Source organism: Magallana gigas, chromosome 5, assembly GCF_963853765.1.
Source record: "Magallana gigas chromosome 5, xbMagGiga1.1, whole genome shotgun sequence".
NCBI classification, from domain to species: Eukaryota; Metazoa; Mollusca; class Bivalvia; order Ostreida; family Ostreidae; genus Magallana; species Magallana gigas.
Genome location: NC_088857.1, coordinates 23734802 through 23806890, shown reverse-complemented (window position 1 = coordinate 23806890; position 72089 = coordinate 23734802).

Here is a 72089-nt window from a genome sequence, read left to right as displayed (position 1 = left end):
CAGTAGGGGGATCAAGTTTTACATAGGAATATATAGAGAAAATCTTTAAACTTTCTTCTCAAAAACTATGACGCCAGGAAAGCTCAAATTAAAATGGAAGCATCCTCAGGAAGTGAATATTCTTGTTTGTTCAAATCATGGTCCCCGGGGGTAGGGTTGGGCCACAGTAGGAGGATCAAGTTTTACATAGGAACATAAAGAGAAAATCTTTAAACTTTCTTCTCAAAAACTATGACGCCAGGAAAGCTGACATTAAAATGGAAGCATATTCAGGTAGTGTAGATTTTTGTTTGTTCAAATCATGGTCCCCGGGGGTAGGGTTGGGCCACAGTAGGGGGATCAAGTTTTACATAGGAATATATAGAGAAAATCTTTAAACTTTCTTCTCAAAAACTATGACGCCAGGAAAGCTCAAATTAAAATGGAAGCATCATCAGGTAGTGTAGATTTTAGTTTGTTCAAACCATGGTCCCCGGGGTTAGTGTAGGGCCACAGTAGGGGGATCAAGTTTTACATAGGAATATATAGAGAAAATCTTTAAACTTTCTTCTCAAAAACTATGACGCCAGGAAAGCTCAAATTAAAATGGAAGCATCCTCAGGTAGTGTAGATTTTTGTTTGTTCAAATCATGGTCCCCGGGGTTAGGGTTGGGCCACAGTAGGGAGATCAAGTTTTACACAGGAATATATAGAGAAAATCTTTAAACTTTCTTCTCAAAACCTAACACACCAGGAAAGCTCAAATTAAAATGGAAGCATCCTGAGGGAGTGTAGATTTTAGCTTGATGAAATCATGGTCCCCGGGGTAGGGTAGAGCCGCAGTAGGGGGATCAAGTTTTACACAGGAATATATAGAGAAAATCTTTAAACTTTCTTCTCAAAAACTATGACGCCAGGAAAGCTCAAATTAAAATGGAAGCAGCAACAACAGGTAGTGTAGATTTTAGTTTGTTCAAATCATAGTCCCCGGGGGCAGGGTAGGGCCACAGTAGGGGGATCAAGTTTTACATAGGAATATATAGAGAAAATCTTTAAACTTTCTTCTCAAAAACTATGACGCCAGGAAAGCTCAAATTAAAATGGAAGCATACTCAGGAAGTGAATATTCTTGTTTTTTCAAATCATGGTCCCCGGGGTTAGGGTAGGGCCACAGTAGGGGGATCAAGTTTTACATAGGAATATATAGAGAAAATCTTTAAACTTTCTTCTCAAAAACTATGACGCCAGGAAAGCTCAAATTAAAATGGAAGCATCCTCAGGTAGTGTAGATTTTTGTTTGTTCAAATCATGGTCCCCGGGGTTAGGGTTGGGCCACAGTAGGGGGATCAAGTTTTACATAGGAATATATAGAGAAAATCTTTAAACTTTCTTCTCAAAAACTATGACGCCAGGAAAGCTCAAATTAAAATGGAAGCATACTCAGGAAGTGAATATTCTTGTTTTTTCAAATCATGGTCCCCGGGGTTAGGGTAGGGCCACAGTAGGGGGATCAAGTTTTACATAAGAATATGTAGAGAAAATCTTTAAACTTTCTTCTCAAAAACTATGACGCCAGGAAAGCTCAAATTAAAATGGAAGCATCTTCAGGTAGTGTATATTTTAGTTTGTTCATATCATGGTCCCCAGGGGTAGGGTTGGGCCACATTAGGGGGGTCAAGTTTTACATTGGAATATATAGAGAAAATCTTTAAACTTTCTTCTCAAAAACTATGACGCCAGGAAAGCTCAAATTCAAATAAAAGCATCCTCAGGTAGTGTAGATTTTAGTTTGTAGAAATCATGGTCCCCGGGGGTAGGTTAGAGCCACAGTAGGGGGATCATGTTTTACATAGGAATATATAGAGAAAATCTTTAAACTTTCTTCTCAAAAACTATGACGCCAGGAAAGCTCAAATTAAAAAGGAAGCATCCTCAGCATGTGAATATTCTTGTTTGTACAAATCATGGTCCCCAGGGGTAGGGTAGGGCCACAGTAAGGGGATCAAGTTTTACATTGAAATATATAGAGAAAATCTTTAAACCTACTTCTCAATCAAAGTACTGAAAGTACTGAAAAGCGCTAACCTAGCTTGGTTCTAAGAAAATTTACTGTGTGCAAGCGTAGGGGGAAATGAGCCTTATCGAAATTTTGGTTTATTTCTAATGAATATCAATTTAAAGTATCGAAGGTCAGATTTCTTTAAATATATGTTACTTTCTGAAGATGATGTTAATTAAGGTAACCCACTCCTCAATGTTGTTGTATCAAGATTTTCTTGAGAAGTATATCATTGAAATCTGTAGACAAAACATACTTAAAAATACAAAGATAATGGGGGGTCAGTATCCATCCCTCTGAGTTATGGCCTATTTAATTTGACCTTTTCGCACCTAAAATGCAACATTTCATCCTGATTAGGATTTTTTGTCAGTATTTTTGATTAAGCAAACTTATTTCTTCAAATATTGTTTATAATTATGCACAATGGTCACACTGAATAGAGGGATTACGCAAAAAATTTGTACGAAGCTGCATAAATTTTTGTGTGACCTTTTTGCACTTAAAATAGACAATTTCTATAATAGTTACAATTTGATTTGAAATAAAAACTTTTTGAATATCAAGAATTTTATAAGATTAATCAAATTTGCCTAGATATGTATTCAGTATCATTTTGACATAATATAACATGGGGTTCAGTGATGTCAAATTTTAGATATAGGGCTTCAAAAGTAAAATTCTCGCAAAATTTGGCTTAAAAAATTTCAGATATGTTCTATATATTTGCATGATTTTATGCTAAACGGCTATCACATTCTCAAGATTTGATTTTGTTCATGTCACACAGAACCTATAAAATATGTTACAAACCTATCAAATGTTAAAAATGTGAATAATGAATAAAGTATAATAAAAAGAAAAGTATATTTAAAATTCATAGATTGGTTGTTTCGGTCATTTTCGTCTAAGAAACCTTCCGCACGAAAAAATAGTTCCCCAAAAAACTTGTTTGTTTCTTGAATTCAAATGGATTTTCTTTATGAATGTTGTGTAATTATGAAATAATAATCTATCTGTGATTATTAAATAAATAAAATCATATTCATTTCAAATATAATGATCATCTGCGCAATGAAATCAAAACACGAGGAGTGAGATACCTTAAAGCTGAACACGACTTGTATATGGATACTTGCCTGAAAAAAGATATGTTAAAATCACAAATTATACCTTTTGAACAATAATTTATCACAGTTTTTGACATTTTCTTGCAAAGAATCGATTTTATTTTTCTATATTTTAGCTTCTGAATACGCACTATATTTTTTCATCACTGCGTAGCATCCCGTGCTGATGTACGTAAGCCCCGCAAACCAATCGTATCTACTCGGCCATTTCCGTCACCCAGATAACTGGTTCCCTATACCTCTTACCAGTTTAAATGATGTATATTTATGCTCATAGAGGGCAGTTATTCCTTGCACCGGAAATAGAAGTCTAACGACAATAAAGCGCTGAGCTATGCTTAGCGCTTTAAAAACTATGACGCCAGGAAAGTTCAAATTAAAATCGAAGCATCCTTAGGAAGTGAATATTCTTGTTTGTTCAAATCATAGTCCCCAGGGGTTGGGAAGGGCCACAGTAGGGGGATCAATTTTTACATAGGAATATATAGAGAAAATCTTTAAACTTTCTTCTCAAAAACTATGACGCCAGGAAAGCTCAAATTAAAATGGAAGCATCCTCAGGAAGTGAATATTATTCTTTGTTCAAATCATGGTCCATGGGGGTAGGGTAGGGCCGAGGTAGGGGGATCAAGTTTTACACAGGAATATATAGAGAAAATCTTTAAACTTTCTTCTCAAAAACAATGACGGCAGGAAAGCTCAAATTAAAATGGAAGCATCCTCAGGGAGTGTAGATTTTAGTTTGTTCAAATCATGGTTCCCGGGGGAAGTGTTGGGCCACAGTAGGGGGATCAAGTTTTACATAGGAACATATAGAGAAAATCTTTAAACTTTCTTCTCAAAAATTATGACGCCAGGAAAGCTGACATTAAAATGGAAGCATATTCAGGTAGTGTAGATTTTTGTTTGTTCAAATCATGGTCCCCGGAGTTAGGGTTGGGCCACAGTGTGGGGATCAAGTTTTACATAGGAATATATAGAGAAAATCTTTAAACTTTCTTCTCAAAAACTATGACGCCACGAAAGCTCAAATTAAAATGGAAGCATCATCAGGTAGTGTAGATTTTAGTTTGTTCAAATCATGGTCCCCGGGGTTAGGGTAGGGCCACAGTAGGGGGATCAAGTTTTACATAGGAATATATAGAGAAAATCTTTAAACTTTCTTCTCAAAAACTATGACGCCAGGAAAGCTCAAATTAAAATGGAAGCATCCTCAGGTAGTGTAGATTTTTGTTTGTTCAAATCATGGTCCCCGGGGTTAGGGTTAGGCCACAGTAGGGAGATCAAGTTTTACACAGGAATATATAGAGAAAATCTTTAAACTTTCTTCTCAAAACCTAACACACCAGGAAAGCTCAAATTAAAATGGAAGCATCCTGAGGGAGTGTAGATTTTAGCTTGATGAAATCATGGTCCCCGGGGTAGGGTAGGGCCGCAGTAGGGGGATCAAGTTTTACACAGGAATATATAGAGAAAATCTTTAAACTTTCTTCTCAAAAACTATGACGCCAGGAAAGCTCAAATTAAAATGGAAGCAGCATCAACAGGTAGTGTAGATTTTAGTTTGTTCAAATCATAGTCCCCAGGGGCAGGGTAGGGCCACAGTAGGGGGATCAAGTTTTACATAGGAATATATAGAGAAAATCTTTAAACTTTCTTCTCAAAAACTATGACGCCAGGAAAGCTCAAATTAAAATGGAAGCATACTCAGGTAGTGTAGATTTTTGTTTGTTCAAATCATGGTCCCCGGGGTTAGGGTTGGGCCACAGTAGGGGGATCGAGTTTTACATTGGAAAATAAAGAGAAAATCTTTAAACTTTCTTCTCAAAAACTATGATGCCAGGAAAGCTCAAATTAAAATAGAAGCATCCTCAGGAAGTGAATATTCTTGTTTGTTCAAATCATGGTCCCCGGGGGTAGGGTTGGGCCACAGTAGGGAGATCAAGTTTTTCATAGGAACATATAGAGAAAATCTTTAAACTTTCTTCTCAAAAACTATGACGCCAGGAAAGCTCAAATTAAAATGGAAGCATACTCAGGAAGTGAATATTCTTGTTTGTTCAAATCATGGTCCCCGGGGTTAGGGTACGGCCACAGTATTGGGATCAAGTTTTACATAGGAATATGTAGAGAAAATCTTTAAACTTTCTTCTCAAAAACTATGACGCCAGGAAAGCTCAAATTAAAATGGAAGCATCTTCAGGTAGTGTAGATTTTAGTTTGTTCATATCATGGTCCCCAGGGGTAGGGTTGGGCCACATTAGGGATATCAAGTTTTACATAGGAATATATAGAGAAAATCTTTAAACTTTCTTCTTGAAAACTATGACGCCGGGAAAGCTCAAATTCAAATAAAAGCATCCTCAGGTAGTGTAGATTTTAGTTTGTAGAAATCATGGTCCCCGGGGGTAGGTTAGAGCCACAGTAGGGGGATCATGTTTTACATAGGAATATATAGAGAAAATCTTTAAACTTTCTTCTCAAAAACTATGACGCCAGGAAAGCTCAAATTAAAAAGGAAGCATCCTCAGCATGTGAATATTCTTGTTTGTACAAATCATGGTCCCCAGGGGTAGGGTAGGGCCACAGTAAGGGGATCAAGTTTTACATTGAAATATATAGAGAAAATCTTTAAACCTACTTCTCAAAAACTATGACGCCAGGAAAGTTCAAATTAAAATGGAAGCATCCTTAGGAAGTGAATATTCTTGTTTGTTCAAATCATAGTCCCCAGGGGTTGGGAAGGGCCACAGTAGGGGGATCAATTTTTACATAGGAATATATAGAGAAAATCTTTAAACTTTCTTCTCAAAAACTATGACGCCAGGAAAGCTCAAATTAAAATGGAAGCATCCTCAGGAAGTGAATATTATTCTTTGTTCAAATCATGGTCCATGGGGGTAGGGTAGGGCCGAGGTAGGGGGATCAAGTTTTACACAGGAATATATAGAGAAAATCTTTAAACTTTCTTCTCAAAAACCATGACGGCAGGAAAGCTCAAATTAAAATGGAAGCATCCTCAGGGAGTGTAGATTTTAGTTTGTTCAAATCATGGTTCCCGGGGGAAGTGTTGGGCCACAGTAGGGGGATCAAGTTTTACATAGGAACATATAGAGAAAATCTTTAAACTTTCTTCTCAAAAATTATGACGCCAGGAAAGCTGACATTAAAATGGAAGCATATTCAGGTAGTGTAGATTTTTGTTTGTTCAAATCATGGTCCCCGGAGTTAGGGTTGGGCCACAGTGTGGGGATCAAGTTTTACATAGGAATATATAGAGAAAATCTTTAAACTTTCTTCTCAAAAACTATGACGCCACGAAAGCTCAAATTAAAATGGAAGCATCATCAGGTAGTGTAGATTTTAGTTTGTTCAAATCATGGTCCCCGGGGTTAGGGTAGGGCCACAGTAGGGGGATCAAGTTTTACATAGGAATATATAGAGAAAATCTTTAAACTTTCTTCTCAAAAACTATGACGCCAGGAAAGCTCAAATTAAAATGGAAGCATCCTCAGGTAGTGTAGATTTTTGTTTGTTCAAATCATGGTCCCCGGGGTTAGGGTTGGGCCACAGTAGGGAGATCAAGTTTTACACAGGAATATATAGAGAAAATCTTTAAACTTTCTTCTCAAAACCTAACACACCAGGAAAGCTCAAATTAAAATGGAAGCATCCTGAGGGAGTGTAGATTTTAGCTTGATGAAATCATGGTCCCCGGGGTAGGGTAGGGCCGCAGTAGGGGGATCAAGTTTTACACAGGAATATATAGAGAAAATCTTTAAACTTTCTTCTCAAAAACTATGACGCCAGGAAAGCTCAAATTAAAATGGAAGCAGCATCAACAGGTAGTGTAGATTTTAGTTTGTTCAAATCATAGTCCCCAGGGGCAGGGTAGGGCCACAGTAGGGGGATCAAGTTTTACATAGGAATATATAGAGAAAATCTTTAAACTTTCTTCTCAAAAACTATGACGCCAGGAAAGCTCAAATTAAAATGGAAGCATACTCAGGTAGTGTAGATTTTTGTTTGTTCAAATCATGGTCCCCGGGGTTGGGGTTGGGCCACAGTAGGGGGATCGAGTTTTACATTGGAAAATAAAGAGAAAATCTTTAAACTTTCTTCTCAAAAACTATGATGCCAGGAAAGCTCAAATTAAAATAGAAGCATCCTCAGGAAGTGAATATTCTTGTTTGTTCAAATCATGGTCCCCGGGGGTAGGGTTGGGCCACAGTAGGGAGATCAAGTTTTTCATAGGAACATATAGAGAAAATCTTTAAACTTTCTTCTCAAAAACTATGACGCCAGGAAAGCTCAAATTAAAATGGAAGCATACTCAGGAAGTGAATATTCTTGTTTGTTCAAATCATGGTCCCCGGGGTTAGGGTACGGCCACAGTATTGGGATCAAGTTTTACATAGGAATATGTAGAGAAAATCTTTAAACTTTCTTCTCAAAAACTATGACGCCAGGAAAGCTCAAATTAAAATGGAAGCATCTTCAGGTAGTGTAGATTTTAGTTTGTTCATATCATGGTCCCCAGGGGTAGGGTTGGGCCACATTAGGGATATCAAGTTTTACATAGGAATATATAGAGAAAATCTTTAAACTTTCTTCTTGAAAACTATGACGCCAGGAAAACTCAAATTAAAATGGAAGCATCCTCAGGTAGTGTAGATTTTAGTTTTTTAAAATCATGATCCCCGAAGGTAGGGTTGGGCCACAGTAGGGGGATCAAGTTTTACATAGGAATATATAGAGAAAATCTTTAAACTTTCTTCTCAAAACCTATGACGCCAGGAAAGCTCAAATTAAAATCGAAGCAACCTCAGGAAGATAATATTCTTGTTTGTTCAAATCATGGTCCCCGGGGGTAGGGTTGGGCCACAGTAGGGGAATCAAGTTTTTTATAATAACATATAGAGAAAATCTTTAAACTTTCTTCTCAAAAACTATGACGCCAGGAAAGCTCAAATTAAAATGGAAGCATCCTCTGGAAGTGAATATTCTAGTTTATTCAAATCATGGTCCCCGGGGGTAGGGTAGGACCACAGTAGGGCGATCAAGTTTTACATAGGACTATATAGAGAAAATCTTTAAACTTTCTTCTAAAAACTTTGACGCCACGAAAACTCACATAAAAATGGAAGCATACTCAGGAAGTGAATACTCTTGTTTGTTCAAATCATGGTCCCCGGGGTTAGGGTAGGGCCACAGTAGGGGGATCAAGTTTTACATAGGAATATAGAGAGAAAATCTTTAAACTTTCTTCTCAAAAACTATGACGCCAGGAAAGCTCAAATTAAAATGGAAGCATCTTCAGGTAGCGTAGATTTTAGTTTGTTCAAATCATGGTCCCCGGGGATAGGGTTGGGCCACAGTAGGGGGATCAAGTTTTACATAGGAATATATAGAGAAAATCTTTAAACTTTCTTCTCAAAAACTATGACGCCAGGAAAGCTCAAATTAAAATGGAAGCATCCACAGGTTGTGTAGATTTTAGTTTGTTCAAATCATGGTCCCCAGGGGTAGGGTTGGTCCAAAGTAGGGGGATCAAGATTTACATAGGAACATATAGAGTAAATCTTTAAACTTTCTTCTCAAAAACTATGACGCCAGAAAAGCTCAAATTAAAATGGAAGCATCCTCAGGTAGTGTAGATTTAGATGGTTCAAATCATGGTCCCCGGGGGTAGGGTAGGGCCACAGTAGGGGGATCAAGTTTTACATAGGAATATATAGAGAAAATCTTTAAACTTTCTTCTCAAAAACTATGATGTCAGGAAAGCTCAAATAAAAAGTGGAAGCATCCTCAGGTAGTGTAGATTTTAGTTTGTTCAAATCATGGTCCCCGGGGATAGGGTTGGGCCACAGTAGGGGGATCAAGTTTTACATAGGAATATATAGAGAAAATCTTTAAACTTTCTTTTTGAAAACTATGACGCCAGGAAAGCTCAAATTAAAATGGAAGCATCCTCAGGTAGTGTAGATTTTAGTTTTTTAAAATCATGGTCCCCGGAGGTAGGGTGAGGCCACAGTAGGGGGATCAAGTTTTACATAGGAATATATAGAGAAAATCTTTAAACTTTCTTCTCAAAAACTATGATGTCAGGAAAGCTCAAATAAAAATGGAAGCATCTTCAGGAAGTTAATATTCTTGTTTGTTCAAATCATGGTCCCCGGGGGTAGGCTTGGGCCACAGTAGGGGATCAAGTTTTACATAGGAATATGTAGAGAAAATCTTTAAACTTTCTTCTCAAAAACTATGACGCCAGGAAAGCTCAAATTAAAATGGAAGCATCCTCAGGAAGTTAATATTCTTGTTTGTTCAAATCATGGTCCCCGGGGGTAGGCTTGGGCCACAGTAGGGGGATCAAGTTTTACATAGGAATATGTAGAGAAAATCTTTAAACTTTCTTCTCAAAAACTATGACGCCAGGAAAGCTCAAATTAAAATGGAAGCATCCTCATGTAGTGTAGATTTTAGTTTGTTCAAATCATGGTTCCCGGGGGAAGGGTTGGGCCACAGTAGGGGGATTAAGTTTTACATAGCAATATATAGAGAAAATCTTTAAACTTTCTTCTCAAAAATTATGACGCCAGGAAAGCTGACATTAAAATGGAAGCATATTCAGGTAGTGTAGATTTTTGTTTGTTCAAATCATGGTCCCCGGGGTTAGGGTTGGGCCACAGTATGGGGATCAAGTTTTACATAGGAATATATAGAGAAAATCTTTAAACTTTCTTCTCAAAAACTATGATGTCAGGAAAGCTCAAATAAAAATGGAAGCATCTTCAGGAAGTTAATATTCTTGTTTGTTCAAATCATGGTCCCCGGGGGTAGGCTTGGGCCACAGTAGGGGATCAAGTTTTACATAGGAATATGTAGAGAAAATCTTTAAACTTTCTTCTCAAAAACTATGACGCCAGGAAAGCTCAAATTAAAATGGAAGCATCCTCAGGAAGTTAATATTCTTGTTTGTTCAAATCATGGTCCCCGGGGGTAGGCTTGGGCCACAGTAGGGGGATCAAGTTTTACATAGGAATATGTAGAGAAAATCTTTAAACTTTCTTCTCAAAAACTATGACGCCAGGAAAGCTCAAATTAAAATGGAAGCATCCTCATGTAGTGTAGATTTTAGTTTGTTCAAATCATGGTTCCCGGGGGAAGGGTTGGGCCACAGTAGGGGGATTAAGTTTTACATAGCAATATATCGAGAAAATCTTTAAACTTTCTTCTCAAAAATTATGACGCCAGGAAAGCTGACACTAAAATGGAAGCATATTCAGGTAGTGTAGATTTTTGTTTGTTCAAATCATGGTCCCCGGGGTTAGGGTTGGGCCACAGTATGGGGATCAAGTTTTACATAGGAATATATAGAGAAAATCTTTAAACTTTCTTCTCAAAAACTATGACGCCACGAAAGCTCAAATTAAAATGGAAGCATCATCAGGTAGTGTAGATTTTAGTTTGTTCAAATCATGGTCCCCGGGGGTAGGGTAGGGCCACAGTAGGGGGATCAAGTTTAACATAGGAATATATAGAGAAAATCTTTAAACTTTCTTCTCAAAAACTATGACGCCAGGAAAGCTCAAATTAAAATGGAAGCATCCTCAGGTAGTGTAGATTTTTGTTTGTTCAAATCATGGTCCCCGGGGTTAGGGTTGGGCCACAGTAGGGAGATCAAGTTTTACATAGGAATATATAGAGAAAATCTTTAAACTTTCTTCTCAAAAACTAAGACACCAGGAAAGCTCTAATCAAAATGGAAGCATCCTCAGGGAGTGTACATTTTTGGTTGATGAAACCATGGTCCCCGGGGTAGGATAGGGCCGCAGTAGGTGGATCAAGTTTTACACAGGAATATATAGAGAAAATCTTTAAACTTTCTTCTCAAAAACTATGACGCCAGGAAAGCTCAAATTAAAATGGAAGCAGCATCAACAGGTAGTGTAGATTTTAGTTTGTTCAAATCATAGTCCCCGGGGGCAGGGTAGGGCCACAGTAGGGGGATCAAGTTTTACATAGGAATATATAGAGAAAATCTTTAAACTTTCTTCTCGAAAACTATGACGCCAGGAAAGCTGACATTAAAATGGAAGCATACTCAGGTAGTGTAGATTTTTGTTTGTTCAAATCATGGTCCCCGGGGGTAGGGTTGGGCCACAGTAGGGGGATCAAGTTTTACATTGGAATATATAGAGAAAATCTTTAAACTTTCTTCTCAAAAACTATGATGCCAGGAAAGCTCAAATTAAAATGGAAGCATCCTCAGGAAGTTAATATTCTTGTTTGTTCAAATCATGGTCCCCGGGGGTAGGGTTGGGCCACAGAAGGGGGATCAAGTTTTTCATAGGAACATATAGAGAAAATCTTTAAACTTTCTTCTCAAAAACTATGACGCCAGGAAAGCTCAAATTAAAATGGAAGCATCCTCAGGAAGTGAATATTCTTGTTTGTTCAAATCATGGTCCCCGGGGTTAGGGTAGGGCCACAGTAGGGGGATCAAGTTTTACATAGGAATATGTAGAGAAAATCTTTAAACTTTCTTCTCAAAAACTATGACGCCAGGAAAGCTCAAATTAAAATGGAAGCATCTTCAGGTAGTGTAGATTTTAGTTTGTTCATATCATGGTCCCCAGGGGTAGGGTTGAGCCACATTAGGGGGGTCAAGTTTTACATAGGAATATATAGAGAAAATCTTTAAACTTTCTTCTCAAAAACTATGACGCCAGGAAAGCTCAAATTAAAATGAAAGCATCCTCAGGTAGTGTAGATTTTAGTTTGTAGAAATCATGCTCCCCGGGGGTAGGTTAGAGCCACAGTAGGGGGATCAAGTTTTACATAGGAATATATAGAGAAAATCTTTAAACTTTCTTCTCAAAAACTATGACGCCAGGAAAGCTCAAATTAAAATGGAAGCATCCTCAGCAAGTGAATATTCTTGTTTGTACAAATCATGGTCCCCAGGGGTAGGGTAGGGCCACAGTAGGGCGATCAAGTTTTACATTGAAATATATAGAGAGAATCTTTAAACTTTCTTCTCAAAAACTATGACGCCAGGAAAGTTCACATTAAAATGGAAGCATCCTCAGGAAGTGAATATTCTTGTTTGTTAAAATCATAGTCCACGGGGGTTGGGAAGGGCCACAGAAGGGGGGTCAATTTTTACATAGGAATATATAGAGAAAATCTTTAAACTTTCTTCTCAAAAACTATGACGCCAGGAAAGCTCAAATTAAAATGGAAGCATCCTCAGGAAGTGAATATTCTTGTTTGTTCAAATCATGGTCCCCGGGGGTAGGGTTGGGCCACAGTAGGAGGATCAAGTTTTACATAGGAACATATAGAGAAAATCTTTAAACTTTCTTCTCAAAAACTATGACGCCACGAAAGCTGACATTAAAATGGAAGCATATTCAGGTAGTGTAGATTTTAGTTTGTTAAAATCATGGTCCCCGGGGGTAGTGTAGGGCCACAGTAGGGGGATCAAGTTTTACATAGGAATATATAGAGAAAATCTTTAAACTTTTTTCTCAAAAACTATGACGCCAGGAAAGCTCAAATTAAAATGGAAGCATCCTCAGGAAGTTAATATTCTTGTTTGTTCAAATCATGGTCCCCGGGGGTAGGCTTGGGCCACAGTAGGGGGATCAAGTTTTACATAGGAATATGTAGAGAAAATCTTTAAACTTTCTTCTCAAAAACTATGACGCCAGGAAAGCTCAAATTAAAATGGAAGCATCCTCAGGTAGTGTAGATTTTAGTTTTTTCAAATCATGGTTCCCGGGGGTATGGTTGGGCCACAGTAGGGGGATCAAGTTTTACATAGGAATATATAGAGAAAATCTTTAAACTTTCTTCTCAAAAACTAAGACGCCAGGAAAGCTCAAATTAAAATGGAAGCATCCTCAGGAAGTGAATATTCTTGTTTGTTCAACTCATGGTCCCCGGGGGTAGGGTAGGGCCACAGTAGGGGGATCATGTTTTACACAAGAATATGTGGAGAAAATCTTTAAACTTTCTTCTCAAAAACTATGACGCCAGGAAAGCTCAAATTAAAATGGAAGCATCCTCAGGTAGTGTAGATTTTAGTTTTTTAAAATCATGGTTCCCGGAGGTAGGGTTAGGCCACAGTAGGGGGATCAAGTTTTACATAGGAATATATAGAGAAAATCTTTAAACTTTTTTCTCAAAAACTATGACGCCAGGAAAGCTCAAATTAAAATGGAAGCATCCTCAGGAAGTTAAGATTCTTGTTTGTTCAAATCATGGTCCCCGGGGGTAGGCTTGGGCCACAGTAGGGGGATCAAGTTTTACATAGGAATATGTAGAGAAAATCTTTAAACTTTCTTCTCAAAAACTATGACGCCAGGAAAGCTCAAATTAAAATGGAAGCATCCTCATGTAGTGTAGATTTTAGTTTGTTCAAATCATGGTTCCCGGGGGAAGGGTTGGGCCACAGTAGGGGGATTAAGTTTTACATAGGAATATATAGAGAAAATCTTTAAACTTTCTTCTCAAAAATTATGACGCCAGGAAAGCTGACATTAAAATGGAAGCATATTCAGGTAGTGTAGATTTTTGTTTGTTCAAATCATGGTCCCCGGGGTTAGGGTTGGGCCACAGTATGGGGATCAAGTTTTACATAGGAATATATAGAGAAAATCTTTAAACTTTCTTCTCAAAAACTATGACGCCACGAAAGCTCAAATTAAAATGGAAGCATCATCAGGTAGTGTAGATTTTAGTTTGTTCAAATCATGGTCCCCGGGGGTAGGGTAGGGCCACAGTAGGGGGATCAAGTTTAACATAGGAATATATAGAGAAAATCTTTAAACTTTCTTCTCAAAAACTATGACGCCAGGAAAGCTCAAATTAAAATGGAAGCATCCTCAGGTAGTGTAGATTTTTGTTTGTTCAAATCATGGTCCCAGGGGTTAGGGTTGGGCCACAGTAGGGAGATCAAGTTTTACATAGGAATATATAGAGAAAATCTTTAAACTTTCTTCTCAAAAACTAAGACACCAGGAAAGCTCTAATCAAAATGGAAGCATCCTCAGGGAGTGTACATTTTTGGTTGATGAAACCATGGTCCCCGGGGTAGGGTAGGGCCGCAGTAGGTGGATCAAGTTTTACACAGGAATATATAGAGAAAATCTTTAAACTTTCTTCTCAAAAACTATGACGCCAGGAAAGCTCAAATTAAAATGGAAGCAGCATCAACAGGTAGTGTAGATTTTAGTTTGTTCAAATCATAGTCCCCGGGGGCAGGGTAGGGCCACAGTAGGGGGATCAAGTTTTACATAGGAATATATAGAGAAAATCTTTAAACTTTCTTCTCAAAAACTATGACGCCAGGAAAGCTGACATTAAAATGGAAGCATACTCAGGTAGTGTAGATTTTTGTTTGTTCAAATCATGGTCCCCGGGGGTAGGGTTGGGCCACAGTAGGGGGATCAAGTTTTACATTGGAATATATAGAGAAAATCTTTAAACTTTTTTCTCAAAAACTATGATGCCAGGAAAGCTCAAATTAAAATGGAAGCATCCTCAGGAAGTTAATATTCTTGTTTGTTCAAATCATGGTCCCCGGGGCTAGGGTTGGGCCACAGAAGGGGGATCAAGTTTTTCATAGGAACATATAGAGAAAATCTTTAAACTTTCTTCTCAAAAACTAAGACGCCAGGAAAGCTCAAATTAAAATGGAAGCATCCTCAGGAAGTGAATATTCTTGTTTGTTCAAATCATGGTCCCCGGGGTTAGGGTAGGACCACAGTATTGGGATCAAGTTTTACATAGGAATATGTAGAGAAAATCTTTAAACTTTCTTCTCAAAAACTATGACGCCAGGAAAGATCAAATTAAAATGGAAGCATCTTCAGGTAGTGTAGATTTTAGTTTGTTCATATCATGGTCCCCAGGGGTAGGGTTGGGCCACATTAGGGGGGTCAAGTTTTACATAGGAATATATAGAGAAAATCTTTAAACTTTCTTCTCAAAAACTATGACGCCAGGAAAGCTCAAATTAAAATGAAAGCATCCTCAGGTAGTGTAGATTTTAGTTTGTAGAAATCATGCTCCCCGGGGGTAGGTTAGAGCCACAGTAGGGGGATCAAGTTTTACATAGGAATATATAGAGAAAATCTTTAAACTTTCTTCTCAAAAACTATGACGCCAGGAAAGCTCAAATTAAAATGGAAGCATCCTCAGCAAGTGAATATTCTTGTTTGTACAAATCATGGTCCCCAGGGGTAGGGTAGGGCCACAGTAGGGCGATCAAGTTTTACATTGAAATATATAGAGAAAATCTTTAAACTTTCTTCTCAAAAACTATGACGCCAGGAAAGTTCAAATTAAAATGGAAGCATCCTCAGGAAGTGAATATTCTTGTTTGTTCAAATCATAGTCCACGGGGGTTGGGAAGGGCCACAGTAGGGGGGTCAATTTTTACATAGGAATATATAGAGAAAATCTTTAAACTTTCTTCTCAAAAACTATGACGCCAGGAAAGCTCAAATTAAAATGGAAGCATCCTCAGGAAGTTAATATTCTTGTTTGTTCAAATCATGGTCCCCGGGGGTAGAGTTGGGCCACAGTAGGAGGATCAAGTTTTACATAGGAACATATAGAGAAAATCTTTAAACTTTCTTCTCAAAAACTATGACGCCACGAAAGCTGACATTAAAATGGAAGCATATTCAGGTAGTGTAGATTTTAGTTTGTTAAAATCATGGTCCCCGGGGGTAGGGTAGGGCCACAGTAGGGGGATCAAGTTTTACATAGGAATATACAGAAAATCTTTAAACTTTTTTCTCAAAAACTATGACGCCAGGAAAGCTCAAATTAAAATGGAAGCATCCTCAGGAAGTTAATATTCTTGTTTGTTCAAATCATGGTCCCCGGGGGTAGGCTTGGGCCACAGTAGGGGGATCAAGTTTTACATAGGAATATGTAGAGAAAATCTTTAAACTTTCTTCTCAAAAACTATGACGCCAGGAAAGCTCAAATTAAAATGGAAGCATCCTCAGGTAGTGTAGATTTTAGTTTTTTCAAATCATGGTTCCCGGGGGTATGGTTGGGCCACAGTAGGGGGATCAAGTTTTACATAGGAATATATAGAGAAAATCTTTAAACTTTCTTCTCAAAAACTAAGACGCCAGGAAAGCTCAAATTAAAATGGAAGCATCCTCAGGAAGTGAATATTCTTGTTTGTTCAACTCATGGTCCCCGGGGGTAGGGTAGGGCCACAGTAGGGGGATCATGTTTTACACAAAAATATGTGGAGAAAATCTTTAAACTTTCTTCTCAAAAACTATGACGCCAGGAAAGCTCAAATTAAAATGGAAGCATCCTCAGGTAGTGTAGATTTTAGTTTTTTAAAATCATGGTTCCCGGAGGTAGGGTTAGGCCACAGTAGGGGGATCAAGTTTTACATAGGAATATATAGAGAAAATCTTTAAACTTTTTTCTCAAAAACTATGACGCCAGGAAAGCTCAAATTAAAATGGAAGCATCCTCAGGAAGTTAATATTCTTGTTTGTTCAAATCATGGTCCCCGGGGGTGGGCTTGGGCCACAGTAGGGGGATCAAGTTTTACATAGGAATATGTAGAGAAAATCTTTAAACTTTCTTCTCAAAAACTATGACGCCAGGAAAGCTCAAATTAAAATGGAAGCATCCTCATGTAGTGTAGATTTTAGTTTGTTCAAATCATGGTTCCCGGGGGAAGGGTTGGGCCACAGTAGGGGGATTAAGTTTTACATAGGAATATATAGAGAAAATCTTTAAACTTTCTTCTCAAAAATTATGACGCCAGGAAAGCTGACATTAAAATGGAAGCATATTCAGGTAGTGTAGATTTTTGTTTGTTCAAATCATGGTCCCCGGGGTTAGGGTTGGGCCACAGTATGGGGATCAAGTTTTACATAGGAATATATAGAGAAAATCTTTAAACTTTCTTCTCAAAAACTATGACGCCACGAAAGCTCAAATTAAAATGGAAGCATCATCAGGTAGTGTAGATTTTAGTTTGTTCAAATCATGGTCCCCGGGGGTAGGGTAGGGCCACAGTAGGGGGATCAAGTTTAACATAGGAATATATAGAGAAAATCTTTAAACTTTCTTCTCAAAAACTATGACGCCAGGAAAGCTCAAATTAAAATGGAAGCATCCTCAGGTAGTGTAGATTTTTGTTTGTTCAAATCATGGTCCCCGGGGTTAGGGTTGGGCCACAGTAGGGAGATCAAGTTTTACATAGGAATATATAGAGAAAATCTTTAAACTTTCTTCTCAAAAACTAAGACACCAGGAAAGCTCTAATCAAAATGGAAGCATCCTCAGGGAGTGTACATTTTTGGTTGATGAAACCATGGTCCCCGGGGTAGGGTAGGGCCGCAGTATGTGGATCAAGTTTTACACAGGAATATATAGAGAAAATCTTTAAACTTTCTTCTCAAAAACTATGACGCCAGGAAAGCTCAAATTAAAATGGAAGCAGCATCAACAGGTAGTGTAGATTTTAGTTTGTTCAAATCATAGTCCCCGGGGGCAGGGTAGGGCCACAGTAGGGGGATCAAGTTTTACATAGGAATATATAGAGAAAATCTTTAAACTTTCTTCTCAAAAACTATGACGCCAGGAAAGCTGACATTAAAATGGAAGCATACTCAGGTAGTGTAGATTTTTGTTTGTTCAAATCATGGTCCCCGGGGGTAGGGTTGGGCCACAGTAGGGGGATCAAGTTTTACATTGGAATATATAGAGAAAATCTTTAAACTTTCTTCTCAAAAACTATGATGCCAGGAAAGCTCAAATTAAAATGGAAGCATCCTCAGGAAGTTAATATTCTTGTTTGTTCAAATCATGGTCCCCGGGGCTAGGGTTGGGCCACAGAAGGGGGATCAAGTTTTTCATAGGAACATATAGAGAAAATCTTTAAACTTTCTTCTCAAAAACTAAGACGCCAGGAAAGCTCAAATTAAAATGGAAGCATCCTCAGGAAGTGAATATTCTTGTTTGTTCAACTCATGGTCCCCGGGGGTAGGGTAGGGCCACAGTAGGGGGATCATGTTTTACACAAGAATATGTGGAGAAAATCTTTAAACTTTCTTCTCAAAAACTATGACGCCAGGAAAGCTCAAATTAAAATGGAAGCATCCTCAGGTAGTGTAGATTTTAGTTTTTTAAAATCATGGTTCCCGGAGGTAGGGTTAGGCCACAGTAGGGGGATCAAGTTTTACATAGGAATATATAGAGAAAATCTTTAAACTTTTTTCTCAAAAACTATGACGCCAGGAAAGCTCAAATTAAAATGGAAGCATCCTCAGGAAGTTAATATTCTTGTTTGTTCAAATCATGGTCCCCGGGGGTAGGCTTGGGCCACAGTAGGGGGATCAAGTTTTACATAGGAATATGTAGAGAAAATCTTTAAACTTTCTTCTCAAAAACTATGACGCCAGGAAAGCTCAAATTAAAATGGAAGCATCCTCATGTAGTGTAGATTTTAGTTTGTTCAAATCATGGTTCCCGGGGGAAGGGTTGGGCCACAGTAGGGGGATTAAGTTTTACATAGGAATATATAGAGAAAATCTTTAAACTTTCTTCTCAAAAATTATGACGCCAGGAAAGCTGACATTAAAATGGAAGCATATTCAGGTAGTGTAGATTTTTGTTTGTTCAAATCATGGTCCCCGGGGTTAGGGTTGGGCCACAGTATGGGGATCAAGTTTTACATAGGAATATATAGAGAAAATCTTTAAACTTTCTTCTCAAAAACTATGACGCCACGAAAGCTCAAATTAAAATGGAAGCATCATCAGGTAGTGTAGATTTTAGTTTGTTCAAATCATGGTCCCCGGGGGTAGGGTAGGGCCACAGTAGGGGGATCAAGTTTAACATAGGAATATATAGAGAAAATCTTTAAACTTTCTTCTCAAAAACTATGACGCCAGGAAAGCTCAAATTAAAATGGAAGCATCCTCAGGTAGTGTAGATTTTCGTTTGTTCAAATCATGGTCCCCGGGGTTAGGGTTGGGCCACAGTAGGGAGATCAAGTTTTACATAGGAATATATAGAGAAAATCTTTAAACTTTCTTCTCAAAAACTAAGACACCAGGAAAGCTCTAATCAAAATGGAAGCATCCTCAGGGAGTGTACATTTTTGGTTGATGAAACCATGGTCCCCGGGGTAGGGTAGGGCCGCAGTATGTGGATCAAGTTTTACACAGGAATATATAGAGAAAATCTTTAAACTTTCTTCTCAAAAACTATGACGCCAGGAAAGCTCAAATTAAAATGGAAGCAGCATCAACAGGTAGTGTAGATTTTAGTTTGTTCAAATCATAGTCCCCGGGGGCAGGGTAGGGCCACAGTAGGGGGATCAAGTTTTACATAGGAATATATAGAGAAAATCTTTAAACTTTCTTCTCAAAAACTATGACGCCAGGAAAGCTGACATTAAAATGGAAGCATACTCAGGTAGTGTAGATTTTTGTTTGTTCAAATCATGGTCCCCGGGGGTAGGGTTGGGCCACAGTAGGGGGATCAAGTTTTACATTGGAATATATAGAGAAAATCTTTAAACTTTCTTCTCAAAAACTATGATGCCAGGAAAGCTCAAATTAAAATGGAAGCATCCTCAGGAAGTTAATATTCTTGTTTGTTCAAATCATGGTCCCCGGGGCTAGGGTTGGGCCACAGAAGGGGGATCAAGTTTTTCATAGGAACATATAGAGAAAATCTTTAAACTTTCTTCTCAAAAACTAAGACGCCAGGAAAGCTCAAATTAAAATGGAAGCATCCTCAGGAAGTGAATATTCTTGTTTGTTCAAATCATGGTCCCCGGGGTTAGGGTAGGGCCACAGTATTGGGATCAAGTTTTACATAGGAATATGTAGAGAAAATCTTTAAACTTTCTTCTCAAAAACTATGACGCCAGGAAAGCTCAAATTAAAATGGAAGCATCTTCAGGTAGTGTAGATTTTAGTTTGTTCAAATCATGGTCCCTGGGGATAGGGTTGGGCCACATTAGGGGGGTCAAGTTTTACATTGGAATATATAGAGAAAATCTTTAAACTTTCTTCTCAAAAACTATGACGCCAGGAAAGCTCAAATTAAAATGAAAGCATCCTGAGGTAGTGTAGATTTTAGCTTGTTGAAATCATGCTCCCCGGGGGTAGGTTAGAGCCACAGTAGGGGGATCAAGTTTTACATAGGAATATATAGAGAAAATCTTTAAACTTTCTTCTCAAAAACTATGACGCCAGGAAAGCTCAAATTAAAATGGAAGCATCCTCAGCAAGTGAATATTCTTGTTTGTACAAATCATGGTCCCCAGGGGTAGGGTAGGGCCACAGTAGGGCGATCAAGTTTTACATTAAAATATATAGAGAAAATCTTTAAACTTTCTTCTCAAAAACTATGACGCCAGGAAAGTTCAAATTAAAATGGAAGCATCCTCAGGAAGTGAATATTCTTGTTTGTTCAAATCATAGTCCACGGGGGTTGGGAAGGCCCACAGTAGGGGGGTCAATTTTTACATAGGAATATATAGAGAAAATCTTTAAACTTTCTTCTCAAAAACTATGACGCCAGGAAAGCTCAAATTAAAATGGAAGCATCCTCAGGAAGTGAATATTCTTGTTTGTTCAAATCATGGTCCCCTGGGTTAGGGTTGGGCCACAGTAGGAGGATCAAGTTTTACATAGGAACATATAGAGAAAATCTTTAAACTTTCTTCTCAAAAACTATGACGCCACGAAAGCTGACATTAAAATGGAAGCATATTCAGGTAGTGTAGATTTTAGTTTTTTAAAATCATGGTCCCCTGGGGTAGGGTAGGGCCACAGTAGGGGGATCAAGTTTTACATAGGAATATATAGAGAAAATCTTTAAACTTTCTTCTCAAAAGCTATGACGCCAGGAAAGCTCAAATTAAAATCGAAGCATCCTCAGGAAGATAATATTCTTGTTTGTTAAAATCATGGTCCCCGGGGGTAGGGTAGGGCCACAGTAGGGGGATCAAGTTTTACATAGGAACATATAGAGTAAATCTTTAAACTTTCTTCTCAAAAACTATGACGCCAGAAGAGCTCAAATTAAAATGGAAGCATCCTCAGGTAGTGTAGATTTTAGTTGGTTCAAATCATGGTCCCCGGGGGTAGGGTTGGGCCACAGTAGGGGGATCAAGTATTACATAGGAATATAAAGAGAAAATCTTTAAACTTTCTTCTTGAAAACTATCACGCCAGGAAAGCTCAAATTAAAATGGAAGCATCCTCAGGTAGTGTAGATTTTAGTTTTTTAAAATCATGGTCCCCGAAGGTAGGGTTGGGCCACAGTAGGGGGATCAAGTTTTACATAGGAACATATAGAGAAAATCTTTAAACTTTCTTCTCAAAAACTATGACGCCAGGAAAGCTCAAATTAAAATGGAAGCATCCTAAGGTAGTGTAGATTTTAGCTTGTTGAAATCATGGTCCCCGGGGGTAGGGTAGGGCCGCAGTAGGGGGATCAAGTTTTACACAGGAATATATAGAGAAAATCTTTAAACTTTCTTCTCAAAAACTATGACGCCAGGAAAGCTGACATTAAAATGGAAGCATCTTCAGGTAGTGTAGATTTTAGTTTGTTCAAATCATGGTCCCCGGGGGTAGGGTAGGGCCACAGTAGGGGGATCAAGTTTTACATAGGAATATATAGAGAAAATCTTTAAACTTTCTTCTCAAAAACTATGACGCCAGGAAAGCTCAAATTAAAATGGAAGCATCCTCAGGTAGTGTAGATTTTTGTTTGTTCAAATCATGGTCCCCGGGGTTAGGGTTGGGCCACAGTAGGGAGATCAAGTTTTACATAGGAATATGTAGAGAAAATCTTTAAACTTTCTTCTCAAAAACTAAGACACCAAGGAAGCTCAAATCAAAATGGAAGCATCCTCAGGGAGTGTACATTTTAGCTTGATGAAATCATGGTCCCCGTGGTAGGGTAGGGCCGCAGTAGGGGGATCAAGTTTTACACAGGAATATATAGAGAAAATCTTTAAACTTTCTTCTCAAAAACTATGACGCCAGGAAAGCTCAAATTAAAATGGAAGCAGCATCAACAGGTAGTGTAGATTTTAGTTTGTTCAAATCATAGTCCCCGGGGGCAGGGTAGGGCCACAGTAGGGGGATCAAGTTTTACATAGGAACATATAGAGAAAATCTTTAAACTTTCTTCTCAAAAACTATGACGCCAGGAAAGCTCAAATTAAAATGGAAGCATCCTCAGCAAGTGAATATTCTTGTTTGTTCAAATCATGGTCCCCAGGGGTAGGGTAGGGCCACGGTAGGGGGATCAAGTTTTACATAGGAATATATAGAGAAAATCTTTAAACTTTTTTCTCAAAAACTATGACGCCAGGAAAGCTCAAATTAAAATGGAAGCATCCTCAAGAAGTGAATATTCTTGTTTATTCAAATCTTGGTCCCCGGGGGTAGGGTTGGGCCGCAGTAGGGTGATCAAGTTTTACATAGGAATATATAGAGAAAATCTTTAAACTTTCTTCTCAAAAACTATGACGCCAAGAAAGCTCAAATTAAAATGGAAGCATCCTGAGGTAGTGTAGATTTTAGCTTGTTGAAATCATGGTCCCCGGGGTAAGGGTAGGGCCGCAGTAGGGGGATCAAGTTTTACACAGGAATATATAGAGAAAATCTTTAAACTTTCTTCTCAAAAACTATGACGCCAGGAAAGCTCAAATGAAAATGGAAGCATCATCAGGTTGTGTAAATTTTAGTTAGTTCAAATCATGGTCCCCGGGGGTAGGGTAGGGCCACAGTAGGGGGATCAAGTTTTACATAGGAATATATAGAGAAAATCTTTAAACTTTCTTCTCAAAAACTATTACGCCAGGAAAGCTGACATTAAAATGGAAGCATCCTCAGGTAGTGTAGATTTTAGTTTGTTCAAATCATGGTTCCCGGGGGTATGGTTGGGCCACAGTAGGGGGATCAAGTTTTACATAGGAATATATAGAGAAAATCTTTAAACTTTCTTCTCAAAAACTATGACGCCAGGAAAGCTGACATTAAAATGGAAGCATCCTCAGCAAGTGAATATTCTTGTTTGTTCAAATCCTGGTCCCCAGGGGTAGGGTAGGGCCACAGTAGGGGGATCAAGTTTTACATAGGAACATATAGAGTAAATCTTTAAACTTTCTTCTCAAAAACTATGACGCCAGGAAAGCTCAAATTAAAATGGAAGCATCCTGAGGTAGTGTAGATTTTAGCTTGTTGAAATCATGGTCCCCGGGGGTAGGGTAGGGCCACGGTAGGGGGATCAAGTTTTACACAGGAATATATAGAGAAAATCTTTAAACTTTCTTCTCAAAAACTATGACGACAGGAAAGCTCAAATTAAAATGGAAGCATCCTCAGGTAGTGTAGATTTTAATTTGTTAAAATCATGGTTCTCGGGGGATAGGGTTGGCCCACAGTACGGGGATCAAGTTTTACATAGGAATATATAGAGAAAATCTTTAAACTTTCTTCTCAAAAACTATGACGCCAGGAAAGCTGACATTAAAATGGAAGCATCCTCAGGTAGTGTAGATTTTAGTTTGTTCAAATCATGGTCCCCGGGGGTAGGGTTGGGCCACAGTACGGGGATCAAGTTTTACATAGGAATATATAGAGAAAATCTTTAAACTTTCTTCTCAAAAACTATGACGCCAGGAAAGCTCAAATTAAAATGAAAGCATCCTCAGCAAGTGAATATTCTTGTTTGTTCAAATCATGGTCCCCAGGGGTAGGGTAGGGCCACAGTAGGGGGATCAAGTTTTACATAGGAACATATAGAGTAAATCTTTAAACTTTCTTCTCAAAAACTATGACGCCAGAAAAGCTCAAATTAAAATGGAAGCATCCTCAGGTAGTGTAGATTTTAGTTGGTTCAAATCATGGTCCCCGGGGGTAGGGTTGGGCCACAGTAGGGGGATCAAGTTTTACATAGGAATATATAGAGAAAATCTTTAAACTTTCTTCTTGAAAACTATCACGCCAGGAAAGCTCAAATTAAAATGGAAGCATCCTCAGGTAGTGTAGATTTTAGTCTTTTAAAATCATGGTCCACGAAGGTAGGGTTGGGCCACAGTAGGGGGATCAAGTTTTACATAGGAACATATAGAGAAAATCTTTAAACTTTCTTCTCAAAAACTATGACGCCAGGAAAGCTCAAATTAAAATGGAAGCATCCTTAGGTAGTGTAGATTTTAGCTTGTTGAAATCATGGTCCCCGGGGGTAGGGTAGGGCCGCAGTAGGGGGATCAAGTTTTACACAGGAATATATAGAGAAAATCTTTAAACTTTCTTCTCAAAAACTATGACGACAGGAAAGCTCAAATTAAAATGGAAGCATCCTCAGGTAGTGTAGATTTTAATTTGTTAAAATCATGGTTCTCGGGTGATAGGGTTGGGCCACAGTACGGGGAATAAGTTTTACATAGGAATATATAGAGAAAATCTTTAAACTTTCTTCTCAAAAACTATGACGCCAGGAAAGCTGACATTAAAATGGAAGCATCTTCAGGTAGTGTAGATTTTAGTTTGTTCAAATCATGGTCCCCGGGGGTAGGGTTGGGCCACAGTAGGGGGATCAAGTTTTACATAGGAATATATAGAGAAAATCTTTAAACTTTCTTCTCAAAAACAATGACGCTAGGAAAGCTCAAATTAATAAAATGGAAGCATCCTCAGGTAGTGTAGATTTTAGCATGTTGAAATCATGGTCCCCGGGGGTAGGGTAGGGCCGCAGTAGGGGGATCAAGTTTTACACAGGAATATATAGAGAAAATCTTTAAACTTTCTTCTCAAAAACTATGACGCCAGGAAAGCTCAAATGAAAATGGAAGCATCATCAGGTTGTGTAAATTTTAGTTAGTTCAAATCATGGTCCCCGGGGGTAGGGTAGGGCCACAGTAGGGGAATCAAGTTTTACATAGGAATATATAGAGAAAATCTTTAAACTTTCTTCTCAAAAACTATGACGCCAGGAAAGCTGACATTAAAATGGAAGCATCTTCAGGTAGTGTAGATTTTAGTTTGTTCAAATCATGGTCCCTGGGGATAGGGTTGGGCCACAGTTGGGGGACCAAGTTTTACATAGGAATATGTAGAGAAAATCTTTAAACTTTCTTCTCAAAAACTATGACGCCAGGAAAGCTGACATTAAAATGGAAGCATCCTCGGGTAGTGTAGATTTTAGTTTGTTCAAATCATGGTCCCCGGGGGTAGGGTTGGGCCACAGTAGGGGGATCAAGTTTTACATAGGAATATGTAGAGAAAATCTTTAAACTTTCTTCTCAAAAACTATGACGCCAGGAAAGCTCAAATTAAAATGGAAGCATCCTCAGCAAGTGAATATTCTTGTTTGTTCAAATCATGGTCCCCAGGGGTAGGGTAGGGCCACAGTAGGGGGATCAAGTTTTACATAGGAATATATAGAGAAAATCTTTAAACTTTCTTCTCAAAAACTATGACGCCACGAAAGCTCACATAAAAATGGAAGCATCCTCAGGTAGTGTAGATTTTAGTTTGTTCAAATCATGGTCCCCGGGGGTAGGGTAGGGCCACAGTAGGGGGATCAAGTTTTACATAGGAATATATTGAGAAAATCTTTAAACTTTCTTCTCAAAAACTATGATGCCAGGAAAGCTCAAATTAAAATGGAAGCATCCTCAGGTAGTGTAGATTTTTGTTTGTTCAAATCATGGTCCCCGGGGATAGGGTTGGGCCACAGTAGGGGGATCAAGTTTTACATAGGAATATATAGAGAAAATCTTTAAACTTTCTTCTTGAAAACTATGACGCCAGGAAAGCTCAAATTAAAATGGAAGCATCCTCAGGTAGTGTAGATTTTAGTTTTTTAAAATCATGGTCCCCGGAGGTAGGGTTAGGCCACAGTAGGGGGATCAAGTTTTACATAGGAATATATAGAGAAAATCTTTAAACTTTTTTCTCAAAAACTATGACGCCAGGAAAGCTCAAATTAAAATGGAAGCATCCTCAGGAAGTTAATATTCTTGTTTGTTCAAATCATGGTCCCCGGGGGTAGGGTTGGGCCACAGTAGGGGGATCAAGTTTTACATAGGAATATGTAGAGAAAATCTTTAAACTTTCTTCTCAAAAACTATGACGCCAGGAAAGCTCAAATTAGAATGGAAGCATCCTCAGGTAGTGTAGATTTTAGTTTCTTCAAATCATGGTTCCCGGGGGAAGGGTTGGGCAACAGTAGGGGGATCAAGTTTTACATAGGAATATATAGAGAAAATCTTTAAACTTTCTTCTCAAAAACTATGACGCCAGGAAAGCTCAAATTAAAATGGAAGCATCCTCAGGAAGTGAATATTCTTGTTTGTTCAACTCATGGTCCCCGGGGGTAGGGTAGGGCCAAAGTAGGGGGATCATGTTTTACACAGGAATATGTAGAGAAAATCTTTAAACTTTCTTCTCAAAAACTATGACGCCAGGAAAGCTCAAATTAAAATGGAAGCATCCTCAGGAAGTGAATATTCTTGTTTGTTCAACTCATGGTCCCCGGGGGTAGGGTAGGGCCACAGTAGGGGGATCATGTTTTACACAGGAATATGTAGAGAAAATCTTTAAACTTTCTTCTCAAAAACTATGACGCCAGGAAAGCTCAAATTAAAATGGAAGCATCATCAGGGAGTGTAGATTTTTGTTTGTTCAAATCATGGTCCCCGGGGTTAGGGTTGGGCCACAGTAGGGAGATCAAGTTTTACACAGGAATATATAGAGAAAATCTTTAAACTTTCTTCTCAAAAACTAAGACACCAGGAAAGCTCAAATTAAAATGGAAGCATCCTCAGGGAGTGTAGATTTTAGCTTGATGAAATCATGGTCCCCGGGGTAGGGTAGTGCCGCAGTAGGGGGATCAAGTTTTACACAGGAATATATAGAGAAAATCTTTAAACTTTCTTCTCAAAAACTATGACGCCAGGAAAGCTCAAATTAAAATGGAAGCAGCATCAAGAGGTAGTGTAGATTTTAGTTTGTTCAAATCATAGTCCCCGGGGGCAGGGTAGGGCCACAGTAGGGGGATCAAGTTTTACATAGGAATATATGAAGAAAATCTTTAAACTTTCTTCTCAAAAACTATGACGCCAGGAAAGCTGACATTAAAATGGAAGCATACTCAGGTAGTGTAGATTTTTGTTTGTTCAAATCATGGTCCCCAGGGGTAGGGTTGGGCCACAGTAGGGGGATCAAGTTTTACATTGGAATATATAGAGAAAATCTTTAATTTTTCTTCTCAAAAACTATGACGCCAGGAAAGCTCAAATTAAAATGGAAGCATCCTCAGGAAGTTAATATTCTTGTTTGTTCAAATCATGGTCCCCGGGGGTAGGGTTGGGCCTCAGTAGGGGGATCAAGTTTTTCATAGGAACATATAGAGAAAATCTTTAAACTTTCTTCTCAAAAACTATGACGCCAGGAAAGCTCAAATTAAAATGGAAGCATCCTCAGGAAGTGAATATTCTTGTTTGTTCAAATCATGGTCCCAGGGGTTAGGGTAGGGCCACAGTATTGGGATCAAGTTTTACATAGGAATATGTAGAGAAAATCTTTAAACTTTCTTCTCAAAAACTATGACGCCAGGAAAGCTCAAATTAAAATGGAAGCATCTTCAGGTAGTGTAGATTTTAGTTTGTTCAAATCATGGTCCCCGGGGGTAGGGTTGGTCCAAAGTAGGGGGATCAAGATTTACATAGGAACATATAGAGTAAATCTTTAAACTTTCTTCTCAAAAACTATGACGCCAGAAAAGCTCAAATTAAAATGGAAGCATCCTCAGGTAGTGTAGATTTAGTTGGTTCAAATCATGGTCCCCGGGGGTAGGGTAGGGCCACAGTAAGGGGATCAAGTTTTACATAGGAATATATAGAGAAAATCTTTAAACTTTCTTCTCAAAAACTATGACGCCAGAAAAGCTCAAATTAAAATGGAAGCATCCTCAGGTAGTGTAGATTTTAGTTTGTTCAAATCATGGTCCCCGGGGGTAGGGTAGGGCCACAGTAGGGGGATCAAGTTTTACATAGGAATATATAGAGAAAATCTTTAAACTTTTTTCTCAAAAACTATGACGCCAGGAAAGCTCAAATTAAAATGGAAGCATCCTTAGGTAGTGTAGATTTTAGTTTGTTCAAATCATGGTCCCCGGGGATAGCGTTGGGCCACAGTAGGGGGATCAAGTTTTACATAGGAATATATAGAGAAAATCTTTAAACTTTCTTCTTGAAAACTATGACGCCAGGAAAGCTCAAATTAAAATGGAAGCATCCTCAGGTAGTGTAGATTTTAGTTTTGTAAAATCATGGTCCCCGGAGGTAGGGTTAGGCCACAGTAGGGGGATCAAGTTTTACATAGGAATATATAGAGAAAATCTTTAAACTTTTTTCTCAAAAACTATGACGCCAGGAAAGCTCAAATTAAAATGGAAGCATCCTCAGGAAGTTAATATTCTTGTTTGTTCAAATCATGGTCCCCGGGGGTAGGCTTGGGCCACAGTAGGGGGATCAAGTTTTACATAGGAATATGTAGAGAAAATCTTTAAACTTTCTTCTCAAAAACTATGACGCCAGGAAAGCTCAAATTAAAATGGAAGCATCCTCAGGTAGTGTAGATTTTAGTCTTTTCATATCATGGTTCCCGGGGGTATGGTTGGGCCACAGTAGGGGGATCAAGTTTTACATAGGAATATATAGAGAAAATCTTTAAACTTTCTTCTCAAAAACTAAGACGCCAGGAAAGCTCAAATTAAAATGGAAGCATCCTCAGGAAGTGAATATTCTTGTTTGTTCAACTCATGGTCCCCGGGGGTAGGGTAGGGCCACAGTAGGGGGATCATGTTTTACACAAGAATATGTGGAGAAAATCTTTAAACTTTCTTCTCAAAAACTATGACGCCAGGAAAGCTCAAATTAAAATGGAAGCATCCTCAGGTAGTGTAGATTTTAGTTTTTTAAAATCATGGTCCCCGGAGGTAGGGTTAGGCCACAGTAGGGGGATCAAGTTTTACATAGGAATATATAGAGAAAATCTTTAAACTTTCTTCTAAAAAATTATGACGCCAGGAAAGCTGACATTAAAATGGAAGCATATTCAGGTAGTGTAGATTTTTGTTTGTTCAAATCATGGTCCCCGGGGTTAGGGTTGGGCCACAGTATGGGGATCAAGTTTTACATAGGAATATATAGAGAAAATCTTTAAACTTTCTTCTCAAAAACTATGACGCCACGAAAGCTCAAATTAAAATGGAAGCATCATCAGGTAGTGTATATTTTAGTTTGTTCAAATCATGGTCCCCGGGGGTAGGGTAGGGCCACAGTAGGGGGATCAAGTTTTATTTAGGAATATATAGAGAAAATCTTTAAACTTTCTTCTCAAAAACTATGACGCCAGGAAAGCTCAAATTAAAATGGAAGCATCCTCAGGTAGTGTAGATTTTAGTTTGTAGAAATCATGGTCCCCGGGGGTAGGTTAGAGCCACAGTAGGGGGATCAAGTTTTACATAGGAATATATAGAGACAATCTTTAAACTTTCTTCTCAAAAACTATGACGCCAGGAAAGCTCAAATTAAAATTGCAGCATCCTCAGGAAGTGAATATTCTTGTTTGTTCAACTCATGGTCCCCGGGGGTAGGGTAGGGCCACAGTAGGGGGATCATGTTTTACACAGGAATATGTAGAGAAAATCTTTAAACTTTCTTCTCAAAAACTATGACGCCAGGAAAGCTCAAATTAAAATGGAAGCATCATCAGGGAGTGTAGATTTTTGTTTGTTCAAATCATGGTCCCCGGGGTTAGGGTTGGGCCACAGTAGGGAGATCAAGTTTTACACAGGAATAAATAGAGAAAATCTTTAAACTTTCTTCTCAAAAACTAAGACACCAGGAAAGCTCAAATTAAAATGGAAGCATCCTCAGGGAGTGTAGATTTTAGCTTGATGAAATCATGGTCCCCGGGGTAGGGTAGTGCCGCAGTAGGGGGATCAAGTTTTACACAGGAATATATAGAGAAAATCTTTAAACTTTCTTCTCAAAAACTATGACGCCAGGAAAGCTCAAATTAAAATGGAAGCAGCATCAAGAGGTAGTGTAGATTTTAGTTTGTTCAAATCATAGTCCCCGGGGGCAGGGTAGGGCCACAGTAGGGGGATCAAGTTTTACATAGGAATATATGAAGAAAATCTTTAAACTTTCTTCTCAAAAACTATGACGCCAGGAAAGCTGACATTAAAATGGAAGCATACTCAGGTAGTGTAGATTTTTGTTTGTTCAAATCATGGTCCCCAGGGGTAGGGTTGGGCCACAGTAGGGGGATCAAGTTTTACATTGGAATATATAGAGAAAATCTTTAAACTTTCTTCTCAAAAACTATGACGCCAGGAAAGCTCAAATTAAAATGGAAGCATCCTCAGGAAGTTAATACTCTTGTTTGTTCAAATCATGGTCCCTGGGGGTAGGGTTGGGCCTCAGTAGGGGGATCAAGTTTTTCATAGGAACATATAGAGAAAATCTTTAATCTTTCTTCTCAAAAACTATGACGCCAGGAAAGCTCAAATTAAAATGGAAGCATCCTCAGGAAGTGAATATTCTTGTTTGTTCAAATCATGGTCCCAGGGGTTAGGGTAGGGCCACAGTATTGGGATCAAGTTTTACATAGGAATATGTAGAGAAAATCTTTAAACTTTCTTCTCAAAAACTATGACGCCAGGAAAGCTCAAATTAAAATGGAAGCATCTTCAGGTAGTGTAGATTTTAGTTTGTTCAAATCATGGTCCCCGGGGGTAGGGTTGGTCCAAAGTAGGGGGATCAAGATTTACATAGGAACATATAGAGTAAATCCTTAAACTTTCTTCTCAAAAACTATGACGCCAGAAAAGCTCAAATTAAAATGGAAGCATCCTCAGGTAGTGTAGATTTAGTTGGTTCAAATCATGGTCCCCGGGGGTAGGGTAGGGCCACAGTAAGGGGATCAAGTTTTACATAGGAATATATAGAGAAAATCTTTAAACTTTCTTCTCAAAAACTATGACGCCAGAAAAGCTCAAATTAAAATGGAAGCATCCTCAGGTAGTGTAGATTTTAGTTTGTTCAAATCATGGTCCCCGGGGGTAGGGTAGGGCCACAGTAGGGGGATCAAGTTTTACATAGGAATATATAGAGAAAATCTTTAAACTTTTTTCTCAAAAACTATGACGCCAGGAAAGCTCAAATTAAAATGGAAGCATCCTCAGGTAGTGTAGATTTTAGTTTGTTCAAATCATGGTCCCCGGGGATAGCGTTGGGCCACAGTAGGGGGATCAAGTTTTACATAGGAATATATAGAGAAAATCTTTAAACTTTCTTCTTGAAAACTATGACGCCAGGAAAGCTCAAATTAAAATGGAAGCATCCTCAGGTAGTGTAGATTTTAGTTTTGTAAAATCATGGTCCCCGGAGGTAGGGTTAGGCCACAGTAGGGGGATCAAGTTTTACATAGGAATATATAGAGAAAATCTTTAAACTTTTTTCTCAAAAACTATGACGCCAGGAAAGCTCAAATTAAAATGGAAGCATCCTCAGGAAGTTAATATTCTTGTTTGTTCAAATCATGGTCCCCGGGGGTAGGCTTGGGCCACAGTAGGGGGATCAAGTTTTACATAGGAATATGTAGAGAAAATCTTTAAACTTTCTTCTCAAAAACTATGACGCCAGGAAAGCTCAAATTAAAATGGAAGCATCCTCAGGTAGTGTAGATTTTAGTCTTTTCAAATCATGGTTCCCGGGGGTATGGTTGGGCCACAGTAGGGGGATCAAGTTTTACATAGGAATATATAGAGAAAATCTTTAAACTTTCTTCTCAAAAACTAAGACGCCAGGAAAGCTCAAATTAAAATGGAAGCATCCTCAGGAAGTGAATATTCTTGTTTGTTCAACTCATGGTCCCCGGGGGTAGGGTAGGGCCACAGTAGGGGGATCATGTTTTACACAAGAATATGTGGAGAAAATCTTTAAACTTTCTTCTCAAAAACTATGACGCCAGGAAAGCTCAAATTAAAATGGAAGCATCCTCAGGTAGTGTAGATTTTAGTTTTTTAAAATCATGGTCCCCGGAGGTAGGGTTAGGCCACAGTAGGGGGATCAAGTTTTACATAGGAATATATAGAGAAAATCTTTAAACTTTTTTCTCAAAAACTATGACGCCAGGAAAGCTCAAATTAAAATGGAAGCATCCTCAGGAAGTTAATATTCTTGTTTGTTCAAATCATGGTCCCCGGGGGTAGGCTTGGGCCACAGTAGGGGGATCAAGTTTTACATAGGAATATGTAGAGAAAATCTTTAAACTTTCTTCTCAAAAACTATGACGCCAGGAAAGTTCAAATTAAAATGGAAGCATCCTCATGTAGTGTAGATTTTAGTTTGTTCAAATCATGGTTCCCGGGGGAAGGGTTGGGCCACAGTAGGGGGATCAAGTTTTACATAGGAATATATAGAGAAAATCTTTAAACTTTCTTCTCAAAAATTATGACGCCAGGAAAGCTGACATTAAAATGGAAGCATATTCAGGTAGTGTAGATTTTTGTTTGTTCAAATCATGGTCCCCGGGGTTAGGGTTGGGCCACAGTATGGGGATCAAGTTTTACATAGGAATATATAGAGAAAATCTTTAAACTTTCTTCTCAAAAACTATGACGCCACGAAAGCTCAAATTAAAATGGAAGCATCATCAGGTAGTGTATATTTTAGTTTGTTCAAATCATGGTCCCCGGGGGTAGGGTAGGGCCACAGTAGGGGGATCAAGTTTTACATAGGAATATATAGAGAAAATCTTTAAACTTTCTTCTCAAAAACTATGACGCCAGGAAAGCTCAAATTAAAATGGAAGCATCCTCAGGTAGTGTAGATTTTTGTTTGTTCAAATCATGGTCCCCGGGGTTAGGGTTGGGCCACAGTAGGGAGATCAAGTTTTACACAGGAATATATAGAGAAAATCTTTAAACTTTCTTCTCAAAAACTAAGACACCAGGAAAGCTCAAATCAAAATGGAAGTATCCTTAGGGAGTGTACATTTTAGCTTGATGAAATCATGGTCCCCGGGGTAGGGTAGGGCCGCAGTAGGTGGATCAAGTTTTACACAGGAATATATAGAGAAAATCTTTAAACTTTCTTCTCAAAAACTATGACGCCAGGAAAGCTCAAATTAAAATGGAAGCAGCATCAACAGGTAGTGTAGATTTTAGTTTGTTCAAATCATAGTCCCCGGGGGCAGGGTAGGGCCACAGTAGGGGGATCAAGTTTTACATAGGAATATATAGAGAAAATCTTTAAACTTTCTTCTCAAAAACTATGACGCCAGGAAAGCTGACATTAAAATGGAAGCATACTCAGGTAGTGTTGATTTTTGTTTGTTAAAATCATGGTCCCCGGGGGTAGGGTTGGGCCACAGTAGGGGGATCAAGTTTTACATTGGAATATATAGAGAAAATCTTTAAACTTTCTTCTCAAAAACTATGATGCCAGGAAAGCTCAAATTAAAATGGAAGCATCCTCAGGAAGTTAATATTCTTGTTTGTTCAAATCATGGTCCCCGGGGGTAGGGTTGGGCCACAGAAGGGGGATCAAGTTTTTCATAGGAACATATAGAGAAAATCTTTAAACTTTCTTCTCAAAAACTAAGACGCCAGGAAAGCTCAAATTAAAATGGAAGCATCCTCAGGAAGTGAATATTCTTGTTTGTTCAAATCATGGTCCCCGGGGTTAGGGTAGGGCCACAGTATTGGGATCAAGTTTTAAATAGGAATATGTAGAGAAAATCTTTAAACTTTCTTCTCAAAAACTATGACGCCAGGAAAGCTCAAATTAAAATGGAAGCATCTTCAGGTAGTGTAGATTTTAGTTTGTTCATATCATGGTCCCCAGGGGTAGGGTTGGGCCACATTAGGGGGGTCATGTTTTACATAGGAATATATAGAGAAAATCTTTAAACTTTCTTCTCAAAAACTATGACGCCTGGAAAGCTCAAATTAAAATGAAAGCATCCTCAGGTAGTGTAGATTTTAGTTGGTTCAAATCATGGTCCCCGGGGGTAGGGTTGGGCCACAGTAGGGGGATCAAGTTTTACATAGGAATATAAAGAGAAAAACTTTAAACTTTCTTCTTGAAAACTATCACGCCAGGAAAGCTCAAATTAAAATGGAAGCATCCTCAGGTAGTGTAGATTTTAATTTTTTTAAAATCATGGTCCCCGAAGGTAGGGTTGGGCCACAGTAGGGGGATCAAGTTTTACATAGGAACATATAGAGAAAATCTTTAAACTTTCTTCTCAAAAACTATGACGCCAGGAAAGCTCAAATTAAAATGGAAGCATCCTCAGGTAGTGTAGATTTTAGCTTGTTGAAATCATGGTCCCCGGGGGTAGGGTAGGGCCGCAGTAGGGGGATCAAGTTTTACACAGGAATATATAGAGAAAATCTTTAAACTTTCTTCTAAAAAACTATGACGCCAGGAAAGCTCAAATTAAAATGGAAGCATCCTCAGGTAGTGTAGATTTTAGTTTGTTCAAATCATTGTCTCCGGGGGTAGGGTAGGGCCACAGTAGGGGGATCAAGTTTTACATAGGAATATAAAGAGAAAATCTTTAAACATTCTTCTAAAAAACTATGACGCCAGGAAAGCTCAAATTAAAATGGAAGCATCCTCAGGTAGTGTAGATTTTTGTTTGTTCAAATCATGGTCCCCGGGGTTAGGGTTGGGCCACAGTAGGGAGATCAAGTTTTACACAGGAATATATAGAGAAAATCGTTAAACTTTCTTCTCAAAAACTAAGACACCAGGAAAGCTCAAATCAAAATGGAAGCATCCTCAGGGAGTGTACATTTTAGCTTGATGAAATCATGGTCCCCGGGGTAGGGTAGGGCCGCAGTAGGGGGATCAAGTTTTACACAGGAATATATAGAGAAAATCTTTAAACTTTCTTCTCAAAAACTATGACGCCAGGAAAGCTCAAATTAAAATGGAAGCAGCATCAACAGGTAGTGTAGATTTTAGTTTGTTCAAATCATAGTCCCCGGGGGCAGGGTAGGGCCACAGTAGGGGGATCAAGTTTTACATAGGAATATATAGAGAAAATCTTTAAACTTTCTTCTCAAAAACTATTACGCCAGGAAAGCTGACATTAAAATGGAAGCATCCTCAGCAAGTGAATATTCTTGTTTGTTCAAATCATGGTCCCCAGGGGTAGGGTAGGGCCACGGTAGGGGGATCAAGTTTTACATAGGAATATAAAGAGAAAGTCTTTAAACTTTTTTCTCAAAAACTATGACGCCAGGAAAGCTCAAATTAAAATCGAAGCATCCTCAAGAAGTGAATACTCTTGTTTATTCAAATCTTGGTCCCCGGGGGTAGGGTTGGGCCGCAGTAGGGTGATCAAGTTTTACATAGGAATATATAGAGAAAATCTTTAAACTTTCTTCTAAAAAACTATGACGCCAGGAAAGCTCAAATTAAAATGGAAGCATACTGAGGTAGTGTAGATTTTAGTTTGTTGAAATCATGGTCCCCGGGGGTAGGGTAGGGCCGCAGTAGGGGGATCAAGTTTTACACAGGAATATATAGAGAAAATCTTTAAACTTTCTTCTCAAAAACTATGACGCCAGGAAAGCTCAAATGAAAATGGAAGCATCATCAGGTTGTGTAAATTTTAGTTAGTTCAAATCATGGTCCCCGGGGGTAGGGTAGGGCCACAGTAGGGGGATCAAGTTTTAGATAGGAATATATAGAGAAAATCTTTAAACTTTCTTCTCAAAAACTATGACGCCAGGAAAGCTGACATTAAAATGGAAGCATCTTCAGGTAGTGTAGATTTTAGTTTGTTCAAATCATGGTCCCTGGGGATAGGGTTGGGCCACAGTTGGGGGATCAAGTTTTACATAGGAATATGTAGAGAAAATCTTTAAACTTTCTTCTCAAAAACTATGACGCCAGGAAAGCTGACATTAAAATGGAAGCATCCTCAGGTAGTGTAAATTTTAGTTTGTTCAAATCATGGTCCCCGGGGGTAGGGTTGGGCCACAGTAGGGGGATCAAGTTTTAGATAGGAATATATAGAGAAAATCTTTAAACTTTCTTCTCAAAAACTATGACGCCAGGAAAGTTCAAATTAAAATGGATGCATCCTCATGTAGTGTAGATTTTAGTTTGTTCAAATCATGGTTCCCGGGGGAAGGGTTGGGCCACAGTAGGGGGATCAAGTTTTACATAGGAATATATAGAGAAAATCTTTAAACTTTCTTCTCAAAAATTATGACGCCAGGAAAGCTGACATTAAAATGGAAGCATATTCAGGTAGTGTAGATTTTTGTTTGTTCAAATCATGGTCCCCGGGGTTAGGGTTGGGCCACAGTATGGGGATCAAGTTTTACATAGGAATATATAGAGAAAATCTTTAAACTTTCTTCTCAAAAACTATGACGCCACGAAAGCTCAAATTAAAATGGAAGCATCATCAGGTAGTGTATATTTTAGTTTGTTCAAATCATGGTCCCCGGGGGTAGGGTAGGGCCACAGTAGGGGGATCAAGTTTTACATAGGAATATATAGAGAACATCTTTAAACTTTCTTCTCAAAAACTATGACGCCAGGAAAGCTCAAATGAAAATGGAAGCATCATCAGGGAGTGTAGATTTTTGTTTGTTCAAATCATGGTCCCCGGGGTTAGGGTTGGGCCACAGTAGGGAGATCAAGTTTTACACAGGAATATACAGAGAAAATCTTTAAACTTTCTTCTCAAAAACTAAGACACCAGGAAAGCTCAAATCAAAATGGAAGTATCCTCAGGGAGTGTACATTTTAGCTTGATGAAATCATGGTCCCCGGGGTAGGGTAGGGCCGCAGTAGGTGGATCAAGTTTTACACAGGAATATATAGAGAAAATCTTTAAACTTTCTTCTCAAAAACTATGACGCCAGGAAAGTTCAAATTAAAATGGAAGCATCCTCAGGAAGTTAATATTCTTGTTTGTTCAAATCATGGTCCCCGGGGGTAGGCTTGGGCCACAGTAGGGGGATCAAGTTTTACATAGGAATATGTAGAGAAAATCTTTAAACTTTCTTCTCAAAAACTATGACGCCAGGAAAGCTCAAATTAAAATGGAAGCATCCTCATGTAGTGTAGATTTTAGTTTGTTCAAATCATGGTTCCCGGGGGAAGGGTTGGGCCACAGTAGGGGGATCAAGTTTTACATAGGAATATATAGAGAAAATCTTTAAACCTTCTTCTCAAAAATTATGACGCCAGGAAAGCTGACATTAAAATGGAAGCATATTCAGGTAGTGTAGATTTTTGTTTGTTCAAATCATGGTCCCCGGGGTTAGGGTTGGGCCACAGTATGGGGATCAAGTTTTACATAGGAATATATAGAGACAATCTTTAAACTTTCTTCTCAAAAACTATGACGCCAGGAAAGCTCAAATTAAAATGGAAGCATCCTCAGGAAGTGAATATTCTTGTTTGTTCAACTCATGGTCCCCGGGGGTAGGGTAGGGCCACAGTAGGGGGATCATGTTTTACACAGGAATATGTAGAGAAAATCTTTAAACTTTCTTCTCAAAAACTATGACGCCAGGAAAGCTCAAATTAAAATGGAAGCATCATCAGGGAGTGTAGATTTTTGTTTGTTCAAATCATGGTCCCCGGGGTTAGGGTTGGGCCACAGTAGGGAGATCAAGTTTTACACACGAATATATAGAGAAAATCTTTAAACTTTCTTCTCAAAAACTAAGACACCAGGAAAGCTCAAATTAAAATGCAAGCATCCTCAGGGAGTGTATATTTTAGCTTGATGAAATCATGGTCCCCGGGGTAGGGTAGTGCCGCAGTAGGGGGATCAAGTTTTACACAGGAATATATAGAGAAAATCTTTAAACTTTCTTCTCAAAAACTATGACGCCAGGAAAGCTCAAATTAAAATGGAAGCAGCATCAAGAGGTAGTGTAGATTTTAGTTTGTTCAAATCATAGTCCCCGGGGGCAGGGTAGGGCCACAGTAGGGGGATCAAGTTTTACATAGGAATATATAGAGAAAATCTTTAAACTTTCTTCTCAAAAACTATGACGCCAGGAAAGCTGACATTAAAATGGAAGCATACTCAGGTAGTGTAGATTTTTGTTTGTTCAAATCATGGTCCCCGGGGGTAGGGTTGGGCCACAGTAGGGGGATCAAGTTTTACATTGGAATATATAGAGAAAATCTTTAAACTTTCTTCTCAAAAACTATGACGCCAGGAAAGCTCAAATTAAAATGGAAGCATCCTCAGGAAGTTAATATTCTTGTTTGTTCAAATCATGGTCCCCGGGGGTAGGGTTGAGCCACAGTAGGGGGATCAAGTTTTTAATAGGAATATATAGAGAAAATCTTTAAACTTTCTTCTCAAAAACTATGACGCCAGGAAAGCTCAAATTAAAATGGAAGCATCCTCAGGAAGTGAATATTCTTGTTTGTTCAAATCATAGTCCCAGGGGTTAGGGTAGGGCCACAGTATTGGGATCAAGTTTTACATAGGAATATGTAGAGAAAATCTTTAAACTTTCTTCTCAAAAACTATGACGCCAGGAAAGCTCAAATTAAAATGGAAGCATCTTCAGGTAGTGTAGATTTTAGTTTGTTCAAATCATGGTCCCCGGGGGTAGGGTTGGTCCAAAGTAGGGGGATCAAGATTTACATAGGAACATATAGAGTAAATCTTTAAACTTTCTTCTCAAAAACTATGACGCCAGAAAAGCTCAAATTAAAATGGAAGCATCCTCAGGTAGTGTAGATTTAGTTGGTTCAAATCATGGTCCCCGGGGGTAGGGTAGGGCCACAGTAAGGGGATCAAGTTTTACATAGGAATATATAGAGAAAATCTTTAAACTTTCTTCTCAAAAACTATGACGCCAGAAAAGCTCAAATTAAAATGGAAGCATCCTCAGGAAGTGAATATTCTTGTTTGTTCAACTCATGGTCCCCGGGGGTAGGGTAGGGCCACAGTAGGGGGATCATGTTTTACACAAGAATATGTGGAGAAAATCTTTAAACTTTCTTCTCAAAAACTATGACGCCAGGAAAGCTCAAATTAAAATGGAAGCATCCTCAGGTAGTGTAGATTTTAGTTTTTTAAAATCATGGTCCCCTGAGGTAGGGTTAGGCCACAGTAGGGGGATCAAGTTTTACATAGGAATATATAGAGAAAATCTTTAAACTTTTTTCTCAAAAACTATGACGCCAGGAAAGCTCAAATTAAAATGGAAGCATCCTCAGGAAGTTAATATTCTTGTTTGTTCAAATCATGGTCCCCGGGGGTAGGCTTGGGCCACAGTAGGGGGATCAAGTTTTACATAGGAATATGTAGAGAAAATCTTTAAACTTTCTTCTCAAAAACTATGACGCCAGGAAAGTTCAAATTAAAATGGAAGCATCCTCATGTAGTGTAGATTTTAGTTTGTTCAAATCATGGTTCCCGGGGGAAGGGTTGGGCCACAGTAGGGGGATCAAGTTTTACATAGAAATATATAGAGAAAATCTTTAAACTTTCTTCTCAAAAATTATGACGCCAGGAAAGCTGACATTAAAATGGAAGCATATTCAGGTAGTGTAGATTTTTGTTTGTTCAAATCATGGTCCCCGGGGTTAGGGTTGGGCCACAGTATGGGGATCAAGTTTTACATAGGAATATGTAGAGAAAATCTTTAAACTTTTTTCTCAAAAACTATGACGCCACGAAAGCTCAAATTAAAATGGAAGCATCATCAGGTAGTGTATATTTTAGTTTGTTCAAATCATGGTCCCCGGGGGTAGGGTAGGGCCACAGTAGGGGGATCAAGTTTTATATAGGAATATATAGAGAAAATCTTTAAACTTTCTTCTCAAAAACTATGACGCCAGGAAAGCTCAAATTAAAATGGAAGCATCCTCAGGTAGTGTAGATTTTTGTTTGTTCAAATCATGGTCCCCGGGGTTAGGGTTGGGCCACAGTAGGGAGATCAAGTTTTACACAGGAATATACAGAGAAAATCTTTAAACTTTCTTCTAAAAAACTAAGACACCAGGAAAGCTCAAATCAAAATGGAAGTATCCTCAGGGAGTGTACATTTTAGCTTGATGAAATCATGGTCCCCGGGGTAGGGTAGGGCCGCAGTAGGTGGATCAAGTTTTACACAGGAATATATAGAGAAAATCTTTAAACTTTCTTCTCAAAAACTATGACGCCAGGAAAGTTCAAATTAAAATGGAAGCATCCTCAGGAAGTTAATATTCTTGTTTGTTCAAATCATGGTCCCCGGGGGTAGGCTTGGGCCACAGTAGGGGGATCAAGTTTTACATAGGAATATGTAGAGAAAATCTTTAAACTTTCTTCTCAAAAACTATGACGCCAGGAAAGCTCAAATTAAAATGGAAGCATCCTCATGTAGTGTAGATTTTAGTTTGTTCAAATCATGGTTCCCGGGGGAAGGGTTGGGCCACAGTAGGGGGATCAAGTTTTACATAGGAATATATAGAGAAAATCTTTAAACTTTCTTCTCAAAAATTATGACGCCAGGAAAGCTGACATTAAAATGGAAGCATATTCAGGTAGTGTAGATTTTTGTTTGTTCAAATCATGGTCCCCGGGGTTAGGGTTGGACCACAGTATGGGGATCAAGTTTTACATAGGAATATATAGAGAAAATCTTTAAACTTTCTTCTCAAAAACTATGACGCCACGAAAGCTCAAATTGAAATGGAAGCATCATCAGGTAGTGTATATTTTAGTTTGTTCAAATCATGGTCCCCGGGGGTAGGGTAGGGCCACAGTAGGGGGATCAAGTTTTACATAGGAATATATAGAGAAAATCTTTAAACTTTCTTCTCAAAAACTATGACGCCAGGAAAGCTCAAATTAAAATGGAAGCATCCTCAGGTAGTGTAGATTTTTGTTTGTTCAAATCATGGTCCCCGGGGTTAGGGTTGGGCCACAGTAGGGAGATCAAGTTTTACACAGGAATATATAGAGAAAATCTTTAAACTTTCTTCTCAAAAACTAAGACACCAGGAAAGCTCAAATCAAAATGGAAGTATCCTTAGGGAGTGTACATTTTAGCTTGTTGAAATCATGGTCCCCGGGGTAGGGTAGGGCAGCAGTAGGTGGATCAAGTTTTACACAGGAATATATAGAGAAAATCTTTAAACTTTCTTCTCAAAAACTATGACGCCAGGAAAGCTCAAATTAAAATGGAAGCATCCTCAGGTAGTGTAGATTTTAGTCTTTTCAAATCATGGTTCCCGGGGGTATGGTTGGGCCACAGTAGGGGGATCAAGTTTTACATAGGAATATATAGAGAAAATCTTTAAACTTTCTTCTCAAAAACTAAGACGCCAGGAAAGCTCAAATTAAAATGGAAGCATCCTCAGGAAGTGAATATTCTTGTTTGTTCAACTCATGGTCCCCGGGGGTAGGGTAGGGCCACAGTAGGGGGATCATGTTTTACACAAGAATATGTGGAGAAAATCTTTAAACTTTCTTCTCAAAAACTATGACGCCAGGAAAGCTCAAATTAAAATGGAAGCATCCTCAGGTAGTGTAGATTTTAGTTTTTTAAAATCATGGTCCCCTGAGGTAGGGTTAGGCCACAGTAGGGGGATCAAGTTTTACATAGGAATATATAGAGAAAATCTTTAAACTTTTTTCTCAAGAACTATGACGCCAGGAAAGCTCAAATTAAAATGGAAGCATCCCCAGGAAGTTAATATTCTTGTTTGTTCAAATCATGGTCCCCGGGGGTAGGCTTGGGCCACAGTAGGGGGATCAAGTTTTACATAGGAATATGTAGAGAAAATCTTTAAACTTTCTTCTCAAAAACTATGACGCCAGGAAAGTTCAAATTAAAATGGAAGCATCCTCATGTAGTGTAGATTTTAGTTTGTTCAAATCATGGTTCCCGGGGGAAGGGTTGGGCCACAGTAGGGGGATCAAGTTTTACATAGAAATATATAGAGAAAATCTTTAAACTTTCTTCTCAAAAATTATGACGCCAGGAAAGCTGACATTAAAATGGAAGCATATTCAGGTAGTGTAGATTTTTGTTTGTTCAAATCATGGTCCCCGGGGTTAGGGTTGGGCCACAGTATGGGGATCAAGTTTTACATAGGAATATATAGAGAAAATCTTTAAACTTTCTTCTCAAAAACTATGACGCCACGAAAGCTCAAATTAAAATGGAAGCATCATCAGGTAGTGTATATTTTAGTTTGTTCAAATCATGGTCCCCGGGGGTAGGGTAGGGCCACAGTAGGGGGATCAAGTTTTACATAGGAATATATAGAGAACATCTTTAAACTTTCTTCTCAAAAACTATGACGCCAGGAAAGCTCAAATGAAAATGGAAGCATCATCAGGGAGTGTAGATTTTTGTTTGTTCAAATCATGGTCCCCGGGGTTAGGGTTGGGCCACAGTAGGGAGATCAAGTTTTACACAGGAATATACAGAGAAAATCTTTAAACTTTCTTCTCAAAAACTAAGACACCAGGAAAGCTCAAATCAAAATGGAAGTATCCTCAGGGAGTGTACATTTTAGCTTGATGAAATCATGGTCCCCGGGGTAGGGTAGGGCCGCAGTAGGTGGATCAAGTTTTACACAGGAATATATAGAGAAAATCTTTAAACTTTCTTCTCAAAAACTATGACGCCAGGAAAGTTCAAATTAAAATGGAAGCATCCTCAGGAAGTTAATATTCTTGTTTGTTCAAATCATGGTCCCCGGGGGTAGGCTTGGGCCACAGTAGGGGGATCAAGTTTTACATAGGAATATGTAGAGAAAATCTTTAAACTTTCTTCTCAAAAACTATGACGCCAGGAAAGCTCAAATTAAAATGGAAGCATCCTCATGTAGTGTAGATTTTAGTTTGTTCAAATCATGGTTCCCGGGGGAAGGGTTGGGCCACAGTAGGGGGATCAAGTTTTACATAGGAATATATAGAGAAAATCTTTAAACCTTCTTCTCAAAAATTATGACGCCAGGAAAGCTGACATTAAAATGGAAGCATATTCAGGTAGTGTAGATTTTTGTTTGTTCAAATCATGGTCCCCGGGGTTAGGGTTGGGCCACAGTATGGGGATCAAGTTTTACATAGGAATATATAGAGACAATCTTTAAACTTTCTTCTCAAAAACTATGACGCCAGGAAAGCTCAAATTAAAATGGAAGCATCCTCAGGAAGTGAATATTCTTGTTTGTTCAACTCATGGTCCCCGGGGGTAGGGTAGGGCCACAGTAGGGGGATCATGTTTTACACAGGAATATGTAGAGAAAATCTTTAAACTTTCTTCTCAAAAACTATGACGCCAGGAAAGCTCAAATTAAAATGGAAGCATCATCAGGGAGTGTAGATTTTTGTTTGTTCAAATCATGGTCCCCGGGGTTAGGGTTGGGCCACAGTAGGGAGATCAAGTTTTACACACGAATATATAGAGAAAATCTTTAAACTTTCTTCTCAAAAACTAAGACACCAGGAAAGCTCAAATTAAAATGCAAGCATCCTCAGGGAGTGTATATTTTAGCTTGATGAAATCATGGTCCCCGGGGTAGGGTAGTGCCGCAGTAGGGGGATCAAGTTTTACACAGGAATATATAGAGAAAATCTTTAAACTTTCTTCTCAAAAACTATGACGCCAGGAAAGCTCAAATTAAAATGGAAGCAGCATCAAGAGGTAGTGTAGATTTTAGTTTGTTCAAATCATAGTCCCCGGGGGCAGGGTAGGGCCACAGTAGGGGGATCAAGTTTTACATAGGAATATATAGAGAAAATCTTTAAACTTTCTTCTCAAAAACTATGACGCCAGGAAAGCTGACATTAAAATGGAAGCATACTCAGGTAGTGTAGATTTTTGTTTGTTCAAATCATGGTCCCCGGGGGTAGGGTTGGGCCACAGTAGGGGGATCAAGTTTTACATTGGAATATATAGAGAAAATCTTTAAACTTTCTTCTCAAAAACTATGACGCCAGGAAAGCTCAAATTAAAATGGAAGCATCCTCAGGAAGTTAATATTCTTGTTTGTTCAAATCATGGTCCCCGGGGGTAGGGTTGAGCCACAGTAGGGGGATCAAGTTTTTAATAGGAATATATAGAGAAAATCTTTAAACTTTCTTCTCAAAAACTATGACGCCAGGAAAGCTCAAATTAAAATGGAAGCATCCTCAGGAAGTGAATATTCTTGTTTGTTCAAATCATAGTCCCAGGGGTTAGGGTAGGGCCACAGTATTGGGATCAAGTTTTACATAGGAATATGTAGAGAAAATCTTTAAACTTTCTTCTCAAAAACTATGACGCCAGGAAAGCTCAAATTAAAATGGAAGCATCTTCAGGTAGTGTAGATTTTAGTTTGTTCAAATCATGGTCCCCGGGGGTAGGGTTGGTCCAAAGTAGGGGGATCAAGATTTACATAGGAACATATAGAGTAAATCTTTAAACTTTCTTCTCAAAAACTATGACGCCAGAAAAGCTCAAATTAAAATGGAAGCATCCTCAGGTAGTGTAGATTTAGTTGGTTCAAATCATGGTCCCCGGGGGTAGGGTAGGGCCACAGTAAGGGGATCAAGTTTTACATAGGAATATATAGAGAAAATCTTTAAACTTTCTTCTCAAAAACTATGACGCCAGAAAAGCTCAAATTAAAATGGAAGCATCCTCAGGAAGTGAATATTCTTGTTTGTTCAACTCATGGTCCCCGGGGGTAGGGTAGGGCCACAGTAGGGGGATCATGTTTTACACAAGAATATGTGGAGAAAATCTTTAAACTTTCTTCTCAAAAACTATGACGCCAGGAAAGCTCAAATTAAAATGGAAGCATCCTCAGGTAGTGTAGATTTTAGTTTTTTAAAATCATGGTCCCCTGAGGTAGGGTTAGGCCACAGTAGGGGGATCAAGTTTTACATAGGAATATATAGAGAAAATCTTTAAACTTTTTTCTCAAAAACTATGACGCCAGGAAAGCTCAAATTAAAATGGAAGCATCCTCAGGAAGTTAATATTCTTGTTTGTTCAAATCATGGTCCCCGGGGGTAGGCTTGGGCCACAGTAGGGGGATCAAGTTTTACATAGGAATATGTAGAGAAAATCTTTAAACTTTCTTCTCAAAAACTATGACGCCAGGAAAGTTCAAATTAAAATGGAAGCATCCTCATGTAGTGTAGATTTTAGTTTGTTCAAATCATGGTTCCCGGGGGAAGGGTTGGGCCACAGTAGGGGGATCAAGTTTTACATAGAAATATATAGAGAAAATCTTTAAACTTTCTTCTCAAAAATTATGACGCCAGGAAAGCTGACATTAAAATGGAAGCATATTCAGGTAGTGTAGATTTTTGTTTGTTCAAATCATGGTCCCCGGGGTTAGGGTTGGGCCACAGTATGGGGATCAAGTTTTACATAGGAATATGTAGAGAAAATCTTTAAACTTTTTTCTCAAAAACTATGACGCCACGAAAGCTCAAATTAAAATGGAAGCATCATCAGGTAGTGTATATTTTAGTTTGTTCAAATCATGGTCCCCGGGGGTAGGGTAGGGCCACAGTAGGGGGATCAAGTTTTATATAGGAATATATAGAGAAAATCTTTAAACTTTCTTCTCAAAAACTATGACGCCAGGAAAGCTCAAATTAAAATGGAAGCATCCTCAGGTAGTGTAGATTTTTGTTTGTTCAAATCATGGTCCCCGGGGTTAGGGTTGGGCCACAGTAGGGAGATCAAGTTTTACACAGGAATATACAGAGAAAATCTTTAAACTTTCTTCTAAAAAACTAAGACACCAGGAAAGCTCAAATCAAAATGGAAGTATCCTCAGGGAGTGTACATTTTAGCTTGATGAAATCATGGTCCCCGGGGTAGGGTAGGGCCGCAGTAGGTGGATCAAGTTTTACACAGGAATATATAGAGAAAATCTTTAAACTTTCTTCTCAAAAACTATGACGCCAGGAAAGTTCAAATTAAAATGGAAGCATCCTCAGGAAGTTAATATTCTTGTTTGTTCAAATCATGGTCCCCGGGGGTAGGCTTGGGCCACAGTAGGGGGATCAAGTTTTACATAGGAATATGTAGAGAAAATCTTTAAACTTTCTTCTCAAAAACTATGACGCCAGGAAAGCTCAAATTAAAATGGAAGCATCCTCATGTAGTGTAGATTTTAGTTTGTTCAAATCATGGTTCCCGGGGGAAGGGTTGGGCCACAGTAGGGGGATCAAGTTTTACATAGGAATATATAGAGAAAATCTTTAAACTTTCTTCTCAAAAATTATGACGCCAGGAAAGCTGACATTAAAATGGAAGCATATTCAGGTAGTGTAGATTTTTGTTTGTTCAAATCATGGTCCCCGGGGTTAGGGTTGGACCACAGTATGGGGATCAAGTTTTACATAGGAATATATAGAGAAAATCTTTAAACTTTCTTCTCAAAAACTATGACGCCACGAAAGCTCAAATTGAAATGGAAGCATCATCAGGTAGTGTATATTTTAGTTTGTTCAAATCATGGTCCCCGGGGGTAGGGTAGGGCCACAGTAGGGGGATCAAGTTTTACATAGGAATATATAGAGAAAATCTTTAAACTTTCTTCTCAAAAACTATGACGCCAGGAAAGCTCAAATTAAAATGGAAGCATCCTCAGGTAGTGTAGATTTTTGTTTGTTCAAATCATGGTCCCCGGGGTTAGGGTTGGGCCACAGTAGGGAGATCAAGTTTTACACAGGAATATATAGAGAAAATCTTTAAACTTTCTTCTCAAAAACTAAGACACCAGGAAAGCTCAAATCAAAATGGAAGTATCCTTAGGGAGTGTACATTTTAGCTTGTTGAAATCATGGTCCCCGGGGTAGGGTAGGGCAGCAGTAGGTGGATCAAGTTTTACACAGGAATATATAGAGAAAATCTTTAAACTTTCTTCTCAAAAACTATGACGCCAGGAAAGCTCAAATTAAAATGGAAGCATCCTCAGGTAGTGTAGATTTTAGTCTTTTCAAATCATGGTTCCCGGGGGTATGGTTGGGCCACAGTAGGGGGATCAAGTTTTACATAGGAATATATAGAGAAAATCTTTAAACTTTCTTCTCAAAAACTAAGACGCCAGGAAAGCTCAAATTAAAATGGAAGCATCCTCAGGAAGTGAATATTCTTGTTTGTTCAACTCATGGTCCCCGGGGGTAGGGTAGGGCCACAGTAGGGGGATCATGTTTTACACAAGAATATGTGGAGAAAATCTTTAAACTTTCTTCTCAAAAACTATGACGCCAGGAAAGCTCAAATTAAAATGGAAGCATCCTCAGGTAGTGTAGATTTTAGTTTTTTAAAATCATGGTCCCCTGAGGTAGGGTTAGGCCACAGTAGGGGGATCAAGTTTTACATAGGAATATATAGAGAAAATCTTTAAACTTTTTTCTCAAGAACTATGACGCCAGGAAAGCTCAAATTAAAATGGAAGCATCCCCAGGAAGTTAATATTCTTGTTTGTTCAAATCATGGTCCCCGGGGGTAGGCTTGGGCCACAGTAGGGGGATCAAGTTTTACATAGGAATATGTAGAGAAAATCTTTAAACTTTCTTCTCAAAAACTATGACGCCAGGAAAGTTCAAATTAAAATGGAAGCATCCTCATGTAGTGTAGATTTTAGTTTGTTCAAATCATGGTTCCCGGGGGAAGGGTTGGGCCACAGTAGGGGGATCAAGTTTTACATAGAAATATATAGAGAAAATCTTTAAACTTTCTTCTCAAAAATTATGACGCCAGGAAAGCTGACATTAAAATGGAAGCATATTCAGGTAGTGTAGATTTTTGTTTGTTCAAATCATGGTCCCCGGGGTTAGGGTTGGGCCACAGTATGGGGATCAAGTTTTACATAGGAATATGTAGAGAAAATCTTTAAACTTTTTTCTCAAAAACTATGACGCCACGAAAGCTCAAATTAAAATGGAAGCATCATCAGGTAGTGTATATTTTAGTTTGTTCAAATCATGGTCCCCGGGGGTAGGGTAGGGCCACAGTAGGGGGATCAAGTTTTACATAGGAATATATAGAGAAAATCTTTAAACTTTCTTCTCAAAAACTATGACGCCAGGAAAGCTCAAATTAAAATGGAAGCATCCTCAGGTAGTGTAGATTTTAGTTTGTTCAAATCATGGTCCCCGGGGTTAGGGTTGGGCCACAGTAGGGAGATCAAGTTTTACACAGGAATATACAGAGAAAATCTTTAAACTTTCTTCTCAAAAACTAAGACACCAGGAAAGCTCAAATCAAAATGGAAGTATCCTCAGGGAGTGTACATTTTAGCTTGTTGAAATCATGGTCCCCGGGGTAGGGTAGGGCCGCAGTAGGTGGATCAAGTTTTACACAGGAATATATAGAGAAAATCTTTAAACTTTCTTCTCAAAAACTATGACGCCAGGAAAGTTCAAATTAAAATGGAAGCATCCTCAGGAAGTTTATATTCTTGTTTGTTCAAATCATGGTCCCCGGGGGTAGGCTTGGGCCACAGTAGGGGGATCAAGTTTTACATAGGAATATGTAGAGAAAATCTTTAAACTTTCTTCTCAAAAACTATGACGCCAGGAAAGCTCAAATTAAAATGGAAGCATCCTCATGTAGTGTAGATTTTAGTTTGTTCAAATCATGGTTCCCGGGGGGAAGGGTTGGGCCACAGTAGGGGGATCAAGTTTTACATAGGAATATATAGAGAAAATCTTTAAACTTTCTTCTCAAAAATTATGACGCCAGGAAAGCTGACATTAAAATGGAAGCATATTCAGGTAGTGTAGATTTTTGTTTGTTCAAATCATGGTCCCCGGGGTTAGGGTTGGACCACAGTATGGGGATCAAGTTTTACATAGGAATATATAGAGAAAATCTTTAAACTTTCTTCTCAAAAACTATGACGCCACGAAAGCTCAAATTAAAATGGAAGCATCATCAGGTAGTGTATATTTTAGTTTGTTCAAATCATGGTCCCCGGGGGTAGGGTAGGGCCACAGTAGGGGGATCAAGTTTTACATAGGAATTTATAGAGAAAATCTTTAAACTTTCTTCTCAAAAACTATGACGCCAGGAAAGCTCAAATTAAAATGGAAGCATCCTCAGGTAGTGTAGATTTTTGTTTGTTCAAATCATGGTCCCCGGGGTTAGGGTTGGGCCACAGTAGGGAGATCAAGTTTTACACAGGAATATATAGAGAAAATCTTTAAACTTTCTTCTCAAAAACTAAGACACCAGGAAAGCTCAAATCAAAATGGAAGTATCCTTAGGGAGTGTACATTTTAGCTTGATGAAATCATGGTCCCCGGGGTAGGGTAGGGCCGCAGTAGGTGGATCAAGTTTTACACAGGAATATATAGAGAAAATCTTTAAACTTTCTTCTCAAAAACTATGACGCCAGGAAAGCTCAAATTAAAATGGAAGCAGCATCAACAGGTAGTGTAGATTTTAGTTTGTTCAAATCATAGTCCCCGGGGGCAGGGTAGGGCCACAGTAGGGGGATCAAGTTTTACATAGGAATATATAGAGAAAATCTTTAAACTTTCTTCTCAAAAACTATGACGCCAGGAAAGCTGACATTAAAATGGAAGCATACTCAGGTAGTGTTGATTTTTGTTTGTTCAAATCATGGTCCCCGGGGGTAGGGTTGGGCCACAGTAGGGGGATCAAGTTTTACATTGGAATATATAGAGAAAATCTTTAAACTTTCTTCTCAAAAACTATGATGCCAGGAAAGCTCAAATTAAAATGGAAGCATCCTCAGGAAGTTAATATTCTTGTTTGTTCAAATCATGGTCCCCGGGGGTAGGGTTGGGCCACAGAAGGGGGATCAAGTTTTTCATAGGAACATATAGAGAAAATCTTTAAACTTTCTTCTCAAAAACTAAGACGCCAGGAAAGCTCAAATTAAAATGGAAGCATCCTCAGGAAGTGAATATTCTTGTTTGTTCAAATCATGGTCCCCGGGGTTAGGGTAGGGCCACAGTATTGGGATCAAGTTTTACATAGGAATATGTAGAGAAAATCTTTAAACTTTCTTCTCAAAAACTATGACGCCAGGAAAGCTCAAATTAAAATGGAAGCATCTTCAGGTAGTGTAGATTTTAGTTTGTTCATATCATGGTCCCCAGGGGTAGGGTTGGGCCACATTAGGGGGGTCATGTTTTACATAGGAATATATAGAGAAAATCTTTAAACTTTCTTCTCAAAAACTATGACGCCAGGAAAGCTCAAATTAAAATGAAAGCATCCTCAGGTAGTGTAGATTTTAGTTGGTTCAAATCATGGTCCCCGGGGGTATGGTTGGGCCACAGTAGGGGGATCAAGTTTTACATAGGAATATAAAGAAAAAATCTTTAAACTTTCTTCTTGAAAACTATCACGCCAGGAAAGCTCAAATTAAAATGGAAGCATCCTCAGGTAGTGTAGATTTTAGTTTTTTTAAAATCATGGTCCCCGAAGGTAGGGTTGGGCCACAGTAGGGGGATCAAGTTTTACATAGGAACATATAGAGAAAATCTTTAAACTTTCTTCTCAAAAACTATGACGCCAGGAAAATTCAAATTAAAATGGAAGCATCCTGAGGTAGTGTAGATTTTAGCTTGTTGAAATCATGGTCCCCGGGGGTAGGGTAGGGCCGCAGTAGGGGGATCAAGTTTTACACAGGAATATATAGAGAAAATCTTTAAACTTTCTTCTCAAAAACTATGACGACAGGAAAGCTCAAATTAAAATGGAAGCATCCTCAGGTAGTGTAGATTTTAGTTTGTTCAAATCATGGTCCCCGGGGGTAGGGTAGGGCCACAGTAGGGGGATCAAGTTTTACATAGGAATATAAAGAGAAAATCTTTAAACTTTCTTCTCAAAAACTATGACGCCAGGAAAGCTCAAATTAAAATGGAAGCATCCTCAGGTAGTGTAGATTTTTGTTTGTTCAAATCATGGTCCCCGGGGTTAGGGTTGGGCCACAGTAGGGAGATCAAGTTTTACACAGGAATATATAGAGAAAATCTTTAAACTTTCTTCTCAAAAACTAAGACACCAGGAAAGCTCAAATCAAAATGGAAGCATCCTCAGGGAGTGTACATTTTAGCTTGATGAAATCATGGTCCCCGGGGTAGGGTAGGGCCGCAGTAAGGGGAACAAGTTTTACACAGGAATATATAGAGAAAATCTTTAAACTTTCTTCTCAAAAACTATGACGACAGGAAAGCTCAAATTAAAATGGAAGCATCCTCAGGTAGTGTAGATTTTAGTTTGTTCAAATCATAGTCCCCGGGGGCAGGGTAGGGCCACAGTAGGGGGATCAAGTTTTACATAGGAATATATAGAGAAAATCTTTAAACTTTCTTCTCAAAAACTATGACGCCAGGAAAGCTGACATTAAAATGGAAGCATCCTCAGCAAGTGAATATTCTTGTTTGTTCAAATCATGGTCCCCAGGGGTAGGGTAGGGCCACGGTAGGGGGATCAAGTTTTACATAGGAATATATAGAGAAAATCTTTAAACTTTTTTCTCAAAAACTATGACGCCAGGAAAGCTCAAATTAAAATCGAAGCATCCTCAAGAAGTGAATATTCTTGTTTATTCAAATCTTGGTCCCCGGGGGTAGGGTTGGGCCGCAGTAGGGTGATCAAGTTTTACATAGGAATATATAGAGAAAATCTTTAAACTTTCTTCTAAAAAACTATGACGCCAGGAAAGCTCAAATTAAAATGGAAGCATCCTGAGGTAGTGTAGATTTTAGCTTGTTGAAATCATGGTCCCCGGGGGTAGGGTAGGGCCGCAGTAGGGGGATCAAGTTTTACACAGGAATATATAGAGAAAATCTTTAAACTTTCTTCTCAAAAACTATGACGCCAGGAAAGCTCAAATGAAAATGGAAGCATCATCAGGTTGTGTAAATTTTAGTTAGTTCAAATCATGGTCCCCGGGGGTAGGGTAGGGCCACAGTAGGGGGATCAAGTTTTACATAGGAATATATAGAGAAAATCTTTAAACTTTCTTCTCAAAAACTATGACGCCAGGAAAGCTGACATTAAAATGGAAGCATCTTCAGGTAGTGTAGATTTTAGTTTGTTCAAATCATGGTCCCTGGGGATAGGGTTGGGCCACAGTTGGGGGATCAAGTTTTACATAGGAATATGTAGAGAAAATCTTTAAACTTTCTTCTCAAAAACTATGACGCCAGGAAAGCTGACATTAAAATGGAAGCATCCTCAGGTAGTGTAAATTTTAGTTTGTTCAAATCATGGTCCCCGGGGGTAGGGTTGGGCCACAGTAGGGGGATCAAGTTTTACATAGGAATATATAGAGAAAATCTTTAAACTTTCTTCTCAAAAACTATGACGCCAGGAAAGTTCAAATTAAAATGGAAGCATCCTCATGTAGTGTAGATTTTAGTTTGTTCAAATCATGGTTCCCGGGGGAAGGGTTGGGCCACAGTAGGGGGATCAAGTTTTACATAGGAATATATAGAGAAAATCTTTAAACTTTCTTCTCAAAAATTATGACGCCAGGAAAGCTGACATTAAAATGGAAGCATATTCAGGTAGTGTAGATTTTTGTTTGTTCAAATCATGGTCCCCGGGGTTAGGGTTGGGCCACAGTATGGGGATCAAGTTTTACATAGGAATATATAGAGAAAATCTTTAAACTTTCTTCTCAAAAACTATGACGCCACGAAAGCTCAAATTAAAATGGAAGCATCATCAGGTAGTGTAGATTTTAGTTTGTTCAAATCATGGTCCCCGGGGGTAGGGTAGGGCCACAGTAGGGGGATCAAGTTTTACATAGGAATATATAGAGAAAATCTTTAAACTTTCTTCTCAAAAACTATGACGCCAGGAAAGCTCAAATTAAACTGGAAGCATCCTCAGGTAGTGTAGATTTTTGTTTGTTCAAATCATGGTCCCCGGGGTTAGGGTTGGGCCACAGTAGGGAGATCAAGTTTTACACAGGAATATACAGAGAAAAACTTTAAACTTTCTTCTCAAAAACTAAGACACCAGGAAAGCTCAAATCAAAATGGAAGTATCCTCAGGGAGTGTACATTTTAGCTTGATGAAATCATGGTCCCCGGGGTAGGGTAGGGCCGCAGTAGGTGGATCAAGTTTTACACAGGAATATATAGAGAAAATCTTTAAACTTTCTTCTCAAAAACTATGACGCCAGGAAAGTTCAAATTAAAATGGAAGCATCCTCAGGAAGTTAATATTCTTGTTTGTTCAAATCATGGTCCCCGGGGGTAGGCTTGGGCCACAGTAGGGGGATCAAGTTTTACATAGGAATATGTAGAGAAAATCTTTAAACTTTCTTCTCAAAAACTATGACGCCAGGAAAGCTCAAATTAAAATGGAAGCATCCTCATGTAGTGTAGATTTTAGTTTGTTCAAATCATGGTTCCCGGGGGAAGGGTTAGGCCACAGTAGGGGGATCAAGTTTTACATAGGAATATATAGAGAAAATCTTTAAACTTTCTTCTCAAAAATTATGACGCCAGGAAAGCTGACATTAAAATGGAAGCATATTCAGGTAGTGTAGATTTTTGTTTGTTCAAATCATGGTCCCCGGGGTTAGGGTTGGGCCACAGTATGGGGATCAAGTTTTACATAGGAATATATAGAGAAAATCTTTAAACTTTCTTCTCAAAAACTATGACGCCACGAAAGCTCAAATTAAAATGGAAGCATCATCAGGTAGTGTATATTTTAGTTTGTTCAAATCATGGTCCCCGGGGGTAGGGTAGGGCCACAGTAGGGGGATCAAGTTTTACATAGGAATATATAGAGAAAATCTTTAAACTTTCTTCTCAAAAACTATGACGCCAGGAAAGCTCAAATTAAAATGGAAGCATCCTCAGGTAGTGTAGATTTTTGTTTGTTCAAATCATGGTCCCCGGGGTTAGGGTTGGGCCACAGTAGGGAGATCAAGTTTTACACAGGAATATATAGAGAAAATCTTTAAACTTTCTTCTCAAAAACTAAGACACCAGGAAAGCTCAAATCAAAATGGAAGTATCCTTAGGGAGTGTACATTTTAGCTTGATGAAATCATGGTCCCCGGGGTAGGGTAGGGCCGCAGTAGGTGGATCAAGTTTTACACAGGAATATATAGAGAAAATCTTTAAACTTTCTTCTCAAAAACTATGACGCCAGGAAAGCTCAAATTAAAATGGAAGCAGCATCAACAGGTAGTGTAGATTTTAGTTTGTTCAAATCATAGTCCCCGGGGGCTGGGTAGGGCCACAGTAGGGGGATCAAGTTTTACATAGGAATATATAGAGAAAATCTTTAAACTTTCTTCTCAAAAACTATGACGCCAGGAAAGCTGACATTAAAATGGAAGCATACTCAGGTAGTGTTGATTTTTGTTTGTTCAAATCATGGTCCCCGGGGGTAGGGTTGGGCCACAGTAGGGGGATCAAGTTTTACATTGGAATATATAGAGAAAATCTTTAAACTTTCTTCTCAAAAACTATGATGCCAGGAAAGCTCAAATTAAAATGGAAGCATCCTCAGGAAGTTAATATTCTTGTTTGTTCAAATCATGGTCCCCGGGGGTAGGGTTGGGCCACAGAAGGGGGATCAAGTTTTTCATAGGAACATATAGAGAAAATCTTTAAACTTTCTTCTCAAAAACTAAGACGCCAGGAAAGCTCAAATTAAAATGGAAGCATCCTCAGGAAGTGAATATTCTTGTTTGTTCAAATCATGGTCCCCGGGGTTAGGGTAGGGCCACAGTATTGGGATCAAGTTTTACATAGGAATATATAGAGAAAATCTTTAAACTTTCTTCTCAAAAACTATGACGCCACGAAAGCTCAAATTAAAATGGAAGCATCATCAGGTAGTGTATATTTTAGTTTGTTCAAATCATGGTCCCCGGGGGTAGGGTAGGGCCACAGTAGGGGGATCAAGTTTTACATAGGAATATATAGAGAAAATCTTTAAACTTTCTTCTCAAAAACTATGACGCCAGGAAAGCTCAAATTAAACTGGAAGCATCCTCAGGTAGTGTAGATTTTTGTTTGTTCAAATCATGGTCCCCGGGGTTAGGGTTGGGCCACAGTAGGGAGATCAAGTTTTACACAGGAATATACAGAGAAAAACTTTAAACTTTCTTCTCAAAAACTAAGACACCAGGAAAGCTCAAATCAAAATGGAAGTATCCTCAGGGAGTGTACATTTTAGCTTGATGAAATCATGGTCCCCGGGGTAGGGTAGGGCCGCAGTAGGTGGATCAAGTTTTACACAGGAATATATAGAGAAAATCTTTAAACTTTCTTCTCAAAAACTATGACGCCAGGAAAGTTCAAATTAAAATGGAAGCATCCTCAGGAAGTTAATATTCTTGTTTGTTCAAATCATGGTCCCCGGGGGTAGGCTTGGGCCACAGTAGGGGGATCAAGTTTTACATAGGAATATGTAGAGAAAATCTTTAAACTTTCTTCTCAAAAACTATGACGCCAGGAAAGCTCAAATTAAAATGGAAGCATCCTCATGTAGTGTAGATTTTAGTTTGTTCAAATCATGGTTCCCGGGGGAAGGGTTAGGCCACAGTAGGGGGATCAAGTTTTACATAGGAATATATAGAGAAAATCTTTAAACTTTCTTCTCAAAAATTATGACGCCAGGAAAGCTGACATTAAAATGGAAGCATATTCAGGTAGTGTAGATTTTTGTTTGTTCAAATCATGGTCCCCGGGGTTAGGGTTGGGCCACAGTATGGGGATCAAGTTTTACATAGGAATATATAGAGAAAATCTTTAAACTTTCTTCTCAAAAACTATGACGCCACGAAAGCTCAAATTAAAATGGAAGCATCATCAGGTAGTGTATATTTTAGTTTGTTCAAATCATGGTCCCCGGGGGTAGGGTAGGGCCACAGTAGGGGGATCAAGTTTTACATAGGAATATATAGAGAAAATCTTTAAACTTTCTTCTCAAAAACTATGACGCCAGGAAAGCTCAAATTAAAATGGAAGCATCCTCAGGTAGTGTAGATTTTTGTTTGTTCAAATCATGGTCCCCGGGGTTAGGGTTGGGCCACAGTAGGGAGATCAAGTTTTACACAGGAATATATAGAGAAAATCTTTAAACTTTCTTCTCAAAAACTAAGACACCAGGAAAGCTCAAATCAAAATGGAAGTATCCTTAGGGAGTGTACATTTTAGCTTGATGAAATCATGGTCCCCGGGGTAGGGTAGGGCCGCAGTAGGTGGATCAAGTTTTACACAGGAATATATAGAGAAAATCTTTAAACTTTCTTCTCAAAAACTATGACGCCAGGAAAGCTCAAATTAAAATGGAAGCAGCATCAACAGGTAGTGTAGATTTTAGTTTGTTCAAATCATAGTCCCCGGGGGCAGGGTAGGGCCACAGTAGGGGGATCAAGTTTTACATAGGAATATATAGAGAAAATCTTTAAACTTTCTTCTCAAAAACTATGACGCCAGGAAAGCTGACATTAAAATGGAAGCATACTCAGGTAGTGTTGATTTTTGTTTGTTCAAATCATGGTCCCCGGGGGTAGGGTTGGGCCACAGTAGGGGGATCAAGTTTTACATTGGAATATATAGAGAAAATCTTTAAACTTTCTTCTCAAAAACTATGATGCCAGGAAAGCTCAAATTAAAATGGAAGCATCCTCAGGAAGTTAATATTCTTGTTTGTTCAAATCATGGTCCCCGGGGGTAGGGTTGGGCCACAGAAGGGGGATCAAGTTTTTCATAGGAACATATAGAGAAAATCTTTAAACTTTCTTCTCAAAAACTAAGACGCCAGGAAAGCTCAAATTAAAATGGAAGCATCCTCAGGAAGTGAATATTCTTGTTTGTTCAAATCATGGTCCCCGGGGTTAGGGTAGGGCCACAGTATTGGGATCAAGTTTTACATAGGAATATGTAGAGAAAATCTTTAAACTTTCTTCTCAAAAACTATGACGCCAGGAAAGCTCAAATTAAAATGGAAGCATCTTCAGGTAGTGTAGATTTTAGTTTGTTCATATCATGGTCCCCAGGGGTAGGGTTGGGCCACATTAGGGGGGTCATGTTTTACATAGGAATATATAGAGAAAATCTTTAAACTTTCTTCTAAAAAACTATGACGCCAGGAAAGCTCAAATTAAAATGAAAGCATCCTCATGTAGTGTAGATTTTAGTTGGTTCAAATCATGGTCCCTGGGGATAGGGTTGGGCCACAGTTGGGGGATCAAGTTTTACATAGGAATATGTAGAGAAAATCTTTAAACTTTCTTCTCAAAAACTATGACGCCAGGAAAGCTCAAATTAAAATGGAAGCATCCTCAGGTAGTGTAAATTTTAGTTTGTTCAAATCATGGTCCCCGGGGGTAGGGTTGGGCCACAGTAGGGGGATCAAGTTTTACATTGGAATATATAGAGAAAATCTTTAAACTTTCTTCTTGAAAACTATCACGCCAGGAAAGCTCAAATTAAAATGGAAGCATCCTCAGGTAGTGTAGATTTTAGTTTTTTTAAAATCATGGTCCCCGAAGGTAGGGTTGGGCCACAGTAGGGGGATCAAGTTTTACATAGGAACATATAGAGAAAATCTTTAATCTTTCTTCTCAAAAACTAAGACACCAGGAAAGCTCAAATCAAAATGGAAGCATCCTCAGGGAGTGTACATTTTAGCTTGATGAAATCATGGTCCCCGGGGTAGGGTAGGGCCGCAGTAGGGGGATCAAGTTTTACACAGGAATATATAGAGAAAATCTTTAAACTTTCTTCTCAAAAACTATGACGCCAGGAAAGCTCAAATTAAAATGGAAGCAGCATCAACAGGTAGTGTAGATTTTAGTTTGTTCAAATCATAGTCCCCGGGGGCAGGGTAGGGCCACAGTAGGGGGATCAAGTTTTACATAGGAATATATAGAGAAAATCTTTAAACTTTCTTCTCAAAAACTATTACGCCAGGAAAGCTGACATTAAAATGGAAGCATCCTCAGCAAGTGAATATTCTTGTTTGTTCAAATCATGGTCCCCAGGGGTAGGGTAGGGCCACGGTAGGGGGATCAAGTTTTACATAGGAATATATAGAGAAAATCTTTAAACTTTTTTCTCAAAAACTATGACGCCAGGAAAGCTCAAATTAAAATCGAAGCATCCTCAAGAAGTGAATATTCTTGTTTATTCAAATCTTGGTCCCCGGGGGTAGGGTTGGGCCGCAGTAGGGTGATCAAGTTTTACATAGGAATATATAGAGAAAATCTTTAAACTTTCTTCTAAAAAACTATGACGCCAGGAAAGCTCAAATTAAAATGGAAGCATCCTGAGGTAGTGTAGATTTTAGCTTGATGAAATCATGGTCCCCGGGGTAGGGTAGGGCCGCAGTAGGTGGATCAAGTTTTACACAGGAATATATAGAGAAAATCTTTAAACTTTCTTCTCAAAAACTATGACGCCAGGAAAGCTCAAATGAAAATGGAAGCATCATCAGGTTGTGTAAATTTTAGTTAGTTCAAATCATGGTCCCCGGGGGTAGGGTAGGGCCACAGTAGGGGGATCAAGTTTTACATAGGAATATATAGAGAAAATCTTTAAACTTTCTTCTCAAAAACTATGACGCCAGGAAAGCTGACATTAAAATGGAAGCATCTTCAGGTAGTGTAGATTTTAGTTTGTTCAAATCATGGTCCCTGGGGATAGGGTTGGGCCACAGTTGGGGGATCAAGTTTTACATAGGAATATGTAGAGAAAATCTTTAAACTTTCTTCTCAAAAACTATGACGCCAGGAAAGCTGACATTAAAATGGAAGCATCCTCAGGTAGTGTAAATTTTAGTTTGTTCAAATCATGGTCCCCGGGGGTAGGGTTGGGCCACAGTAGGGGGATCAAGTTTTACATAGGAATATATAGAGAAAATCTTTAAACTTTCTTCTCAAAAACTATGACGCCAGGAAAGTTCAAATTAAAATGGAAGCATCCTCATGTAGTGTAGATTTTAGTTTGTTCAAATCATGGTTCCCGGGGGAAGGGTTGGGCCACAGTAGGGGGATCAAGTTTTACATAGGAATATATAGAGAAAATCTTTAAACTTTCTTCTCAAAAATTATGACGCCAGGAAAGCTGACATTAAAATGGAAGCATATTCAGGTAGTGTAGATTTTTGTTTGTTCAAATCATGGTCCCCGGGGTTAGGGTTGGGCCACAGTATGGGGATCAAGTTTTACATAGGAATATATAGAGAAAATCTTTAAACTTTCTTCTCAAAAACTATGACGCCACGAAAGCTCAAATTAAAATGGAAGCATCATCAGGTAGTGTATATTTTAGTTTGTTCAAATCATGGTCCCCGGGGGTAGGGTAGGGCCACAGTAGGGGGATCAAGTTTTACATAGGAATATATAGAGAAAATCTTTAAACTTTCTTCTCAAAAACTATGACGCCAGGAAAGCTCAAATTAAAATGGAAGCATCCTCAGGTAGTGTAGATTTTTGTTTGTTCAAATCATGGTCCCCGGGGTTAGGGTTGGGCCACAGTAGGGAGATCAAGTTTTACACAGGAATATACAGAGAAAAACTTTAAACTTTCTTCTCAAAAACTAAGACACCAGGAAAGCTCAAATCAAAATGGAAGTATCCTCAGGGAGTGTACATTTTAGCTTGATGAAATCATGGTCCCCGGGGTAGGGTAGGGCCGCAGTAGGTGGATCAAGTTTTACACAGGAATATATAGAGAAAATCTTTAAACTTTCTTCTCAAAAACTATGACGCCAGGAAAGTTCAAATTAAAATGGAAGCATCCTCAGGAAGTTAATATTCTTGTTTGTTCAAATCATGGTCCCGGGGGTAGGCTTGGGCCACAGTAGGGGGATCAAGTTTTACATAGGAATATGTAGAGAAAATCTTTAAACTTTCTTCTCAAAAACTATGACGCCAGGAAAGCTCAAATTAAAATGGAAGCATCCTCATGTAGTGTAGATTTTAGTTTGTTCAAATCATGGTTCCCGGGGGAAGGGTTAGGCCACAGTAGGGGGATCAAGTTTTACATAGGAATATATAGAGAAAATCTTTAAACTTTCTTCTCAAAAATTATGACGCCAGGAAAGCTGACATTAAAATGGAAGCATATTCAGGTAGTGTAGATTTTTGTTTGTTCAAATCATGGTCCCCGGGGTTAGGGTTGGGCCACAGTATGGGGATCAAGTTTTACATAGGAATATATAGAGAAAATCTTTAAACTTTCTTCTCAAAAACTATGACGCCACGAAAGCTCAAATTAAAATGGAAGCATCATCAGGTAGTGTATATTTTAGTTTGTTCAAATCATGGTCCCCGGGGGTAGGGTAGGGCCACAGTAGGGGGATCAAGTTTTACATAGGAATATATAGAGAAAATCTTTAAACTTTCTTCTCAAAAACTATGACGCCAGGAAAGCTCAAATTAAAATGGAAGCATCCTCAGGTAGTGTAGATTTTTGTTTGTTCAAATCATGGTCCCCGGGGTTAGGGTTGGGCCACAGTAGGGAGATCAAGTTTTACACAGGAATATATAGAGAAAATCTTTAAACTTTCTTCTCAAAAACTAAGACACCAGGAAAGCTCAAATCAAAATGGAAGTATCCTTAGGGAGTGTACATTTTAGCTTGATGAAATCATGGTCCCCGGGGTAGGGTAGGGCCGCAGTAGGTGGATCAAGTTTTACACAGGAATATATAGAGAAAATCTTTAAACTTTCTTCTCAAAAACTATGACGCCAGGAAAGCTCAAATTAAAATGGAAGCAGCATCAACAGGTAGTGTAGATTTTAGTTTGTTCAAATCATAGTCCCCGGGGTCAGGGTAGGGCCACAGTAGGGGGATCAAGTTTTACATAGGAATATATAGAGAAAATCTTTAAACTTTCTTCTCAAAAACTATGACACCAGGAAAGCTGACATTAAAATGGAAGCATACTCAGGTAGTGTTGATTTTTGTTTGTTCAAATCATGGTCCCCGGGGGTAGGGTTGGGCCACAGTAGGGGGATCAAGTTTTACATTGGAATATATAGAGAAAATCTTTAAACTTTCTTCTCAAAAACTATGATGCCAGGAAAGCTCAAATTAAAATGGAAGCATCCTCAGGAAGTTAATATTCTTGTTTGTTCAAATCATGGTCCCCGGGGGTAGGGTTGGGCCACAGAAGGGGGATCAAGTTTTTCATAGGAACATATAGAGAAAATCTTTAAACTTTCTTCTCAAAAACTAAGACGCCAGGAAAGCTCAAATTAAAATGGAAGCATCCTCAGGAAGTGAATATTCTTGTTTGTTCAAATCATGGTCCCCGGGGTTAGGGTAGGGCCACAGTATTGGGATCAAGTTTTACATAGGAATATGTAGAGAAAATCTTTAAACTTTCTTCTCAAAAACTATGACGCCAGGAAAGCTCAAATTAAAATGGAAGCATCTTCAGGTAGTGTAGATTTTAGTTTGTTCATATCATGGTCCCCAGGGGTAGGGTTGGGCCACATTAGGGGGGTCATGTTTTACATAGGAATATATAGAGAAAATCTTTAAACTTTCTTCTCAAAAACTATGACGCCAGGAAAGCTCAAATTAAAATGAAAGCATCCTCAGGTAGTGTAGATTTTAGTTGGTTCAAATCATGGTCCCTGGGGATAGGGTTGGGCCACAGTTGGGGGATCAAGTTTTACATAGGAATATGTAGAGAAAATCTTTAAACTTTCTTCTCAAAAACTATGACGCCAGGAAAGCTGACATTAAAATGGAAGCATCCTCAGGTAGTGTAAATTTTAGTTTGTTCAAATCATGGTCCCCGGGGGTAGGGTTGGGCCACAGTAGGGGGATCAAGTTTTACATTGGAATATATAGAGAAAATCTTTAAACTTTCTTCTTGAAAACTATCACGCCAGGAAAGCTCAAATTAAAATGGAAGCATCCTCAGGTAGTGTAGATTTTAGTTTTTTTAAAATCATGGTCCCCGAAGGTAGGGTTGGGCCACAGTAGGGGGATCAAGTTTTACATAGGAACATATAGAGAAAATCTTTAATCTTTCTTCTCAAAAACTAAGACACCAGGAAAGCTCAAATCAAAATGGAAGCATCCTCAGGGAGTGTACATTTTAGCTTGATGAAATCATGGTCCCCGGGGTAGGGTAGGGCCGCAGTAGGGGGATCAAGTTTTACACAGGAATATATAGAGAAAATCTTTAAACTTTCTTCTCAAAAACTAAGACACCAGGAAAGCTCAAATCAAAATGGAAGTATCCTTAGGGAGTGTACATTTTAGCTTGATGAAATCATGGTCCCCGGGGTAGGGTAGGGCCGCAGTAGGTGGATCAAGTTTTACACAGGAATATATAGAGAAAATCTTTAAACTTTCTTCTCAAAAACTATGACGCCAGGAAAGCTCAAATTAAAATGGAAGCAGCATCAACAGGTAGTGTAGATTTTAGTTTGTTCAAATCATAGTCCCCGGGGTCAGGGTAGGGCCACAGTAGGGGGATCAAGTTTTACATAGGAATATATAGAGAAAATCTTTAAACTTTCTTCTCAAAAACTATGACGCCAGGAAAGCTGACATTAAAATGGAAGCATACTCAGGTAGTGTTGATTTTTGTTTGTTCAAATCATGGTCCCCGGGGGTAGGGTTGGGCCACAGTAGGGGGATCAAGTTTTACATTGGAATATATAGAGAAAATCTTTAAACTTTCTTCTCAAAAACTATGATGCCAGGAAAGCTCAAATTAAAATGGAAGCATCCTCAGGAAGTTAATATTCTTGTTTGTTCAAATCATGGTCCCCGGGGGTAGGGTTGGGCCACAGAAGGGGGATCAAGTTTTTCATAGGAACATATAGAGAAAATCTTTAAACTTTCTTCTCAAAAACTAAGACGCCAGGAAAGCTCAAATTAAAATGGAAGCATCCTCAGGAAGTGAATATTCTTGTTTGTTCAAATCATGGTCCCCGGGGTTAGGGTAGGGCCACAGTATTGGGATCAAGTTTTACATAGGAATATGTAGAGAAAATCTTTAAACTTTCTTCTCAAAAACTATGACGCCAGGAAAGCTCAAATTAAAATGGAAGCATCTTCAGGTAGTGTGGTTTTAATTTGTTCATATCATGGTCCCCAGGGGTAGGGTTGGGCCACATTAGGGGGGTCATGTTTTACATAGGAATATATAGAGAAAATCTTTAAACTTTCTTCTCAAAAACTATGACGCCAGGAAAGCTCAAATTAAAATGAAAGCATCCTCAGGTAGTGTAGATTTTAGTTGGTTCAAATCATGGTCCCTGGGGATAGGGTTGGGCCACAGTTGGGGGATCAAGTTTTACATAGGAATATGTAGAGAAAATCTTTAAACTTTCTTCTCAAAAACTATGACGCCAGGAAAGCTGACATTAAAATGGAAGCATCCTCAGGTAGTGTAAATTTTAGTTTGTTCAAATCATGGTCCCCGGGGGTAGGGTTGGGCCACAGTAGGGGGATCAAGTTTTACATTGGAATATATAGAGAAAATCTTTAAACTTTCTTCTTGAAAACTATCACGCCAGGAAAGCTCAAATTAAAATGGAAGCATCCTCAGGTAGTGTAGATTTTAGTTTTTTTAAAATCATGGTCCCCGAAGGTAGGGTTGGGCCACAGTAGGGGGATCAAGTTTTACATAGGAACATATAGAGAAAATCTTTAATCTTTCTTCTCAAAAACTAAGACACCAGGAAAGCTCAAATCAAAATGGAAGCATCCTCAGGGAGTGTACATTTTAGCTTGATGAAATCATGGTCCCCGGGGTAGGGTAGGGCCGCAGTAGGGGGATCAAGTTTTACACAGGAATATATAGAGAAAATCTTTAAACTTTCTTCTCAAAAACTATGACGCCAGGAAAGCTCAAATTAAAATGGAAGCAGCATCAACAGGTAGTGTAGATTTTAGTTTGTTCAAATCATAGTCCCCGGGGGCAGGGTAGGGCCACAGTAGGGGGATCAAGTTTTACATAGGAATATATAGAGAAAATCTTTAAACTTTCTTCTCAAAAACTATTACGCCAGGAAAGCTGACATTAAAATGGAAGCATCCCCAGCAAGTGAATATTCTTGTTTGTTCAAATCATGGTCCCCAGGGGTAGGGTAGGGCCACGGTAGGGGGATCAAGTTTTACATAGGAATATATAGAGAAAATCTTTAAACTTTTTTCTCAAAAACTATGACGCCAGGAAAGCTCAAATTAAAATCGAAGCATCCCCAAGAAGTGAATATTCTTGTTTATTCAAATCTTGGTCCCCGGGGGTAGGGTTGGGCCGCAGTAGGGTGATCAAGTTTTACATAGGAATATATAGAGAAAATCTTTAAACTTTCTTCTCAAAAACTATGACGCCAGGAAAGCTCAAATTAAAATGGAAGCATCCTGAGGTAGTGTAGATTTTAGCTTGTTGAAATCATGGTCCCCGGGGGTAGGGTAGGGCCGCAGTAGGGGGATCAAGTTTTACACAGGAATATATAGAGAAAATCTTTAAACTTTCTTCTCAAAAACTATGACGCCAGGAAAGCTCAAATGAAAATGGAAGCATCATCAGGTTGTGTAAATTTTAGTTAGTTCAAATCATGGTCCCCGGGGGTAGGGTAGGGCCACAGTAGGGGGATCAAGTTTTACATAGGAATATATAGAGAAAATCTTTAAACTTTCTTCTCAAAAACTATGACGCCAGGAAAGCTGACATTAAAATGGAAGCATCTTCAGGTAGTGTAGATTTTAGTTTGTTCAAATCATGGTCCCTGGGGATAGGGTTGGGCCACAGTTGGGGGATCAAGTTTTACATAGGAATATGTAGAGAAAATCTTTAAACTTTCTTCTCAAAAACTATGACGCCAGGAAAGCTGACATTAAAATGGAAGCATCCTCAGGTAGTGTAAATTTTAGTTTGTTCAAATCATGGTCCCCGGGGGTAGGGTTGGGCCACAGTAGGGGGATCAAGTTTTACATAGGAATATATAGAGAAAATCTTTAAACTTTCTTCTCAAAAACTATGACGCCAGGAAAGCTGACATTAAAATGGAAGCATCCTCAGCAAGTGAATATTCTTGTTTGTTCAAATCCTGGTCCCCAGGGGTAGGGTAGGGCCACAGTAGGGGGATCAAGTTTTACATAGGAACATATAGAGTAAATCTTTAAACTTTCTTCTCAAAAACTATGACGCCAGAAAAGCTCAAATTAAAATGGAAGCATCCTCAGGTAGTGTAGATTTTAGTTTGTTCAAATCATAGTCCCCGGGGGCAGGGTAGGGCCACAGTAGGGGGATCAAGTTTTACATAGGAATATATAGAGAAAATCTTTAAACTTTCTTCTCAAAAACTATTACGCCAGGAAAGCTGACATTAAAATGGAAGCATCCCCAGCAAGTGAATATTCTTGTTTGTTCAAATCATGGTCCCCAGGGGTAGGGTAGGGCCACGGTAGGGGGATCAAGTTTTACATAGGAATATATAGAGAAAATCTTTAAACTTTTTTCTCAAAAACTATGACGCCAGGAAAGCTCAAATTAAAATCGAAGCATCCTCAAGAAGTGAATATTCTTGTTTATTCAAATCTTGGTCCCCGGGGGTAGGGTTGGGCCGCAGTAGGGTGATCAAGTTTTACATAGGAATATATAGAGAAAATCTTTAAACTTTCTTCTAAAAAACTATGACGCCAGGAAAGCTCAAATTAAAATGGAAGCATCCTGAGGTAGTGTAGATTTTAGCTTGTTGAAATCATGGTCCCCGGGGGTAGGGTAGGGCCGCAGTAGGGGGATCAAGTTTTACACAGGAATATATAGAGAAAATCTTTAAACTTTCTTCTCAAAAACTATGACGCCAGGAAAGCTCAAATGAAAATGGAAGCATCATCAGGTTGTGTAAATTTTAGTTAGTTCAAATCATGGTCCCCGGGGGTAGGGTAGGGCCACAGTAGGGGGATCAAGTTTTACATAGGAATATATAGAGAAAATCTTTAAACTTTCTTCTCAAAAACTATGACGCCAGGAAAGCTGACATTAAAATGGAAGCATCCTCAGGTAGTGTAGATTTTAGTTTGTTCAAATCATGGTCCCTGGGGATAGGGTTGGGCCACAGTTGGGGGATCAAGTTTTACATAGGAATATGTAGAGAAAATCTTTAAACTTTCTTCTCAAAAACTATGACGCCAGGAAAGCTGACATTAAAATGGAAGCATCCTCAGGTAGTGTAAATTTTAGTTTGTTCAAATCATGGTCCCCGGGGGTAGGGTTGGGCCACAGTAGGGGGATCAAGTTTTACATAGGAATATATAGAGAAAATCTTTAAACTTTCTTCTCAAAAACTATGACGCCAGGAAAGCTGACATTAAAATGGAAGCATCCTCAGCAAGTGAATATTCTTGTTTGTTCAAATCCTGGTCCCCAGGGGTAGGGTAGGGCCACAGTAGGGGGATCAAGTTTTACATAGGAACATATAGAGTAAATCTTTAAACTTTCTTCTCAAAAACTATGACGCCAGAAAAGCTCAAATTAAAATGGAAGCATCCTCAGGTAGTGTAGATTTTAGTTGGTTCAAATCATGGTCCCCGGGGGTAGGGTTGGGCCACATTAGGGGGATCAAGTTTTACATAGGAATATATAGAGAAAATCTTTAAACTTTCTTCTTGAAAACTATCACGCCAGGAAAGCTCAAATTAAAATGGAAGCATCCTCAGGTAGTGTAGATTTTAGTTTTTTAAAATCATGGTCCCCGAAGGTAGGGTTGGGCCACAGTAGGGGGATCAAGTTTTACATAGGAACATATAGAGAAAATCTTTAAACTTTCTTCTCAAAAACTATGACGCCAGGAAAGCTCAAATTAAAATGGAAGCATCCTGAGGTAGTGTAGATTTTAGCTTGTTGAAATCATGGTCCCCGGGGGTAGGGTAGGGCCACGGTAGGGGGATCAAGTTTTACACAGGAATATATAGAGAAAATCTTTAAACTTTCTTCTCAAAAACTATGACGACAGGAAAGCTCAAATTAAAATGGAAGCATCCTCAGGTAGTGTAGATTTTAATTTGTTAAAATCATGGTTCTCGGGGGATAGGGTTGGGCCACAGTACGGGGATCAAGTTTTACATTGGAATATATAGAGAAAATCTTTAAACTTTCTTCTCAAAAACTATGACGCCAGGAAACCTGACATTAAAATGGAAGCATCCTCAGGTAGTGTAGATTTTAGTTTGTTCAAATCATGGTCCCCGGGGGTAGGGTTGGGCCACAGTAGGGGGATCAAGTTTTACATAGGAATATATAGAGAAAATCTTTAAACTTTCTTCTCAAAAACTATGACGCCAGGAAAGCTCAAATTAAAATGGAAGCATCCTCAGCAAGTGAATATTCTTGTTTGTTCAAATCATGGTCCCCAGGGGTAGGGTAGGGCCACAGTAGGGGGATCAAGTTTTACATAGGAACATATGGAGTAAATCTTTAAATTTTCTTCTCAAAAACTATGACGCCAGAAAAGCTCAAATTAAAATGGAAGCATCCTCAGGTAGTGTAGATTTTAGTTGGTTCAAATCATGGTCCCCGGGGGTAGGGTTGGGCCACAGTAGGGGGATCAAGTTTTACATAGGAATATATAGAGAAAATCTTTAAACTTTTTTCTTGAAAACTATCACGCCAGGAAAGCTCAAATTAAAATGGAAGCATCCTCAGGTAGTGTAGATTTTAGTTTTTTAAAATCATGGTCCCCGAAGGTAGGGTTGGGTCACAGTAGGGGGTTCAAGTTTTACATAGGAACATATAGAGAAAATCTTTAAACTTTCTTCTCAAAAACTATGACGCCAGGAAAGCTTAAATTAAAATGGAACCATCCTTAGGTAGTGTAGATTTTAGCTTGTTGAAATCATGGTCCCCGGGGGTAGGGTAGGGCCGCAGTAGGGGGATCAAGTTTTACACAGGAATATATAGAGAAAATCTTTAAACTTTCTTCTCAAAAACTATGACGCCAGGAAAGCTCAAATGAAAATGGAAGCATCATCAGGTTGTGTAAATTTTAGTTAGTTCAAATCATGGTCCCCGGGGGTAGGGTAGGGCCACAGTAGGGGGATCAAGTTTTACATAGGAATATATAGAGAAAATCTTTAAACTTTCTTCTCAAAAACTATGACGCCAGGAAAGCTGACATTAAAATGGAAGCATCTTCAGGTAGTGTAGATTTTAGTTTGTTCAAATCATGGTCCCTGGGGATAGGGTTGGGCCACAGTTGGGGGATCAAGTTTTACATAGGAATATGTAGAGAAAATCTTTAAACTTTCTTCTCAAAAACTATGACGCCAGGAAAGCTGACATTAAAATGGAAGCATCCTCGGGTAGTGTAGATTTTAGTTTGTTCAAATCATGGTCCCCGGGGGTAGGGTTGGGCCACAGTAGGGGGATCAAGTTTTACATAGGAATATGTAGAGAAAATCTTTAAACTTTCTTCTCAAAAACTATGACGCCAGGAAAGCTCAAATTAAAATGGAAGCATCCTCAGCAAGTGAATATTCTTGTTTGATCAAATCATGGTCCCCAGGGGTAGGGTAGGGCCACAGTAGGGGGATCAAGTTTTACATAGGAATATATAGAGAAAATCTTTAAACTTTCTTCTCAAAAACTATGACGCCAGGAAAGCTCAAATTAAAATGGAAGCATCCTCAGCAAGTGAATATTCTTGTTTGTTCAAATCATGGTCCCCAGGGGTAGGGTAGGGCCACAGTAGGGGGATCAAGTTTTACATAGGAATATATTGAGAAAATCTTTAAACTTTCTTCTCAAAAACTATGACGCCACGAAAGCTCACATAAAAATGGAAGCATCCTCAGGTAGTGTAGATTTTAGTTTGTTCAAATCATGGTCCCCGGGGGTAGGGTAGGGCCACAGTAGGGGGATCAAGTTTTACAATGGAATATATAGAGAAAATCTTTAAACTTTCTTCTCAAAAACTATGATGCCAGGAAAGCTCAAATTAAAATGGAAGCATCCTCAGGTAGTGTAGATTTTAGTTTGTTCAAATCATGGTCCCCGGGGATAGGGTTGGGCCACAGTAGGGGGATCAAGTTTTACATAGGAATATATAGAGAAAATCTTTAAACTTTCTTCTTGAAAACTATGACGCCAGGAAAGCTCAAATTAAAATGGAAGCATCCTCAGGTAGTGTAGATTTTAGTTTTTTAAAATCATGGTCCCCGGAGGTAGGGTTAGGCCACAGTAGGGGGATCAAGTTTTACATAGGAATATATAGAGAAAATCTTTAAACTTTTTTCTCAAAAACTATGACGCCAGGAAAGCTCAAATTAAAATGGAAGCATCCTCAGGAAGTTAATATTCTTGTTTGTTCAAATCATGGTCCCCGGGGTTAGGGTAGGGCCACAGTAGGGGGATCAAGTTTTACATAGGAATATATAGAGAAAATCTTTAAACTTTCTTCTCAAAAACTATGACGCCACGAAAGCTCAAATTAAAATGGAAGCATCATCAGGTAGTGTAGATTTTAGTTTGTTCAAATCATGGTCCCCGGGGGTAGGGTAAGGCCACAGTAGGGGGATCAAGTTTTACATAGGAATATATAGAGAAAATCTTTAAACTTTCTTCTCAAAAACTAAGACACCAGGAAAGCTCAAATTAAAATGGAAGCATCCTCAGGGAGTGTAGATTTTAGCTTGATGAAATCATGGTCCCCGGGGTAGGGTAGGGCCGCAGTAGGGGGATCAAGTTTTACACAGGAATATATAGAGAAAATCTTTATACTTTCTTCTCAAAAACTATGACGCCAGGAAAGCTCAAATTAAAATGGAAGCAGCATCAACAGGTAGTGTAGATTTTAGTTTGTTCAAATCATAGTCCCCGGGGGCAGGGTAGGGCCACAGTAGGGGGATCAAGTTTTACATAGGAATATATAGAGAAAATCTTTAAACTTTCTTCTCAAAAACTATGACGCCAGGAAAGCTGACATTAAAATGAAAGCATACTCAGGTAGTGTAGATTTTTCGTTTGTTCAAATCATGGTCCCCGGGGTTAGGGTTGAGCCACAGTACGGGGATCAAGTTTTACATTGGAATATGTAGAGAAAATCTTTAAACTTTCTTCTCAAAAACTATGACGCCAGGAAAGCTCAAATTAAAATGGAAGCATCCTCAGCAAGTGAATATTCTTGTTTGTACAAATCATGGTCCCCAGGGGTAGGGTAGGGCCACAGTAGGGGGATCAAGTTTTACATAGGAATATATAGAGAAAATCTTTAAACTTTCTTCTCAAAAACTATGACGCCAGGAAAGCTCAAATTAAAATGGAAGCATCCTCAGCAAGTGAATATTCTTGTTTGTTCAAATCATGGTCCCCAGGGGTAGGGTAGGGCCACAGTAGGGGGATCAAGTTTTACATAGGAATATATAGAGAAAATCTTTAAACTTTCTTCTCAAAAACTATGACGCCACGAAAGCTCACATAAAAATGGAAGCAGCATTAACAGGTAGTGTAGATTTTAGTTCGTTCAAATCATGGTCCCCGGGGGTAGGGTAGGGCCACAGTAGGGGGATCAAGTTTTACAATGGAATATATAGAGAAAATCTTTAAACTTTCTTCTCAAAAACTATGATGCCAGGAAAGCTCAAATTAAAATGGAAGCATCCTCAGGTAGTGTAGATTTTAGTTTGTTCAAATCATGGTCCCCTGGGATAGGGTTGGGCCACAGTAGGGGGATCAAGTTTTACATAGGAATATATAGAAAAAATCTTTAAACTTTCTTCTTGAAAACTATGACGCCAGGAAAGCTCAAATTAAAATGGAAGCATCCTCAGGTAGTGTAGATTTTAGTTTTTTAAAATCATGGTCCCCGGAGGTAGGGTTAGGCCACAGTAGGGGGATCAAGTTTTACATAGGAATATATAGAGAAAATCTTTAAACTTTTTTCTCAAAAACTATGACGCCAGGAAAGCTCAAATTAAAATGGAAGCATCCTCAGGAAGTTAATATTCTTGTTTGTTCAAATCATGGTCCCCGGGGGTAGGCTTGGGCCACAGTAGGGGGATCAAGTTTTACATAGGAATATATAGAGAAAATCTTTAAACTTTCTTCTCAAAAACTATGACGCCACGAAAGCTCAAATTAAAATGGAAGCATCATCAGGTAGTGTAGATTTTAGTTTGTTCAAATCATGGTCCCCGGGGGTAGGGTAAGGCCACAGTAGGGGGATCAAGTTTTACATAGGAATATATAGAGAAAATCTTTAAACTTTCTTCTCAAAAACTAAGACACCAGGAAAGCTCAAATTAAAATGGAAGCATCCTCAGGGAGTGTAGATTTTAGCTTGATGAAATCATGGTCCCCGGGGTAGGGTAGGGCCGCAGTAGGGGGATCAAGTTTTACACAGGAATATATAGAGAAAATCTTTATACTTTCTTCTCAAAAACTATGACGCCAGGAAAGCTCAAATTAAAATGGAAGCAGCATCAACAGGTAGTGTAGATTTTAGTTTGTTCAAATCATAGTCCCCGGGGGCAGGGTAGGGCCACAGTAGGGGGATCAAGTTTTACATAGGAATATATAGAGAAAATCTTTAAACTTTCTTCTCAAAAACTATGACGCCAGGAAAGCTGACATTAAAATGGAAGCATACTCAGGTAGTGTAGATTTTTCGTTTGTTCAAATCATGGTCCCCGGGGTTAGGGTTGAGCCACAGTACGGGGATCAAGTTTTACATTGGAATATATAGAGAAAATCTTTAAACTTTCTTCTCAAAAACTATGATGCCAGAAAAGCTCAAATTAAAATGGAAACATCCTCAGGAAGTTAATATTCTTGTTTGTTCAAATCATGGTCCCCGGGGGTAGGGTTGGGCCACAGTAGGGGGATCAAGTTTTTCATAGGAACATATAGAGAAAATC